This window comes from Ambystoma mexicanum, chromosome 9, assembly GCF_040938575.1.
Source record: "Ambystoma mexicanum isolate Mex_15411 chromosome 9, UKY_AmexF1_1, whole genome shotgun sequence".
NCBI lineage: Eukaryota > Metazoa > Chordata > Amphibia > Caudata > Ambystomatidae > Ambystoma > Ambystoma mexicanum.
This window is the reverse complement of record NC_090931.1, coordinates 28,891,669-28,958,485: the sequence shown is the minus strand read 5'-3', so window position 1 is coordinate 28,958,485 and position 66,817 is coordinate 28,891,669. Positions and strand designations below refer to the sequence as shown.

Sequence of the window (66,817 nt, the reverse complement as noted above, 5' to 3'; positions counted from 1 at the left end):
GTATTGGAGGGCGGTCCTCGTTCTGATACTGCTGATGCAGCCGGGGGTGGCTTGGTGAGGATGGAGGCGGTGGGATGATTTTCACCTCTGTCACTGTGCTGAATTCCTATGCTCCAGGAACACACCTGGCTGTGAGCTGCAGGTGAGCTGTAGATTGCAGGTTCGAATCCAGGGCTAGGCTAGGCCCGCTTTCCTAGATGGCTAATGAATACCAATTGCAGTGGAGTAAAACAAGTCTATCTAAATATTTCTACGACTAAGAGATTCGTGTTAATAATATATCACACGTGTGTCGCACTTACTGTGCGTGACTCGCTTCCCATGGTGCTACGCTCTTCCACTCTCTCCCTTGTGTAATTGCAAATGCCCCTGTTCATGGTGATCAACCTTTCAGCTCTGTCTCTGTGCTGTGCTATCTGCCCCTGTCCATGGCACTAGTCTATCCTTCTCTCTCCTTCCTGGTTGACTCTGTCTCTGTGCTGTTATATCTGCCTCTGTCCATGGTGCTAGTCTATTCTTCTCTCTCCTTTATGGTCTTTCATTGAACTCTGTCTCTGTGCTGTGATATCTGCCTCTGTCAGTTCAGCTCTGTATCTGTGCTATCTGCCTCTGTCCATGGCAGTAGTCTATCCTTCTCTCTCCTTCCTGGTTGACTCTGTCTCTGTGCTGTTATATCTGCCTCTGTCCATGGTGCTAGTCTATTCTTCTCTCTCCTTTATGGTCTTTCATTGAACTCTGTCTCTGTGCTGTGATATCTGCCTCTGTCAGTTCAGCTCTGTATCTGTGCTATCTGCCTCTGTCCATGGCACTAGTCTATCCTTCTCTCTCCTTCCTGGTTGACTCTGTCTCTGTGCTGTTATATCTGCCTCTGTCCATGGTGCTAGTCTATTCTTCTCTCTCCTTTATGGTCTTTCATTGAACTCTGTCTCTGTGCTGTGATATCTGCCTCTGTCAGTTCAGCTCTGTATCTGTGCTATCTGCCTCTGTACATGGCACTAGTCTATCCTTCGCTCTCCTTCCTGGTTGACTCTGTCTCTGTGCTGTTATATCTGCCTCTGTCCATGGTGCTAGTCTATTCTTCTCTCTCCTTTATGGTCTTTCATTGAACTCTGTCTCTGTGCTGTGCTATCTTCCTCTGTCTGTTCAGCTCTATATCTATGTTTTCTGCCTCTGTCCATGGTGCTAGTATATTCGTGTCTCTCCTTCGTGGTCTTTAATTGAACTCTGTCTCTGTGGTCTGATATCTGCCTCTTTCCATGCTGCTAGTCTATTGTCTCTGTGCTCTGATATTTGACTATGCCCACTGTGCTTCCATTGTTTTAGATCTGTTTCTGGCACTGTCCTGTTTACTTCTGTCTCTGGTGCCATTATTTGCTGCTCTTGGCATTTGTGTGCGTATCAGATATACAAAGCCCAAATCTTTGGGAATGAACAGAGCACTGAACATAGGAGACAAGTAAGGTGAAGGGGTAGTGAAGGAGCTGTGATGGACAGAGAGAGCAGGGTACAGGGCCACAGCAAAGTGGCAGACGTAGCACTGAGTGGAGGGAACAGTGATTGATGAGAGGCTCGTTATGCCCTTCCTGAGGTTTAGGATGGGGGCCTTGTAGTTCTTGGTTTCCAGCCTGGTGTTGTAGCTTCTGGTATTGTGCTGACCTCAGCACATGTTGGTTTCTTGGCCAGAGGAAGACGGTGCTTTGGTTGCGGCTAATTTGTAGATCCGCTTGAACTCTCCTGCGATGAGGTGTGCTCCAGCATGCTGAACGGCTTTCAGGGGGGCTCGGGTGGCATCTGGGGCTCCTGTGAGTAGGGTGTTGAGTAGGGTGTTGTCATCGACCTTGCAAGAGCTGACCATGACTTGGACAACTCTTCTGAACCGTGGGGCTGGCATGAAAAGCTTGACTTTGGGGGAGAAGGGCACGATGGAGCCATTCAGCTGGGACTTCTTGGAGGTGTGTGCTCTGTATGAAGTGTGACAAAAGTCGGTAACTCTGGGTGATGTGGCACTTTGCAGGAGTTGAGGCAGTAATGCATGGAACATCATGCCATTCAGCCAATGCGTGAGTTGGGCATGCTTGACGGGTTTCGGGGAATGATTATGTGGTTTTCGTTTGGCTGAGCTTCGGGTCTGCAGTTGGCATCCATGCTTGTATGAGGCACATGCAGTGCTTGGGTCAGTGGGTGTCATTGAGGGTGCTGGTCTGGCATTTCCAGCTGGGGCTGCTGAAGTTATCTCAAGCACTCTCCTTGGCGCTGTATATTCACTTTGGCCCTTGATGCTGTCTCATCAAGCTCGGTATAGAGTACTGCCCTTTACGGTGTTAGTGTAGCGGCATTTTAAGGTGAGTCCTTTATGTTGCATACCCAACTCTGTCTCAGCTTTACTATATATTTCTGTGACCCTGGTGCTGTACATTCAGCATTGCACATTGGCGCTGTGATATGTCCCTTCTGTCAATGGTGCCGTACAGTCAACTCTCTCTGGGCTGTAATGTTCTGCTCTAACAATGGTCAAGTTATATCCTGCACCGTCCAGGGTGCTTTAATGTGTGCCTCTGTCCATGGTGCTGTTAGATTCAGGTCTGTCCAGTGTGTTCTGTCAAGCTCTGTCCAGGGTGCTGTAATAATTGCCTCTGGCCATGGCGCTGTTATATTCAGGTCTGTCCAGTGTGCTCTGTCAAGCTCTGTCCAGGGTGCTGTAATAATTGCCTCTGGCCATGTTGCTGTTAGATTCAGGTCTGTCCAGTGTGCTCTGTCAAGCTCTGTCCAGGGTGCTGTAATAATTGCCTCTGACCATGGTGCTGTTAGATTCAGGGTTGTGCGCTGTGCTATGTCCAGCTCTGTCCAGGGTGCTGTAATAATTGCCTCTGGCCATGGTGCTGTTAGATTCAGGGTTGTGCGCTGTGCTATGTCCAGCTCTGTCCAGGGTGCTGTGATATTTCCTTCTGGCAATGGTGATGTTAGATTCAAGTCTGTCCAGTGTGCTCTGTCAAGCTCTGTCCAGAGTGCAGTAATATTTGTCTCCCATTGGTGCTCGTATGTTCAGCTCTGTCCATGGTGCCGTAATAATTTCCTCCGGTCATGGTGCTGTTAGATTCTGGTCTGTCCACGGGGCTGTTATGTCTAGCTCCGTCCACGGGGACTGTCATGTCTAACTCTGTCCATTGTGCGGTAATACTCCCCTCTGTCCACGGTGCTGTATATTCAGCTCTCTTTCTATCTGAGGCACTTATTCACAGCTCCGCAGACGGTACTAGAACATTTGTCTCTGTCCAGGGTGCTGTAATAATTGCCTCGGGCCATGGTGCTGTTAGATTCAGGTCTGTCCACTGTGCCCTGTCAAGCTCTATCCAGGGTGTTGTAATAATTGCCTCTGGCCGTGGTGCAGTTAGATTCGGGTCTGTCCACTGTGCCCTGTCATGCTCTGTCCAGGGTGCTGTAATAATTGCTTGTGGCCATGGTGCTGTTAGATTCAGGTCTGTCCAGTGTGCCCTGTCAAGCTCTGTCGAGGGTGCTGTAATAATTGCCTCTGGCCATGGTGCTGTTAGATTCAGGTTTGTCCGCTGTGCTGTGTCCAGCTCTGTCCAGGGTGCTGTGATATGTGCTTCTTGCAATGGTGATGTTATATTCCGGTCTGTCCAGTGTGCTCTGTCAAACTCTGTCCAGGGTGCTGTAATATGTGTCTCTGTCATTGGTGCTCGTATGTTCAGCTCTGCTCTGACCATGGTGCTGTAATAATTGCCTGCGGCCATAGTGCTGTTAGATTCTGGTCTGTCCACGGGGCTGTTATGTCTAGCTCTGTCTACGGTGCGAGAATATTTGCCGTTGTCCATGGAGCTGTATCTTCAGCTCTCTTTCCCTATGTGTCTCTTCGAGCGAGCTCTGTCCACAGTGCTGTGACTGTTAGTTACAACTCTGTCCACAGTGGTGCTGTATTTGACTCTGTCCTCTTTGTTGATGCATATTTCACTTTCTCTGTATTTACATCCCACGCGGGCAATGGTTTAGTGATATTTGCCCGAGTCTGTGGTGCTGCACTTCCAACTCTCTATGGGGAGCTGATATTTAACACCGTCCACACTGCTCGCCGTGGTGCTGTTTATTCAGCAATTTGTCTGTATGGGGTTATTAGAGTTGTAATATTTGTGTCTGTCTGTGGTGCTGTATGTCCAACTGCCCTTGAAGAGCTTATATTTAGCTCTGGCCAGTGTGCTGTTATAGAGGTCTCTGTCAATCATGCTGTATATACAGTACTTGATGGGGCGCATACGTTCCGGTCAGCTCGGTCTCTGGTGCTGTGATGTTCAGCTCAGTGTCTAATGCTATGGTGCTATGGTGTTCAGCTGGGTCTCTGGTGCTATGAGGTGCAGCTCAACCTTTGGTGCTGTAATCCTCAGCTCCGCCTCTGGTGCTGTGACGTTGAGCTCGGTCTCTGGTGCTGTGATGTTGAGCTCGGTCTCTGGTGCTGTGATGTTGAGCTCGGTCTTTGGTGCTGTGATGTTGAGCTTGGTCTTTGGTGCTGATTTGTTGAGCTCGGTGTCTAGTGATATGAGGTGCAGCTCAAGTTTTGGTGCTTTGTCGTTGAGCTCGGTTTCTGGTGCTGTGATGTTCAGCTCGGTCTCTGGTGTTGTGATGTTGAGCTCGGTCTCTGGTGCTGTGATGTTGAGCTCGGTCTTTGGTGCTGTGATGTTGAGCTCGGTCTTTGGTGCTGTTCTGTTCAGCTCAGTCTCTGGTGCTGTGATGTTCAGCTTGGTCTCTGGTGCTGTGATGTTGAGCTCAGTCTCTGGTGCTGTGATGTTCAGCTCGGTCTCTAGTGCTGTGATGTTCAGCTCGGTGTCTAATGCTATGAGGTGCAGCTCAACCTTTGGTGCTGTAATCTTCAGCTTCATCTTTGGTGCTGTTATGCTCAGTTCTGTCTCTGGTGGTGTGACGTTGAGCTTGGTATTTGGTGCTGTGACACTGAGCTCGGTATTTGCTGCTGTGACATTGAGCTCTGTCTCTGGTGTTGTGATGTTGAGCTCGGTCTTTGGTGCTGTTCTGGTCAGATCTGTCTCTGGTGCTGTGATGTTGAGCTCGGTCTTTGGTGCTGTTCTGTTCAGCTCTGTCTCTGGTGCTGTGATGTTGTGCTCGGTCTTTGGTGCTGTTCTGGTCAGCTCCGTCTCTGGTGCTGTGATGTTGAGCTCGGTCTCTGGTGCTGTGATGTTCACCTTGGTCTTTGGTGCTGCGATGTTCAGCTCGGTCTCTGGTGCTGTGATGTTGAGCTTGATCTCTGGTGCTGTGATGTTCAGCTCGGTCTCTGGTGCTGTTATGTTCAGTTCTGTCTCTGGTGGTGTGACGTTGAGCTCGGTATTTGGTGCTCTGACGTTGAGCTCGGTCTCTGGTGCTGTGATGTTCAGTTTGGTCTCTGGTGCTGTGATGTTGAGCTCAGTCTTTGGTGCTGTTCTGTTCAACTCGGTCTCTGGTTCTGTGATGTTGAGCTCAGTCTCTGGTGCTGTGATGTTTACCTCAGTCTCTGGTGCTGTGATGTTGAGCTCAGTCTCTAGTGCTGTGATGTTGAGCTCAGTCTTTGGTGCTGTGATGTTCAGCTCGGTCTCTGGTGCTGTGATGTTGAGCTCAGTCTCTGATGCTGTGATGTTCAGCTCGGTGTCTAGTGCTATGAGGTGCAGCTCAACCTTTGGTGCTGTAATCTTCAGCTCCATCTCTGGTGCTGTTATGTTCAGTTCTGTCTCTGGTGGTGTGACGTTGAGCTCGGTATTTGGTAATGTGACGTTGAGCTCAGTATTTGATACTGTGATGTTCAGCTCTGTCTCTTGTGCTGTGATATTGAGCTCGGTCTCTGGTGCTGTGATGTGAGCTCAGTCTTTGGTGCTGTTCTGCTCAGCTCTGTCTCTTGTGCTTTGATGTTGAGCTTGGCTTTAGTGCTGTGATGTTCAGCTCTGTCTCTGGTGCTGTGATGTTGAGCTCAGTCTCTGATGCTGTGATGTTCAGCTCGGTGTCTAGTGCTATGAGGTGCAGCTCAACCTTTGGTGCTGTAATCTTCAGCTCCATCTCTGGTGCTGTTATGTTCAGTTCTGTCTCTGGTGGTGTGACGTTGAGCTCGGTATTTGGTAATGTGACGTTGAGCTCTGTCTTTGGTGCTGTGATGTTCAGCTCTGTCTCTGGTGCTGTGATGTTGAGCTCGGTCTGTGATGTTGTCCACGGTGGTGCTGTATTTGACTCTGTCCTCTGTGTTGATGCATATTTCACTTTCTCTGGATTTACATCCCACGCAGGCCATGGTTTAGTGATATTTGCCCGAGTCTGTGCTGCTGCACTTCCAACTCTCTATGGAGAGATGATATCTAACACCGTCCACACTGCTCGCCGTGGTCCTGTTTATTCAGCAATCTGTCTGTACGGGGTTATTAGAGTTTTAATATTTGTATCTGTCTGTGGTGCTGTATGTCCAACTGCCCTTGAAGAGTTTATATTTAGCTCTGGCCAGTGTGCTGTCATAGAGGTCTCTGTCCATCGTGCTGTGTATTCAGTACTTGCTGGGGCACATACGTTCAGGTCAGCTCGGTCTCTGGTGCTGTGATGTTCAGCTCAGTGTCTAGTGCTATGGTGCTATGGTGTTCAGCTGGGTCTCCGGTGCTATGAGGTGCAGCTCAACCTTTGGTGCTGTAATCCTCAGCTCCTCCTCTGGTGCTGTGACGTTGAGCTCGGTCTCTGGTGCTGTGATGTTGAGCTCGGTCTCTGGTGCTATGATGTTGAGCTCAGTCTCTGGTGCTGTGATGTTCAGCTCGGTCGCTGGTGCTGTGATGTTGAGCTCGGTCTTTGGTATTGTTCTATTCAGCTCAGTGTCTAGTGATATGAGGTGCAGCTCAACCTTTGGTGCTTTGTCTTTGAGCTCGGTCTCTGGTGTTGTGATGTTGAGCTCAGTTTCTGGTGCTCTGATGTTCAGCTTGGTCTCTGGTGCTGTGATGTTGAGCTCAGATTCTGGTGCTCTGATGTTCAGCTTGGTCTCTGGTGCTATGATGTTCAGCTCTGTCTCTGGTGCTGTGATGTTCAGCTCGGTCTTTGGTGCTGTTATGTTCAGCTCGGTCTTTGGAGCTGTGATGTTGAGCTCTGTCTCTGGTGCTGTGATGTTCAGCTCTGTCTCTGGTGCTCTGACATTGAACTCGGTATTTGGTGCTGTTACCTTAAGCTCGGTCTCTGGTGCTGTGATGTCCAGCTTGGTCGCTGGTGCTGTGATGTACAGCCTGGTCTCTAGGGCTGTCATGATGAGCTTGATCTTTGGTGCTGTCCTGTTCAGCTCTGTCTCTGGTGCTGTGATGTTGAGCTCGGTCTTTGGTGCTGTTCTGGGCAGCTCTGTCTCTGGTGCTCTGATGTTGAGCTCGGTCTCTGGTGCTCTGATGTTCACCTTGGTCTTTGGTGTTGCGATGTTCAGCTCGGTCTCTGGTGCTGTGATGTTGAGCTTGGTCTCTTGTGCTGTGATGTTCAGCTCGGTCTCGGGTGCTGTGACGTTGAGCTCGGTCTCTGGTGCTGTGATGTTCGGCTCAGTCTCCGGTGCTGTGATGTTCATCTCGGTCTCTGGTGCTGTGATGTTCAGCTCGGTCTCTGGTGCTGTGACGTTGAGCTCGGTCTCTGGTGCTGTGACGTTCAACTCGGTCTCCGGTGCTATGATGTTCAGCTTGATCTCTGGTGCTGTGACGTTGAGCTCAGTCTCTGGTGCTGTGACGTTGAGCTCGGTCTTTGGTGCTGTTCTATTCAGCTGGGTCTCTGATGCTGTGATGTTGAGCTCAGTCTCTGGTGCTGTGATGTTCAGCTCGGTCTCTGGTGCTGTGATGTTGAGCTCAGTCTCTGGTGCTGTGATGTTGAGCTCAGTCTCTGATGCTGTGATGTTCAGCTCGGTGTCTAGTGCTATGAGGTGCAGCTCATCCAGATCCATCTCTGGTGCTGTTATGTTCAGTTCTGTCTCTGGTGGTGTGACGTTGAGCTCGGTGTTTGGTGCTGTAACGTTGAGCTCGATCTCTGGTGCTGTGTTGTTCAGCTCGGTCTCTTGTTCTGTGTTGTTCAGCTCGGTCTCTTGTGCTGTGACGTTGAGTTAGGTCTCTGGTGCTGTGATGTTCAAATCGGTCTCTGGTGCTGAGATGTTCAGCTCGGTCACTGGTTTTGTGATGTCCAGCTCAGTCTCTGGTGCTGTGATGTTCAGCTCGGTCTCTGGTGCTGTGATGTTCAGCTCGGTCGCTGGTGCTGTGATGTTCAGCTCGGTCTCGGGTGCTTTGATGTTCAGCTCGATCTCTGGTGCTGTGATGTTGAGCTCAGTCTCTGGTGCTGTGATGTTCAGCTCGGTCTCTGGTGCTGTGAAGCCCAGCCTGTTTTCTAGGGCTGTCATGATGAGCTTGATCTTTGGTGCTGTTCTGTTCAGCTCTTTCTCTGGTGTTGTGATGTTGAGCTCGGTCTCTGGTGCTGTGATGTTGAGCTCTGTCTCTGGTGCTGTGATGTTGAGCTCGGTCTTTGGTGCTGTGATGTTCAGCTCGGTCTCTGGTACTGTGATGTTGAGCTCGGTCTTTGGTGCTGTTCTGCTTAGCACTGTCTATGGTGCTTTATGTTGAGCTCGGCTTTGGTGCTGTGATGTTCAGCTCGGTCTTTGGTGTTATGATGTTGAGCTCTGTCTCTGGTGCTGTGATGTTGAGCTCAGTCTCTGGTGCTGTGATGTTCAGCTCTGTCTCTGGTGCTGTGACGTTGAGCTTGTTATTTGGTGCTGTTACCTTGAGCTCAGTCTCTGGTGCTGTGACGTCCAGCTCGGTCGCTAGTGCTGTGATGTACAGCCTGGTCTCTAGGGCTGTCATGATGAGCTTGATCTTTGGTGCTGTCCTGTTCAGCTCTGTCTCTGGTGCTGTGATGTTGAGCTCGGTCTTTGGTGCTTTTCTGGTCAGCTCGGTCTCTGGTGCTGTGATGTTCACCTTGGTCTTTGGTGCTGCGATGTTCAGCTCGGTCTCTGGTGCTGTTATGTTGAGCTTGGTCTCTGGTGCTGTGATGTTCAGCTTGGTCTCTGGTGCTGTGATGTTGAGCTCAGTCTCTGGTGCTGTGATGTTCAGCTCGGTCTCTGGTGCTGTGATGTTGAGCTTGGTCTCTGGTGCTGTGATGTTCAGCTCGGTCTCTGGTGCTGTGACGTTGAGCTCGGTCTCTGGTGCTGTGACATTCTACTCGGTCTCCGGTGCTGCGATGTTCACCTTGGTCTCCGATGCTGTGATGTTTAGCTCGGTCTCTGGTGCTGTGTTGTTCAGCTTGGCCTCTGGTGCTGTGACGTTGAGCTGGTCTCTGGTGCTGGGATGTTCAACTCGGTCTCCGGTGCTATGATGTTCAGCTCGATCTCTGGTGCTGTGATGTTGAGCTCGGTCTCTGGTATTCTGACGTTCAGCTCGGTCTCCGGTGCTGTGATGTTCAGCTTGGTCTCTGGTGCTGTGATGTTCAGCTCGGTCTTTGGTGCTGTGATGTTCAGCTCGGTCTCTGGTACTGTGATGTTGACCTCGGTCTTTGGTGCTCTTCTGCTCAGCTCTGTCTCTGGTGCTTTGATGTTCAGCTCGGCTTTGATGCTGTGATGTTCAGCTCTGTCTCTGGTGCTGTGATGTTCAGCTCGGTCTTTGGTGCTGTTATGTTCAGCTCGGTCTTTGGAGCTGTGATGTTGAGCTCTGTCTCTGGTGCTGTGATGTTCAGCTCTGTCTCTGGTGCTGTGACATTGAACTCGGTATTTGGTGCTGTTACCTTAAGCTCGGTCTCTGGTGCTGTGATGTCCAGCTCGGTCGCTGGTGCTGTGATGTACAGCCTGGTCTCTAGGGCTGTCATGATGAGCTTGATCTTTGGTGCTGTCCTGTTCAGCTCTGTCTCTGGTGCTGTGATGTTGAGCTCGGTCTTTGGTGCTGTCCTGGGCAGCTCTGTCTCTGGTGCTCTGATGTTGAGCTCGGTCTCTGGTGCTGTGATGTTCACCTTGGTCTTTGGTGTTGCGATGTTGAGCTTGGTCTCTTGTGCTGTGATGTTCAGCTCGGTCTCGGGTGCTTTGACGTTGAGCTCGATCTCTGGTGCTGTGATGTTCGGCTCAGTCTACGGTGCTGTGATGTTCATCTTGGTCTCTGGTGCTGTGATGTTCAGCTCGGTCTCTGGTGCTGTGACGTTGAGCTCGGTCTCTGGTGCTGTGACGTTCAACTCGGTCTCCGGTGCTATGATGTTCAGCTTGATCTCTGGTGCTGTGACGTTGAGCTCAGTCTCTGGTGCTGTAACGTTGAGCTCGGTCTTTGGTGCTGTTCTGTTCAGCTGGGTCTCTGATGCTGTGATGTTGAGCTCTGTCTCTGGTGCTGTGATGTTGAGCTCGGTCTCTGGTGCTGTGATGTTCACCTTGGTCTTTGGTGCTGCGATGTTCAGCTCGGTCTCTGGTGCTGTGATGTTGAGCTTGGTCTCTGGTGCTGTGATGTTCAGCTCGGTCTCTGGTGCTGTTATGTTCAGTTCTGTATCTGGTGGTGTGATGTTGAGCTCGGTATTTGGTGCTCTGACGTTGAGCTCGGTCTCTGGTGCTGTGACGTTCAACTCGGTCTCCGGTGCTATGATGTTCAGCTCGATCTCTGGTGCTGTGACGTTGAGCTCAGTCTCTGGTGCTGTGACGTTGAGCTCGGTCTTTGGTGCTGTTCTGTTCAGCTGGGTCTCTGATGCTGTGATGTTGAGCTCTGTCTCTGGTGCTGTGATGTTGAGCTCGGTCTCTGGTGCTGTGATGTTCACCTTGGTCTTTGGTGCTGCGATGTTCAGCTCGGTCTCTGGTGCTGTGATGTTGAGCTTGATCTCTGGTGCTGTGATGTTCAGCTCGGTCTCTGGTGCTGTTATGTTCAGTTCTGTCTCTGGTGGTGTGACGTTGAGCACGGTATTTGGTGCTCTGACGTTGAGCTCGGTCTCTGGTGCTGTGATGTTCAGTTTGGTCTCTGGTGCTGTGATGTTGAGCTCAGTCTTTGGTGCTGTTCTGTTCAACTCGGTCTCTGGTGCTGTGATGTTGAGCTCAGTCTCTGGTGCTGTGATGTTTAGCTCAGTCTCTGGTGCTGTGATGTTTAGCTCAGTCTCTGGTGCTGTGATGTTGAGCTCAGTCTCTGGTGCTGTGATGTTGAGCTCAGTCTTTGGTGCTGTGATGTTCAGCTCGGTCTCTGGTGCTGTGATGTTGAGCTCAGTCTCTGATGCTGTTCTGTTCAACTCGGTCTCTGGTTCTGTGATGTTGAGCTCAGTCTCTGGTGCTGTGATGTTTACCTCAGTCTCTGGTGCTGTGATGTTGAGCTCAGTCTCTAGTGCTGTGATGTTGAGCTCAGTCTTTGGTGCTGTGATGTTCAGCTCGGTCTCTGGTGCTGTGATGTTGAGCTCAGTCTCTGATGCTGTGATGTTCAGCTCGGTGTCTAGTGCTATGAGGTGCAGCTCAACCTTTGGTGCTGTAATCTTCAGCTCCATCTCTGGTGCTGTTATGTTCAGTTCTGTCTCTGGTGGTGTGACGTTGAGCTCGGTATTTGGTAATGTGACGTTGAGCTCAGTATTTGATACTGTGATGTTCAGCTCTGTCTCTTGTGCTGTGATATTGAGCTCGGTCTCTGGTGCTGTGATGTGAGCTCAGTCTTTGGTGCTGTTCTGCTCAGCTCTGTCTCTTGTGCTTTGATGTTGAGCTCTGTCTCTGGTGCTGTGATGTTTATCTCGGTCTGTGATGTTGTCCACGGTGGTGCTGTATTTGACTCTGTCCTCTGTGTTGATGCATATTTCACTTTCTCTGGATTTACATCCCACGCAGGCCATGGTTTAGTGATATTTGCCCGAGTCTGTGCTGCTGCACTTCCAACTCTCTATGGAGAGATGATATCTAACACCGTCCACACTGCTCGCCGTGGTGCTGTTTATTCAGCAATCTGTCTGTACGGGGTTATTAGAGTTTTAATATTTGTATCTGTCTGTGGTGCTGTATGTCCAACTGCCCTTGAAGAGTTTATATTTAGCTCTGGCCAGTGTGCTGTCATAGAGGTCTCTGTCCATCGTGCTGTGTATTCAGTACTTGCTGGGGCACATACGTTCAGGTCAGCTCGGTCTCTGGTGCTGTGATGTTCAGCTCAGTGTCTAGTGCTATGGTGCTATGGTGTTCAGCTGGGTCTCCGGTGCTATGAGGTGCAGCTCAACCTTTGGTGCTGTAATCCTCAGCTCCTCCTCTGGTGCTGTGACGTTGAGCTCGGTCTTTGGTATTGTTCTATTCAGCTCAGTGTCTAATGATATGAGGTGCAGCTCAACCTTTGGTGCTTTGTCATTGAGCTCGGTCTCTGGTGTTGTGATGTTTAGCTCAGTTTCTGGTGCTCTGATGTTCAGCTTGGTCTCTGGTGCTGTGATGTTGAGCTCAGATTCTGGTGCTCTGATGTTCAGCTTGGTCTCTGGTGCTGTGATGTTCAGCTCAGTCTCTGGTGCTGTGATGTTGAGCTCAATCTCTGGTGCTGTGATGTTCAGCTCAGTCTCTGGTGCTGAGATGTTCAGCTCGGTGTGTAGTGCTATGAGGTGCAGCTCAACCTTTGGTGCTGTAATCTTCAGCTTAATCTCTGGTGCTGTTATGTTCAGTTCTGTCTCTGGTGGTGTGACGTTGAGCTTGGTATTTGGTGCTGTGACGTTGAGCTCAGTATTTGGTGCTGTGACATTGAGCTCTGTCTCTGGTGCTGTAATGTTGAGCTCGATCTTTGGTGCTGTTCTGGACAGATCTGTCTCTGGTGCTATGATGTTGAGCTCGGTCTTTGGTGCTGTTCTGTTCAGCTCTGTCTCTGGTGCTGTGATGTTGAGCTCGGTCTTTGGTGCTGTTCTGGTGAGCTCCGATTCTGGTGCTGTGATGTTGAGCTCGGTCTTTGATGCTGTTCTGTTCAGCTCTGTCTCTGGTGCTGTGATTTTGAGCTCGGTCTCTGGTGCTGTGATGTTCACCTTGGTCTTTGGTGCTGCGATGTTCAGCTCGGTCTCTGGTGCTGTGATGTTGAGCTCAGTTTCTGGTGCTGTGATGTTCAGCTTGTTCTCTGGTGCTGTGATGTTCAGTTCAGTCTCTGGTGCTGTGATGTTGAGCTCAATCTCTGGTGCTGTGATGTTCAGCTCAGTCTCTGGTGCTGAGATGTTCAGCTCGGTGTGTAGTGCTATGAGGTGCAGCTCAACCTTTGGTGCTGTAATCTTCAGCTTAATCTCTGGTGCTGTTATGTTCAGTTCTGTCTCTGGTGGTGTGACGTTGAGCTTGGTATTTGGTGCTGTGACGTTGAGCTCAGTATTTGGTGCTGTGACATTGAGCTCTGTCTCTGGTGCTGTAATGTTGAGCTCGATCTTTGGTGCTGTTCTGGACAGATCTGTCTCTGGTGCTATGATGTTGAGCTCGGTCTTTGGTGCTGTTCTGTTCAGCTCTGTCTCTGGTGCTGTGATGTTGAGCTCGGTCTTTGGTGCTGTTCTGGTGAGCTCCGATTCTGGTGCTGTGATGTTGAGCTCGGTCTTTGATGCTGTTCTGTTCAGCTCTGTCTCTGGTGCTGTGATTTTGAGCTCGGTCTCTGGTGCTGTGATGTTCACCTTGGTCTTTGGTGCTGCGATGTTCAGCTTGGTCTCTGGTGCTGTGATGTTGAGCTTGGTCTCTGGTGCTGTGATGTTCAGCTCGGTCTCTGGTGCTGTTATGTTCAGTTCTGTCTCTGGTGGTGTGACGTTGAGCTCGGTATTTGGTGCTCTGACGTTGAGCTCGGTCTCTGGTGCTGTGATGTTCAGTTCGGTCTCTCGTGCTGTGATGTTGAGCTCAGTCTTTGGTGCTGTTCTGTTCAGCTCGGTCTCTGGTGCTGTGATGTTGAGCTCTGTCTCTGGTGCTGTGATTTTCAGCTCGGTCTCTGGTGCTGTGATGTTGAGCTCAGTCTTTGGTGCTGTGATGTTGAGCTCAGTCTCTGGTGCTGTGATGTTCAGCTCGGTCTCTGGTGCTGTGATGTTGAGCTCAGTCTCTGATGCTGTGATGTTCAGCTCGGTGTCTAGTGCTATGAGGTGCAGCTCAACCCTTGGCGCTGTAATCTTCAGCTCCATCTCTGGTGCTGTTATGTTCAGATCTGTCTCTGGTGGTGTGACGTTGAGCTCGGTATTTGGTGCTGTGACGTTGAGCTCAGTATTTGGTGCTATGATGTTCAGCTCTGTCTCTTGTGCTGTGATGTTGAGCTCGGTCTCTGGTGCTGTGATGTTGAGCCAGGTCTTTGGTGCTGTGATGTTCAGCTCTGTCTCTGGTGCTGTGATGTTGAGCTCGGTCTTTGGTGCTGTGATGTTCAGCTTGGTCTCTGGTACTGTAGTGTTGAGTACGGTCTCTGGTGCTGTGATGTTCAGCTCGGTCTTTGGTGCTGTGATGTTGAGCTCTGTCTCTGGTGCTGTGATGTTGAGCTCGGTATTTGGTGTTGTGACCTTGAGCTCGGTCTCTGGTGCTGTGATGTCCAGCTCGGTCGCTGGTGCTGTGATGTACAGCCTGGTCTCTAGGGCTGTCATGATGAGCTTGATCTTTGGTGCTGTTCTGTTCAGCTCTGTCTCTGTTGCTGTGATGTTGAGGTCGGTATTTAGTGCTGTTCTGGTCAGCTCTGTCTCTGGTGCTGTGATGTTGAGCTTGGTATTTGGTGCAGTGACCTTGAGCTCGGTCTCTGGTGCTGTGATGTCCAGCTTGGTCACTGGTGCTGTGATGTACAGCCTGGTCTCTAGGGCTGTCATGATGAGCTTGATCTTACATGCTGTTCTGTTCCTCTCTGTCTCTGGTGCTGTGATGTTGAGCTCGGTCTTTGGTGCTGTTCTGATCAGCTCTGTCTCTGGTGCTGTGATGTTGAGCTCGGTCTTGGTGCTGTTCTGTTCAGCTCTGTCTCTGGTCCTGTGATGCTGAGCTCGGTCTCTGGTGCTGTGAAGTTCATCTTGGTCTTTGGTGCTGCGATGTTCAGCTCGGTCTCTGGTGCTGTGATGTTGAGCTTGGTCTCTGGTGCTGTGATGTTCAGCTCGGTCTCTGGTGCTGTGACGATGAGTTCAGTCTTTGGTGCTGTTATGTTCACCTCGGTCTCTGGTACTGTGACGTTCAGCTCAGTCTCTGGTGCTGTGATGTTCAACTCGGTCTCCGGTGCTGCGATGTTCAGCTAGATCTCAGGTGCTGTGATGTTCAGCTCAGTCTCTGGTGCTGTGATGTTCAGTTTGGTCTCTGGTGCTGTGATGTTCAACTCGGTCTCCGGTGCTGTGATGTTCAGCTAGATCTCTGGTGCCGTGACGTTGAGCTCGGTCTCTGGTGCTGTGACGTTGAGCTCGGTCTCTGGTGCTGTGATGTTCAACTCGTTCTCCGGTGCTGTGACTTTGAGCTAGGTCTCCGGTGCTGTGATGATCAGCTCTGTCTCTGATGCTGTGATGTTCAGTTCGGTCTCTCGTGCTGTGATGTTCAGCTCGGTCTCTGGTGCTGTGATGTCCAGCTCGGTCTCTGGTGCTGTATTGTTCAGCTCGGTCTCTGCTGTTGTGATGTTCAACTCGGTCTCCGGTGCTGTGATGTTCAGCTCGGTCTCTGGTTCTGTGTTGTTCAGCTCAGTCTCTGGTGCTGTGACGTTGAGTTAGGTCTCTGATGCTGTGATGTTCAAATCGGTCTCTGGTGCTGAGATGTTCAGCTCGGTCTCTGGTTCTGTGATGTTCAGCTCGGTCTCTGGTGCTTTGATGTTCAGCTCGGTCTCTGGTGCTGTGATGTTCAGCTCGGTCGCTGGTACTGTGATGTTCAGCTCGGTCTCGGGTGCTTTGATGTTCAGCTCGATCTCTGGTGCTGTGATGTTCAGCTCGGTCTCTGGTGCTGTGATGTTCAGCTCGGTCTCTGGTGCTGTGAAGCCCAGCCTGGTCTCTAGGGCTGTCATGATGAGCTTGATCTTTGGTGCTGTTCTATTCAGCTCTTTCTCTGGTGCTGTGATGTTGAGCTCGGCCTCTGGTGCTGTGATGTTCAGCTCTGTCTCTGGTGCTGTGATGTTGAGCTCGGTCTTTGGTGTTGTGATGTTGAGCTCTGTCTCTGGTGCTGTGATGTTGAGCTTGGTCTCTGGTGCTGTGATGTTCAGCTCTGTCTCTGGTGCTGTGACGTTGAGCTTGGTATTTGGTGCTGTTACCTTGAGCTCGGTCTCTGGTGCTGTGATGTCCAGCTCGGTCGCTAGTGCTGTGATGTACAGCCTGGTCTCTAGGGCTGTCATGATGAGCTTGATCTTTGGTGCTGTCCTATTCAGCTCTGTCTCTGGTGCTGTGATGTTGAGCTCAGTCTTTGGTGGTGTTCTGGTCAGCTCTGTTTCTGGTGCTGTGATGTTGAGCTTGGTCTCTGGTGCTGTGATGTTCACCTCGGTCTTTGGCGCTGCGATGTTCAGCTCGGTCTCTGGTGCTGTGATGTTGAGCTTGGTCTTTGGTGCTGTGATGTTCAGCACGGTCTCTGGTGCTGTGACGTTGAGCTCGGTCTCTGGTGCTGTGATGTTCAGCTCGGTCTCTGGTGCTGTGATGTTGAGCTCGGTCTTTGGTGCTGTTATGTTCACCTCGGTCTCTGGTACTGTGACGTTCAGCTCAGTCTCTGGTGCTGTGATGTTCAACTCGGTCTCCGGTGCTGTGATGTTCAGCTAGATCTCAGGTGCTGTGATGTTCAGCTCAGTCTCTGGTGCTGTGATGTTCAGTTTGGTCTCTGGTGCTGTGATGTTCAACTCGGTCTCCGGTGCTGTGATGTTCAGCTAGATCTCTGGTGCCGTGACGTTGAGCTCGGTCTCTGGTGCTGTGACGTTGAGCTCGGTCTCTGGTGCTGTGAAGCCCAGCCTGGTCTCTAGGGCTGTCATGATGAGCTTGATCTTTGGTGCTATTCTGTTCAGCTCTTTCTCTGGTGCTGTGATGTTGAGCTCGGTCTCTGGTGCTGTGATGTTCAGCTCTGTCTCTGGTGCTGTGATGTTGAGCTCGGTCTTTGGAGCTGTGATGTTGAGCTCTGTCTCTGGTGCTGTGATGTTCAGCTCTGTCTCTGGTGCTGTGACATTGAACTCGGTATTTGGTGCTGTTACCTTAAGCTCGGTCTCTGGTGCTGTGATGTCCAGCTCGGTCGCTGGTGCTGTGATGTACAGCTCGGTCTCCGGTGCTGTGATGTTCAGCTAGATCTCAGGTGCTGTGATGTTCAGCTCAGTCTCTGGTGCTGTGATGTTCAGTTTGGTCTCTGGTGCTGTGATGTTCAGCTCGGTCTCGGGTGCTTTGATGTTCAGCTCGATCTCTGGTGCTGTGATGTTCAGCTCGGTCTCTGGTGCTGTGATGTTCAGCTCGGTCTCTGGTGCTGTGAAGCCCAGCCTGGTCTCTAGGGCTGTCATGATGAGCTTGATCTTTGGTGCTGTTCTATTCAGCTCTTTCTCTGGTGCTGTGATGTTGAGCTCGGCCTCTGGTGCTGTGATGTTCAGCTCTGTCTCTGGTGCTGTGATGTTGAGCTCGGTCTTTGGTGTTGTGATGTTGAGCTCTGTCTCTGGTGCTGTGATGTTGAGCTTGGTCTCTGGTGCTGTGATGTTCAGCTCTGTCTCTGGTGCTGTGACGTTGAGCTTGGTATTTGGTGCTGTTACCTTGAGCTCGGTCTCTGGTGCTGTGATGTCCAGCTCGGTCGCTAGTGCTGTGATGTACAGCCTGGTCTCTAGGGCTGTCATGATGAGCTTGATCTTTGGTGCTGTCCTATTCAGCTCTGTCTCTGGTGCTGTGATGTTGAGCTCAGTCTTTGGTGGTGTTCTGGTCAGCTCTGTTTCTGGTGCTGTGATGTTGAGCTTGGTCTCTGGTGCTGTGATGTTCACCTCGGTCTTTGGCGCTGCGATGTTCAGCTCGGTCTCTGGTGCTGTGATGTTGAGCTTGGTCTTTGGTGCTGTGATGTTCAGCACGGTCTCTGGTGCTGTGACGTTGAGCTCGGTCTCTGGTGCTGTGATGTTCAGCTCGGTCTCTGGTGCTGTGATGTTGAGCTCGGTCTTTGGTGCTGTTATGTTCACCTCGGTCTCTGGTACTGTGACGTTCAGCTCAGTCTCTGGTGCTGTGATGTTCAACTCGGTCTCCGGTGCTGTGATGTTCAGCTAGATCTCAGGTGCTGTGATGTTCAGCTCAGTCTCTGGTGCTGTGATGTTCAGTTTGGTCTCTGGTGCTGTGATGTTCAACTCGGTCTCCGGTGCTGTGATGTTCAGCTAGATCTCTGGTGCCGTGACGTTGAGCTCGGTCTCTGGTGCTGTGACGTTGAGCTCGGTCTCTGGTGCTGTGATGTTCAACTCGTTCTCCGGTGCTATGACTTTGAGCTAGGTCTCCGGTGCTGTGATGATCAGCTCGGTCTCTGATGCTGTGATGTTCAGTTCGGTCTCTCGTGCTGTGATGTTCAGCTCGGTCTCTGGTGCTGTGATGTCCAGCTCGGTCTCTGGTGCTGTGTTGTTCAGCTCGGTCTCTGCTGTTGTGATGTTCAACTCGGTCTCCGGTGCTGTGATGTTCAGCTCGGTCTCTGGTTCTGTGTTGTTCAGCTCGGTCTCTGGTGCTGTGATGTTGAGTTAGGTCTCTGATGCTGTGATGTTCAAATCGGTCTCTGGTGCTGAGATGTTCAGCTCGGTCTCTGGTTCTGTGATGTTCAGCTCGGTCTCTGGTGCTTTGATGTTCAGCTCGGTCTCTGGTGCTGTGATGTTCAGCTCGGTCGCTGGTACTGTGATGTTCAGCTCGGTCTCGGGTGCTTTGATGTTCAGCTCGATCTCTGGTGCTGTGATGTTCAGCTCGGTCTCTGGTGCTGTGATGTTCAGCTCGGTCTCTGGTGCTGTGAAGCCCAGCCTGGTCTCTAGGGCTGTCATGATGAGCTTGATCTTTGGTGCTGTTCTGTTCAGCTCTTTCTCTGGTGCTGTGATGTTGAGCTCGGTCTCTGGTGCTGTGATGTTCAGCTCTGTCTCTGGTGCTGTGATGTTGAGCTCGGTCTTTGGTGTTGTGATGTTGAGCTCTGTCTCTGGTGCTGTGATGTTGAGCTTGGTCTCTGGTGCTGTGATGTTCAGCTCTGTCTCTGGTGCTGTGACGTTGAGCTTGGTATTTGGTGCTGTTACCTTGAGCTCGGTCTCTGGTGCTGTGATGTCCAGCTCGGTCGCTAGTGCTGTGATGTACAGCCTGGTCTCTAGGGCTGTCATGATGAGCTTGATCTTTGGTGCTGTCCTATTCAGCTCTGTCTCTGGTGCTGTGATGTTGAGCTCAGTCTTTGGTGCTGTTCTGGTCAGCTCTGTTTCTGGTGCTGTGATGTTGAGCTCGGTCTCTGGTGCTGTGATGTTCACCTCGGTCTTTGGCGCTGCGATGTTCAGCTCGGTCTCTGGTGCTGTGATGTTGAGCTTGGTCTTTGGTGCTGTGATGTTCAGCACGGTCTCTGGTGCTGTGACGTTGAGCTCGGTCTCTGGTGCTGTGATGTTCAGCTCGGTCTCTGGTGCTGTGATGTTGAGCTCGGTCTCTGGTGCTGTGATGTTCAGCTCGGTCTCTGGTGCTGTGATGTTGAGCTCGGTCCCTGGTGCTGTGATGTTGAGCTCAGTCTCTGGTGCTGTGATGTTTAGCTCAGTCTCTGGTGCTGTGATGTTTAGCTCAGTCTCTGGTGCTGTGATGTTGAGCTCAGTCTCTGGTGCTGTGATGTTGAGCTCAGTCTTTGGTGCTGTGATGTTCAGCTCGGTCTCTGGTGCTGTGATGTTGAGCTCAGTCTCTGATGCTGTTCTGTTCAACTTGGTCTCTGGTTCTGTGATGTTGAGCTCAGTCTCTGGTGCTGTGATGTTTACCTCAGTCTCTGGTGCTGTGATGTTGAGCTCAGTCTCTAGTGCTGTGATGTTGAGCTCAGTCTTTGGTGCTGTGATGTTCAGCTCGGTCTCTGGTGCTGTGATGTTGAGCTCAGTCTCTGATGCTGTGATGTTCAGCTCGGTGTCTAGTGCTATGAGGTGCAGCTCAACCTTTGGTGCTGTAATCTTCAGCTCCATCTCTGGTGCTGTTATGTTCAGTTCTGTCTCTGGTGGTGTGACGTTGAGCTCGGTATTTGGTAATGTGACGTTGAGCTCAGTATTTGATACTGTGATGTTCAGCTCTGTCTCTTGTGCTGTGATATTGAGCTCGGTCTCTGGTGCTGTGATGTGAGCTCAGTCTTTGGTGCTGTTCTGCTCAGCTCTGTCTCTTGTGCTTTGATGTTGAGCTCTGTCTCTGGTGCTGTGATGTTTATCTCGGTCTGTGATGTTGTCCACGGTGGTGCTGTATTTGACTCTGTCCTCTGTGTTGATGCATATTTCACTTTCTCTGGATTTACATCCCACGCAGGCCATGGTTTAGTGATATTTGCCCGAGTCTGTGCTGCTGCACTTCCAACTCTCTATGGAGAGATGATATCTAACACCGTCCACACTGCTCGCCGTGGTGCTGTTTATTCAGCAATCTGTCTGTACGGGGTTATTAGAGTTTTAATATTTGTATCTGTCTGTGGTGCTGTATGTCCAACTGCCCTTGAAGAGTTTATATTTAGCTCTGGCCAGTGTGCTGTCATAGAGGTCTCTGTCCATCGTGCTGTGTATTCAGTACTTGCTGGGGCACATACGTTCAGGTCAGCTCGGTCTCTGGTGCTGTGATGTTCAGCTCAGTGTCTAGTGCTATGGTGCTATGGTGTTCAGCTGGGTCTCCGGTGCTATGAGGTGCAGCTCAACCTTTGGTGCTGTAATCCTCAGCTCCTCCTCTGGTGCTGTGACGTTGAGCTCGGTCTTTGGTATTGTTCTATTCAGCTCAGTGTCTAGTGATATGAGGTGCAGCTCAACCTTTGGTGCTTTGTCATTGAGCTCGGTCTCTGGTGTTGTGATGTTTAGCTCAGTTTCTGGTGCTCTGATGTTCAGCTTGGTCTCTGGTGCTGTGATGTTGAGCTCAGATTCTGGTGCTCTGATGTTCAGCTTGGTCTCTGGTGCTGTGATGTTCAGCTCAGTCTCTGGTGCTGTGATGTTGAGCTCAATCTCTGGTGCTGTGATGTTCAGCTCAGTCTCTGGTGCTGAGATGTTCAGCTCGGTGTGTAGTGCTATGAGGTGCAGCTCAACCTTTGGTGCTGTAATCTTCAGCTTAATCTCTGGTGCTGTTATGTTCAGTTCTGTCTCTGGTGGTGTGACGTTGAGCTTGGTATTTGGTGCTGTGACGTTGAGCTCAGTATTTGGTGCTGTGACATTGAGCTCTGTCTCTGGTGCTGTAATGTTGAGCTCGATCTTTGGTGCTGTTCTGGACAGATCTGTCTCTGGTGCTATGATGTTGAGCTCGGTCTTTGGTGCTGTTCTGTTCAGCTCTGTCTCTGGTGCTGTGATGTTGAGCTCGGTCTTTGGTGCTGTTCTGGTGAGCTCCGATTCTGGTGCTGTGATGTTGAGCTCGGTCTTTGATGCTGTTCTGTTCAGCTCTGTCTCTGGTGCTGTGATTTTGAGCTCGGTCTCTGGTGCTGTGATGTTCACCTTGGTCTTTGGTGCTGCGATGTTCAGCTCGGTCTCTGGTGCTGTGATGTTGAGCTCAGTTTCTGGTGCTGTGATGTTCAGCTTGGTCTCTGGTGCTGTGATGTTCAGTTCAGTCTCTGGTGCTGTGATGTTGAGCTCAATCTCTGGTGCTGTGATGTTCAGCTCAGTCTCTGGTGCTGAGATGTTCAGCTCGGTGTGTAGTGCTATGAGGTGCAGCTCAACCTTTGGTGCTGTAATCTTCAGCTTAATCTCTGGTGCTGTTATGTTCAGTTCTGTCTCTGGTGGTGTGACGTTGAGCTTGGTATTTGGTGCTGTGACGTTGAGCTCAGTATTTGGTGCTGTGACATTGAGCTCTGTCTCTGGTGCTGTAATGTTGAGCTCGATCTTTGGTGCTGTTCTGGACAGATCTGTCTCTGGTGCTATGATGTTGAGCTCGGTCTTTGGTGCTGTTCTGTTCAGCTCTGTCTCTGGTGCTGTGATGTTGAGCTCGGTCTTTGGTGCTGTTCTGGTGAGCTCCGATTCTGGTGCTGTGATGTTGAGCTCGGTCTTTGATGCTGTTCTGTTCAGCTCTGTCTCTGGTGCTGTGATTTTGAGCTCGGTCTCTGGTGCTGTGATGTTCACCTTGGTCTTTGGTGCTGCGATGTTCAGCTTGGTCTCTGGTGCTGTGATGTTGAGCTTGGTCTCTGGTGCTGTGATGTTCAGCTCGGTCTCTGGTGCTGTTATGTTCAGTTCTGTCTCTGGTGGTGTGACGTTGAGCTCGGTATTTGGTGCTCTGACGTTGAGCTCGGTCTCTGGTGCTGTGATGTTCAGTTCGGTCTCTCGTGCTGTGATGTTGAGCTCAGTCTTTGGTGCTGTTCTGTTCAGCTCGGTCTCTGGTGCTGTGATGTTGAGCTCTGTCTCTGGTGCTGTGATTTTCAGCTCGGTCTCTGGTGCTGTGATGTTGAGCTCAGTCTTTGGTGCTGTGATGTTGAGCTCAGTCTCTGGTGCTGTGATGTTCAGCTCGGTCTCTGGTGCTGTGATGTTGAGCTCAGTCTCTGATGCTGTGATGTTCAGCTCGGTGTCTAGTGCTATGAGGTGCAGCTCAACCCTTGGCGCTGTAATCTTCAGCTCCATCTCTGGTGCTGTTATGTTCAGATCTGTCTCTGGTGGTGTGACGTTGAGCTCGGTATTTGGTGCTGTGACGTTGAGCTCAGTATTTGGTGCTATGATGTTCAGCTCTGTCTCTTGTGCTGTGATGTTGAGCTCGGTCTCTGGTGCTGTGATGTTGAGCCAGGTCTTTGGTGCTGTGATGTTCAGCTCTGTCTCTGGTGCTGTGATGTTGAGCTCGGTCTTTGGTGCTGTGATGTTCAGCTTGGTCTCTGGTACTGTAGTGTTGAGTACGGTCTCTGGTGCTGTGATGTTCAGCTCGGTCTTTGGTGCTGTGATGTTGAGCTCTGTCTCTGGTGCTGTGATGTTGAGCTCGGTATTTGGTGTTGTGACCTTGAGCTCGGTCTCTGGTGCTGTGATGTCCAGCTCGGTCGCTGGTGCTGTGATGTACAGCCTGGTCTCTAGGGCTGTCATGATGAGCTTGATCTTTGGTGCTGTTCTGTTCAGCTCTGTCTCTGTTGCTGTGATGTTGAGGTCGGTATTTAGTGCTGTTCTGGTCAGCTCTGTCTCTGGTGCTGTGATGTTGAGCTTGGTATTTGGTGCAGTGACCTTGAGCTCGGTCTCTGGTGCTGTGATGTCCAGCTTGGTCACTGGTGCTGTGATGTACAGCCTGGTCTCTAGGGCTGTCATGATGAGCTTGATCTTACATGCTGTTCTGTTCCTCTCTGTCTCTGGTGCTGTGATGTTGAGCTCGGTCTTTGGTGCTGTTCTGATCAGCTCTGTCTCTGGTGCTGTGATGTTGAGCTCGGTCTTGGTGCTGTTCTGTTCAGCTCTGTCTCTGGTCCTGTGATGCTGAGCTCGGTCTCTGGTGCTGTGAAGTTCATCTTGGTCTTTGGTGCTGCGATGTTCAGCTCGGTCTCTGGTGCTGTGATGTTGAGCTTGGTCTCTGGTGCTGTGATGTTCAGCTCGGTCTCTGGTGCTGTGACGATGAGTTCAGTCTTTGGTGCTGTTATGTTCACCTCGGTCTCTGGTACTGTGACGTTCAGCTCAGTCTCTGGTGCTGTGATGTTCAACTCGGTCTCCGGTGCTGCGATGTTCAGCTAGATCTCAGGTGCTGTGATGTTCAGCTCAGTCTCTGGTGCTGTGATGTTCAGTTTGGTCTCTGGTGCTGTGATGTTCAACTCGGTCTCCGGTGCTGTGATGTTCAGCTAGATCTCTGGTGCCGTGACGTTGAGCTCGGTCTCTGGTGCTGTGACGTTGAGCTCGGTCTCTGGTGCTGTGATGTTCAACTCGTTCTCCGGTGCTGTGACTTTGAGCTAGGTCTCCGGTGCTGTGATGATCAGCTCTGTCTCTGATGCTGTGATGTTCAGTTCGGTCTCTCGTGCTGTGATGTTCAGCTCGGTCTCTGGTGCTGTGATGTCCAGCTCGGTCTCTGGTGCTGTATTGTTCAGCTCGGTCTCTGCTGTTGTGATGTTCAACTCGGTCTCCGGTGCTGTGATGTTCAGCTCGGTCTCTGGTTCTGTGTTGTTCAGCTCAGTCTCTGGTGCTGTGACGTTGAGTTAGGTCTCTGATGCTGTGATGTTCAAATCGGTCTCTGGTGCTGAGATGTTCAGCTCGGTCTCTGGTTCTGTGATGTTCAGCTCGGTCTCTGGTGCTTTGATGTTCAGCTCGGTCTCTGGTGCTGTGATGTTCAGCTCGGTCGCTGGTACTGTGATGTTCAGCTCGGTCTCGGGTGCTTTGATGTTCAGCTCGATCTCTGGTGCTGTGATGTTCAGCTCGGTCTCTGGTGCTGTGATGTTCAGCTCGGTCTCTGGTGCTGTGAAGCCCAGCCTGGTCTCTAGGGCTGTCATGATGAGCTTGATCTTTGGTGCTGTTCTATTCAGCTCTTTCTCTGGTGCTGTGATGTTGAGCTCGGCCTCTGGTGCTGTGATGTTCAGCTCTGTCTCTGGTGCTGTGATGTTGAGCTCGGTCTTTGGTGTTGTGATGTTGAGCTCTGTCTCTGGTGCTGTGATGTTGAGCTTGGTCTCTGGTGCTGTGATGTTCAGCTCTGTCTCTGGTGCTGTGACGTTGAGCTTGGTATTTGGTGCTGTTACCTTGAGCTCGGTCTCTGGTGCTGTGATGTCCAGCTCGGTCGCTAGTGCTGTGATGTACAGCCTGGTCTCTAGGGCTGTCATGATGAGCTTGATCTTTGGTGCTGTCCTATTCAGCTCTGTCTCTGGTGCTGTGATGTTGAGCTCAGTCTTTGGTGGTGTTCTGGTCAGCTCTGTTTCTGGTGCTGTGATGTTGAGCTTGGTCTCTGGTGCTGTGATGTTCACCTCGGTCTTTGGCGCTGCGATGTTCAGCTCGGTCTCTGGTGCTGTGATGTTGAGCTTGGTCTTTGGTGCTGTGATGTTCAGCACGGTCTCTGGTGCTGTGACGTTGAGCTCGGTCTCTGGTGCTGTGATGTTGAGCTCGGTCTCTGGTGCTGTGATGTTGAGCTCGGTCTTTGGTGCTGTTATGTTCACCTCGGTCTCTGGTACTGTGACGTTCAGCTCAGTCTCTGGTGCTGTGATGTTCAACTCGGTCTCCGGTGCTGTGATGTTCAGCTAGATCTCAGGTGCTGTGATGTTCAGCTCAGTCTCTGGTGCTGTGATGTTCAGTTTGGTCTCTGGTGCTGTGATGTTCAACTCGGTCTCCGGTGCTGTGATGTTCAGCTAGATCTCTGGTGCCGTGACGTTGAGCTCGGTCTCTGGTGCTGTGACGTTGAGCTCGGTCTCTGGTGCTGTGATGTTCAACTCGTTCTCCGGTGCTGTGACTTTGAGCTAGGTCTCCGGTGCTGTGATGATCAGCTCGGTCTCTGATGCTGTGATGTTCAGTTCGGTCTCTGGTGCTGTGATGTCCAGCTCGGTCTCTGGTGCTGTGTTGTTCAGCTCGGTCTCTGCTGTTGTGATGTTCAACTCGGTCTCCGGTGCTGTGATGTTCAGCTCGGTCTCTGGTTCTGTGTTGTTCAGCTCGGTCTCTGGTGCTGTGATGTTGAGTTAGGTCTCTGATGCTGTGATGTTCAAATCGGTCTCTGGTGCTGAGATGTTCAGCTCGGTCTCTGGTTCTGTGATGTTCAGCTCGGTCTCTGGTGCTTTGATGTTCAGCTCGGTCTCTGGTGCTGTGATGTTCAGCTCGGTCGCTGGTACTGTGATGTTCAGCTCGGTCTCGGGTGCTTTGATGTTCAGCTCGATCTCTGGTGCTGTGATGTTCAGCTCGGTCTCTGGTGCTGTGATGTTCAGCTCGGTCTCTGGTGCTGTGAAGCCCAGCCTGGTCTCTAGGGCTGTCATGATGAGCTTGATCTTTGGTGCTGTTCTGTTCAGCTCTTTCTCTGGTGCTGTGATGTTGAGCTCGGTCTCTGGTGCTGTGATGTTCAGCTCTGTCTCTGGTGCTGTGATGTTGAGCTCGGTCTTTGGTGTTGTGATGTTGAGCTCTGTCTCTGGTGCTGTGATGTTGAGCTTGGTCTCTGGTGCTGTGATGTTCAGCTCTGTCTCTGGTGCTGTGACGTTGAGCTTGGTATTTGGTGCTGTTACCTTGAGCTCGGTCTCTGGTGCTGTGATGTCCAGCTCGGTCGCTAGTGCTGTGATGTACAGCCTGGTCTCTAGGGCTGTCATGATGAGCTTGATCTTTGGTGCTGTCCTATTCAGCTCTGTCTCTGGTGCTGTGATGTTGAGCTCAGTCTTTGGTGCTGTTCTGGTCAGCTCTGTTTCTGGTGCTGTGATGTTGAGCTCGGTCTCTGGTGCTGTGATGTTCACCTCGGTCTTTGGCGCTGCGATGTTCAGCTCGGTCTCTGGTGCTGTGATGTTGAGCTTGGTCTTTGGTGCTGTGATGTTCAGCACGGTCTCTGGTGCTGTGACGTTGAGCTCGGTCTCTGGTGCTGTGATGTTCAGCTCGGTCTCTGGTGCTGTGATGTTGAGCTCGGTCTCTGGTGCTGTGATGTTCAGCTCGGTCTCTGGTGCTGTGATGTTGAGCTCGGTCCCTGGTGCTGTGATGTTCAGCTCGGTCTCTGGTGCTGTGACGTTGAGCTCGGTCTCTGGTGCTGTGACGTTCAACTCGGTCTCCGGTGCTATGATGTTCAGCTCGAGTTCTGGGGCTGTGACGTTGAGCTCGGTCTCTGGTGCTGTGACGTTGAGCTGGTCTCTGGTGCTGCAATGTTCAACTCGGTCTCCGGTGCTGTGATGTTTAGCTCGGTCTCTGGTGCTGTGTTGTTCAGCTCGGCCTCTGGTGCTGTGACGTTGAGCTGGTCTCTGGTGCTGCGATGTTCATCTCGGTTTCCGGTGCTATGATGTTCAGCTCAATCTCTGGTGCTGTGATGTTGAGCTCGGTCTCTGGTGCTCTGACGTTGAGCTCGGTCTCCGGTGCTGTGATGTTCAGCTTGGTCTCTGGTGCTGTGATGTTCAGCTCGGTCTTTGGTGCTGTGATGTTCAGCTCGGTCTCTGGTACTGTGATGTTGACCTCGGTCTTTGGTGCTCTTCTGCTCTGCTCTGTCTCTGGTGCTTTGATGTTCAGCTCGGCTTTGATGCTGTGATGTTCAGCTCTGTCTCTGGTGCTGTGATGTTCAGCTCGGTCTTTGGTGCTGTTATGTTCAGCTCGGTCTTTGGAGCTGTGATGTTGAGCTCTTTCTCTGGTGCTGTGATGTTCAGCTCTGTCTCTAGTGCTGTGACATTGAATTCGGTATTTGGTGCTGTTACCTAAAGCTCGGTCTCTGGTGCTGTGATGTCCAGCCTGGTCTCTAGGGCTGTCATGATGAGCTTGATCTTTGGTGCTGTCCTGTTCAGCTCTGTCTCTGGTGCTGAGATTTTGAGCTCGATCTTTGGTGCTGTTCTGGGCAGCTCTGTCTCTCGTGCTCTGATTTTGAGCTCGGTCTCTGGTGCTGTGATGTTCACCTTGGTCTTTGGTGTTGCGATGTTCAGCTCGGTCTTTGGAGCTGTGATGTTGAGCTCTGTCTCTGGTGCTGTGATGTTGAGCTCTTTCTCTGGTGCTGTGATGTTCATCTCTGTCTCTGGTGCTGTGACATTGAATTCGGTATTTGGTGCTGTTACCTTAAGCTCGGTCTCTGGTGCTGTGATGTCCAGCTCGGTCCCTGGTGCTGTGATGTACAGCCTGGTCTCTAGGGCTGTCATGATGAGCTTGATCTTTGGTGCTGTCCTGTTCAGCTCTGTCTCTGGTGCTGAGATGTTGAGCTCGATCTTTGGTGCTGTTCTGGGCAGCTCTGTCTCTGGTGCTCTGATGTTGAGCTCGGTCTCTGGTGCTGTGATGTTCACCTTGGTCTTTGGTGTTGCGATGTTCAGCTCGGTCTCTGGTGCTGTGATGTTGAGCTTGGTCTCTTGTGCTGTGATGTTCAGCTCGGTCTCGGGTGCTGTGACATTGAGCTCGGTCTCTGGTGCTGTGATGTTCGGCTCAGTCTCCAGTGCTGTGATGTTCATCTCGGTCTCTGGTGCTGTGATGTTCTGCTCGGTCTATGGTGCTGTGACTTTGAGCTCGGTCTCTGGTGCTGTGACGTTCAACTCGGTCTCCGGTGCTATGATGTTCAGCTCGATCTCTGGTGCTGTGATGTTGAGCTCAGTCTCTGGTGCTGTGACTTTGAGCTCGGTCTTTGGTGCTGTTGTGTTCAGCTGGGACTCTGATGCTGTGATGTTGAGCTCAGTCTCTGGTGCTGTGATGTTCAGGTCGGTCTCTGGTGCTGTGATGTTGAGCTCAGTCTCTGGTGCTGTGATGTTGAGCTCAGTCTCTGATGCTGTGATGTTCAGCTCGGTGTCTAGTGCTATGAGGTGCAGCTCAGCCAGATCCATCTCTTGGACTGTTATGTTAAGTTCTGTCTCTGGTGGTGTGACGTTGAGCTCGGTATTTGGTGCTGTAACGTTGAGCTCAATCTCTGGTGCTGTGTTGTTCAGCTCGGTCTCTGGTGCTGTGATGTTGAGCTCGGTCTCCGGTGCTGTGATGTTCAGCTCGGTCTCTTGTTCTGTGTTGTTCAGCTCGGTCTCTGGTGCTGTGACGTTGAGTTAGGTCTCTGGTGCTGTGATGTTCAAATCGGTCTCTGGTGCTGAGATGTTCAGCTCGGTCTCTGGTTTTGTGATGTTCAGCTCAGTCTCTGGTGCTGTGATGTTCAGCTCGGTCTCTGGTGCTGTGATGTTCAGCTCGGTCGCTGGTGCTGTGATGTTCAGCTCGGTCTCGGGTGCTTTGATGTTCAGCTCGATCTCTGGTGCTGTGATGTTGAGCTCAGTCTCTGGTGCTGTGATGTTCAGCTCGGTCTCTGGTGCTGTGAAGCCCAGCCTGGTCTCTAGGGCTGTCATGATGAGCTTGATCTTTGGTGCTGTTCTGTTCAGCTCTTTCTCTGGTGCTGTGATGTTCAGCTCGGTCTCTGGTGCTGTGATGTTCAGCTCTGTCTCTGGTGCTGTGATGTTGATCTCGGTCTTTGGTGCTGTGATGTTCAGCTCGGTCGCTGGTGCTGTGATGTACAGCCTGGTCTCTAGGGCTGTCATGATGAGCTTGATCTTTGGTGCTGTCCTGTTCAGATCTGTCTCTGGTGCTCTGATGTTGAGCTCGGTCTCTGGTGCTGTGATGTTCACCTTGGTCTTTGGTGTTGCGATGTTCAGCTCGGTCTCTGGTGCTGTGATGTTGAGCTTGGTCTCTTGTGCTGTGATGTTCAGCTCGGTCTCGGGTGCTGTGACATTGAGCTCGGTCTCTGGTGCTGTGATGTTCGGCTCAGTCTCCAGTGCTGTGATGTTCATCTCGGTCTTTGGTGCTGTGATGTTCAGATCGGTCTCTGGTGCTGTGACGTTGAGCTCGGTCTCTGGTGCTGTGACGTTCAACTCGGTCTCCGGTGCTATGATGTTCAGCTCGATCTCTGGTGCTGTGATGTTGAGCTCAGTCTCTGGTGCTGTGACGTTGAGCTCGGTCTTTGGTGCTGTTCTGTTCAGCTGGGTCTCTGATGCTGTGATGTTGAGCTCAGTCTCTGGTGCTGTGATGTTCAGCTCGGTCTCTGGTGCTGTGATGTTGAGCTCAGTCTCTGGTGCTGTGATGTTGAGCTCAGTCTCTGATGCTGTGATGTTCAGCTCGGTGTCTAGTGCTATGAGGTGCAGCTCAGCCAGATCCATCTCTGGTGCTGTTATGTTCAGTTCTGTCTCTGGTGGTGTGACGTTGAGCTCGGTATTTGGTGCTGTGTTGTTCAGCTCGGTCTCTTGTTCTGTGTTGTTCAGCTCGGTCTCTGGTGCTGTGACGTTGAGTTAGGTCTCTGGTGCTGTGATGTTCAAATCGGTCTCTGGTGCTGAGATGTTCAGCTCGGTCTCTGGTTTTGTGATGTTCAGCTCAGTCTCTGGTGCTGTGATGTTCAGCTCGGTCTCTGGTGCTGTGATGTTCAGCTCGGTCGCTGGTGCTGTGATGTTCAGCTCGGTCTCGGGTGCTTTGATGTTCAGCTCGTTCTCTGGTGCTGTGATGTTCAGCTCGGTCTCTGGTGCTGTGTCGTTGAGCTCGGTCTCTGGTGCTGTGACGTTGAGCTCAGTCTCTGATGCTGTGTTGTTCAGCTCGGTGTCTAGTGCTATGAGGTGCAGCTCAACCTTTGGTGCTGTAGTCTTCAGCTCCATCTCTGGTGCTGTTATGTTCAGTTCTGTCTCTGGTGGTGTGACGTTGAGCTCGGTATTTGGTGCTGTGACGTTGAGCTCAGTATTTGATACTGTGATGTTCAGCTCTGTCTCTTGTGCTGTGATATTGAGCTCGGTCTCTGGTGCTGTGATGTGAGCTCAGTCTTTGGTGCTGTTCTGCTCAGCTCTGTCTCTTGTGCTTTGATGTTGAGCTTGGCTTTAGTGCTGTGATGTTCAGCTCTGTCTCTGGTGCTGTGATGTTTATCTCGGTCTGTGATGTTGTACACGGTGGTGCTGTATTTGACTCTGTCCTCTGTGTTGATGCATATTTCACTTTCTCTGGATTTACATCCCACGCAGGCCATGGTTTAGTGATATTTGCCCGAGTCTGTGCTGCTGCACTTCCAACTCTCTATGGAGAGATGATATCTAACACCGTCCACACTGCTCGCCGTGGTCCTGTTTATTCAGCAATCTGTCTGTACGGGATTATTAGAGTTTTAATATTTGTATCTGTCTGTGGTGCTGTATGTCCAACTGCCCTTGAAGAGCTTATATTTAGCTCTGGCCAGTGTGCTGTCATAGAGGTCTCTGTCCATCGTGCTGTGTATTCAGTACTTGCTGGGGCGCATACGTTCAGGTCAGCTCGGTCTCTGGTGCTGTGATGTTCAGCTCAGTGTCTAGTGCTATGGTGCTATGGTGTTCAGCTGGGTCTCCGGTGCTATGAGGTGCAGCTCAACCTTTGGTGCTGTAATCCTCAGCTCCTCCTCTGGTGCTGTGACGTTGAGCTCGGTCTCTGGTGCTGTGATGTTGAGCTCGGTCTCTGGTGCTATGATGTTGAGCTCAGTCTCTGGTGCTGTGATGTTCAGCTCGGTCGCTGGTGCTGTGATGTTGAGCTCGGTCTTTGGTGCTGTTCTGTTCAGCTCAGTGTCTAGTGATATGAGGTGCAGCTCAACCTTTGGTGCTTTGTCATTGAGCTCGGTCTCTGGTGTTGTGATGTTTAGCTCAGTTTCTGGTGCTCTGATGTTCAGCTTGGTCTCTGGTGCTGTGATGTTGAGCTCAGATTCTGGTGCTCTGATGTTCAGCTTGGTCTCTGGTGCTGTGATGTTCAGCTCAGTCTCTGGTGCTGTGATGTTGAGCTCAATCTCTGGTGCTGTGATGTTCAGCTCAGTCTCTGGTGCTGAGATGTTCAGCTCGGTGTGTAGTGCTATGAGGTGCAGCTCAACCTTTGGTGCTGTAATCTTCAGCTTAGTCTCTGGTGCTGTTATGTTCAGTTCTGTCTCTGGTGGTGTGACGATGAGCTTGGTATTTGGTGCTGTGACGTTGAGCTCAGTATTTGGTGCTGTGACATTGAGCTCTGTCTCTGGTGCTGTAATGTTGAGCTCGATCTTTGGTGCTGTTCTGGACAGATCTGTCTCTGGTGCTATGATGTTGAGCTCGGTCTTTGGTGCTGTTCTGTTCAGCTCTGTCTCTGGTGCTGTGATGTTGAGCTCGGTCTTTGGTGCTGTTCTGGTGAGCTCCGATTCTGGTGCTGTGATGTTGAGCTCGGTCTTTGATGCTGTTCTGTTCAGCTCTGTCTCTGGTGCTGTGATTTTGAGCTCGGTCTCTGGTGCTGTGATGTTCACCTTGGTCTTTGGTGCTGCGATGTTCAGCTCGGTCTCTGGTGCTGTGATGTTGAGCTCAGTTTCTGGTGCTCTGATGTTCAGCTTGGTCTCCGGTGCTGTGATGTTCAGTTCAGTCTCTGGTGCTGTGATGTTGAGCTCAATCTCTGGTGCTGTGATGTTCAGCTCAGTCTCTGGTGCTGAGATGTTCAGCTCGGTGTGTAGTGCTATGAGGTGCAGCTCAACCTTTGGTGCTGTAATCTTCAGCTTAATCTCTGGTGCTGTTATGTTCAGTTCTGTCTCTGGTGGTGTGACGTTGAGCTTGGTATTTGGTGCTGTGACGTTGAGCTCAGTATTTGGTGCTGTGACATTGAGCTCTGTCTCTGGTGCTGTAATGTTGAGCTCGATCTTTGGTGCTGTTCTGGACAGATCTGTCTCTGGTGCTATGATGTTGAGCTCGGTCTTTGGTGCTGTTCTGTTCAGCTCTGTCTCTGGTGCTGTGATGTTGAGCTCGGTCTTTGGTGCTGTTCTGGTGAGCTCCGATTCTGGTGCTGTGATGTTGAGCTCAGTCTTTGATGCTGTTCTGTTCAGCTCTGTCTCTGGTGCTGTGATTTTGAGCTCGGTCTCTGGTGCTGTGATGTTCATCTTGGTCTTTGGTGCTGCGATGTTCAGCTTGGTCTCTGGTGCTGTGATGTTGAGCTTGGTCTCTGGTGCTGTGATGTTCAGCTCGGTCTCTGGTGCTGTTATGTTCAGTTCTGTCTCTGGTGGTGTGACGTTGAGCTCGGTATTTGGTGCTCTGACGTTGAGCTCGGTCTCTGGTGCTGTGATGTTCAGTTCGGTCTCTCGTGCTGTGATGTTGAGCTCAGTCTTTGGTGCTGTTCTGTTCAGCTCGGTCTCTGGTGCTGTGATGTTGAGCTCTGTCTCTGGTGCTGTGATTTTCAGCTCGGTCTCTGGTGCTGTGATGTTGAGCTCAGTCTTTGGTGCTGTGATGTTGAGCTCAGTCTCTGGTGCTGTGATGTTCAGCTCGGTCTCTGGTGCTGTGATGTTGAGCTCAGTCTCTGATGCTGTGATGTTCAGCTCAGTGTCTAGTGCTATGAGGTGCAGCTCAACCCTTGGCGCTGTAATCTTCAGCTCCATCTCTGGTGCTGTTATGTTCAGATCTGTCTCTGGTGGTGTGACGTTGAGCTCGGTATTTGGTGCTGTGACGTTGAGCTCAGTATTTGGTGCTATGATGTTCAGCTCTGTCTCTTGTGCTGTGATGTTGAGCTCGGTCTCTGGTGCTGTGATGTTGAGCCAGGTCTTTGGTGCTGTGATGTTCAGCTCTGTCTCTGGTGCTGTGATGTTGAGCTCGGTCTTTGGTGCTGTGATGTTCAGCTTGGTCTCTGGTACTGTAGTGTTGAGTATGGTCTCTGGTGCTGTGATGTTCAGCTCGGTCTTTGGTGCTGTGATGTTGAGCTCTGTCTCTGGTGCTGTGATGTTGAGCTCGGTATTTAGTGCTGTTCTGGTCAGCTCTGTCTCTGGTGCTGTGATGTTGAGGTCGGTATTTAGTGCTGTTCTGGTCAGCTCTGTCTCTGGTGCTGTGATGTTGAGCTTGGTATTTGGTGCAGTGACCTTGAGCTCGGTCTCTGGTGCTGTGATGTCCAGCTTGGTCACTGGTGCTGTGATGTACAGCCTGGTCTCTAGGGCTGTCATGATGAGCTTGATCTTACATGCTGTTCTGTTCCTCTCTGTCTCTGGTGCTGTGATGTTGAGCTCGGTCTTTGGTGCTGTTCTGATCAGCTCTGTCTCTGGTGCTGTGATGTTGAGCTCGGTCTTGGTGCTGTTCTGTTCAGCTCTGTCTCTGGTCCTGTGATGCTGAGCTCGGTCTCTGGTGCTGTGAAGTTCATCTTGGTCTTTGGTGCTGCGATGTTCAGCTCGGTCTCTGGTGCTGTGATGTTGAGCTTGGTCTCTGGTGCTGTGATGTTCAGCTCGGTCTCTGGTGCTGTGACGATGAGTTCAGTCTTTGGTGCTGTTATGTTCACCTCGGTCTCTGGTACTGTGACGTTCAGCTCAGTCTCTGGTGCTGTGATGTTCAACTCGGTCTCCGGTGCTGCGATGTTCAGCTAGATCTCAGGTGCTGTGATGTTCAGCTCAGTCTCTGGTGCTGTGATGTTCAGTTTGGTCTCTGGTGCTGTGATGTTCAACTCGGTCTCCGGTGCTGTGATGTTCAGCTAGATCTCTGGTGCCGTGACGTTGAGCTCGGTCTCTGGTGCTGTGACGTTGAGCTCGGTCTCTGGTGCTGTGATGTTCAACTCGTTCTCCGGTGCTGTGACTTTGAGCTAGGTCTCCGGTGCTGTGATGATCAGCTCTGTCTCTGATGCTGTGATGTTCAGTTCGGTCTCTCGTGCTGTGATGTTCAGCTCGGTCTCTGGTGCTGTGATGTCCAGCTCGGTCTCTGGTGCTGTGTTGTTCAGCTCGGTCTCTGCTGTTGTGATGTTCAACTCGGTCTCCGGTGCTGTGATGTTCAGCTCGGTCTCTGGTTCTGTGTTGTTCAGCTCAGTCTCTGGTGCTGTGACGTTGAGTTAGGTCTCTGATGCTGTGATGTTCAAATCGGTCTCTGGTGCTGAGATGTTCAGCTCGGTCTCTGGTTCTGTGATGTTCAGCTCGGTCTCTGGTGCTTTGATGTTCAGCTCGGTCTCTGGTGCTGTGATGTTCAGCTCGGTCGCTGGTACTGTGATGTTCAGCTCGGTCTCGGGTGCTTTGATGTTCAGCTCGATCTCTGGTGCTGTGATGTTCAGCTCGGTCTCTGGTGCTGTGATGTTCAGCTCGGTCTTTGGTGCTGTGAAGCCCAGCCTGGTCTCTAGGGCTGTCATGATGAGCTTGATCTTTGGTGCTGTTCTGATCAGCTCTTTCTCTGGTGCTGTGATGTTGAGCTCGGCCTCTGGTGCTGTGATGTTCAGCTCTGTCTCTGGTGCTGTGATGTTGAGCTCGGTCTTTGGTGTTGTGATGTTGAGCTCTGTCTCTGGTGCTGTGATGTTGAGCTTGGTCTCTGGTGCTGTGATGTTCAGCTCTGTCTCTGGTGCTGTGACGTTGAGCTTGGTATTTGGTGCTGTTACCTTGAGCTCGGTCTCTGGTGCTGTGATGTCCAGCTCGGTCGCTAGTGCTGTGATGTACAGCCTGGTCTCTAGGGCTGTCATGATGAGCTTGATCTTTGGTGCTGTCCTATTCAGCTCTGTCTCTGGTGCTGTGATGTTGAGCTCAGTCTTTGGTGCTGTTCTGGTCAGCTCTGTTTCTGGTGCTGTGATGTTGAGCTTGGTCTCTGGTGCTGTGATGTTCACCTCGGTCTTTGGCGCTGCGATGTTCAGCTCGGTCTCTGGTGCTGTGATGTTGAGCTTGGTCTTTGGTGCTGTGATGTTCAGCACGGTCTCTGGTGCTGTGACGTTGAGCTCGGTCTCTGGTGCTGTGATGTTCAGCTCGGTCTCTGGTGCTGTGATGTTGAGCTCGGTCTTTGGTGCTGTTATGTTCACCTCGGTCTCTGGTACTGTGACGTTCAGCTCAGTCTCTGGTGCTGTGATGTTCAACTCGGTCTCCGGTGCTGTGATGTTCAGCTAGATCTCAGGTGCTGTGATGTTCAGCTCAGTCTCTGGTGCTGTAATGTTCAGTTTGGTCTCTGGTGCTGTGATGTTCAACTCGGTCTCCGGTGCTGTGATGTTCAGCTAGATCTCTGGTGCCGTGACGTTGAGCTCGGTCTCTGGTGCTGTGACGTTGAGCTCGGTCTCTGGTGCTGTGATGTTCAACTCGTTCTCCGGTGCTGTGACTTTGAGCTAGGTCTCCGGTGCTGTGATGATCAGCTCGGTCTCTGATGCTGTGATGTTCAGTTCGGTCTCTCGTGCTGTGATGTTCAGCTCGGTCTCTGGTGCTGTGATGTCCAGCTCGGTCTCTGGTGCTGTGTTGTTCAGCTCGGTCTCTGCTGTTGTGATGTTCAACTCGGTCTCCGGTGCTGTGATGTTCAGCTCGGTCTCTGGTTCTGTGTTGTTCAGCTCGGTCTCTGGTGCTGTGATGTTGAGTTAGGTCTCTGATGCTGTGATGTTCAAATCGGTCTCTGGTGCTGAGATGTTCAGCTCGGTCTCTGGTTCTGTGATGTTCAGCTCGGTCTCTGGTGCTTTGATGTTCAGCTCGGTCTCTGGTGCTGTGATGTTCAGCTCGGTCGCTGGTACTGTGATGTTCAGCTCGGTCTCGGGTGCTTTGATGTTCAGCTCGATCTCTGGTGCTGTGATGTTCAGCTCGGTCTCTGGTGCTGTGAAGCCCAGCCTGGTCTCTAGGGCTGTCATGATGAGCTTGATCTTTGGTGCTGTTCTGTTCAGCTCTTTCTCTGGTGCTGTGATGTTGAGCTCGGTCTCTGGTGCTGTGATGTTCAGCTCTGTCTCTGGTGCTGTGATGTTGAGCTCGGTCTTTGGTGTTGTGATGTTGAGCTCTGTCTCTGGTGCTGTGATGTTGAGCTTGGTCTCTGGTGCTGTGATGTTCAGCTCTGTCTCTGGTGCTGTGACGTTGAGCTTGGTATTTGGTGCTGTTACCTTGAGCTCGGTCTCTGGTGCTGTGATGTCCAGCTCGGTCGCTAGTGCTGTGATGTACAGCCTGGTCTCTAGGGCTGTCATGATGAGCTTGATCTTTGGTGCTGTCCTATTCAGCTCTGTCTCTGGTGCTGTGATGTTGAGCTCAGTCTTTGGTGCTGTTCTGGTCAGCTCTGTTTCTGGTGCTGTGATGTTGAGCTCGGTCTCTGGTGCTGTGATGTTCACCTCGGTCTTTGGCGCTGCGATGTTCAGCTCGGTCTCTGGTGCTGTGATGTTGAGCTTGGTCTTTGGTGCTGTGATGTTCAGCACGGTCTCTGGTGCTGTGACGTTGAGCTCGGTCTCTGGTGCTGTGATGTTCAGCTCGGTCTCTAGTGCTGTGATGTTGAGCTCGGTCTCTGGTGCTGTGATGTTCAGCTCGGTCTCTGGTGCTGTGATTTTGAGCTCGGTCCCTGGTGCTGTGATGTTCAGCTCGGTCTCTGGTGCTGTGACGTTGAGCTCGGTCTCTGGTGCTGTGACGTTCAACTCGGTCTCCGGTGCTATGATGTTCAGCTCGAGTTCTGGGGCTGTGACGTTGAGCTCGGTCTCTGGTGCTGTGACGTTGAGCTGGTCTCTGGTGCTGCAATGTTCAACTCGGTCTCCGGTGCTGTGATGTTTAGCTCGGCCTCTGGTGCTGTGTTGTTCAGCTCGGCCTCTGGTGCTGTGACGTTGAGCTGGTCTCTGGTGCTGCGATGTTCATCTCGGTTTCCGGTGCTATGATGTTCAGCTCAATCTCTGGTGCTGTGATGTTGAGCTCGGTCTCTGGTGCTCTGACGTTGAGCTCGGTCTCCGGTGCTGTGATGTTCAGCTTGGTCTCTGGTGCTGTGATGTTCAGCTCGGTCTTTGGTGCTGTGATGTTCAGCTCGGTCTCTGGTACTGTGATGTTGACCTCGGTCTTTGGTGCTCTTCTGCTCAGCTCTGTCTCTGGTGCTTTGATGTTCAGCTCGGCTTTGATGCTGTGATGTTCAGCTCTGTCTCTGGTGCTGTGATGTTCAGCTCGGTCTTTGGTGCTGTTATGTTCAGCTCGGTCTTTGGAGCTGTGATGTTGAGCTCTTTCTCTGGTGCTGTGATGTTCAGCTCTGTCTCTAGTGCTGTGACATTGAATTCGGTATTTGGTGCTGTTACCTAAAGCTCGGTCTCTGGTGCTGTGATGTCCAGCCTGGTCTCTAGGGCTGTCATGATGAGCTTGATCTTTGGTGCTGTCCTGTTCAGCTCTGTCTCTGGTGCTGAGATTTTGAGCTCGATCTTTGGTGCTGTTCTGGGCAGCTCTGTCTCTCGTGCTCTGATGTTGAGCTCGGTCTCTGGTCCTGTGATGTTCACCTTGGTCTTTGGTGTTGCGATGTTCAGCTCGGTCTTTGGAGCTGTGATGTTGAGCTCTGTCTCTGGTGCTGTGATGTTGAGCTCTTTCTCTGGTGCTGTGATGTTCATCTCTGTCTCTTGTGCTGTGACATTGAATTCGGTATTTGGTGCTGTTACCTTAAGCTCCGTCTCTGGTGCTGTGATGTCCAGCTCGGTCCCTGGTGCTGTGATGTACAGCCTGGTCTCTAGGGCTGTCATGATGAGCTTTATCTTTGGTGCTGTCCTGTTCAGCTCTGTCTCTGGTGCTGAGATGTTGAGCTCGATCTTTGGTGCTGTTCTGGGCAGCTCTGTCTCTGGTGCTCTGATGTTGAGCTCGGTCTCTGGTGCTGTGATGTTCACCTTGGTCTTTGGTGTTGCGATGTTCAGCTCGGTCTCTGGTGCTGTGATGTTGAGCTTGGTCTCTTGTGCTGTGATGTTCAGCTCGGTCTCGGGTGCTGTGACATTGAGCTCGGTCTCTGGTGCTGTGATGTTCGGCTCAGTCTCCAGTGCTGTGATGTTCATCTCGGTCTCTGGTGCTGTGATGTTCAGCTCGGTCTCTGGTGCTGTGACTTTGAGCTCGGTCTCTGGTGCTGTGACGTTCAACTCGGTCTCCGGTGCTATGATGTTCAGCTCGATCTCTGGTGCTGTGATGTTGAGCTCAGTCTCTGGTGCTGTGACGTTGAGCTCGGTCTTTGGTGCTGTTGTGTTCAGCTGGGACGCTGATGCTGTGATGTTCAGCTCAGTCTCTGGTGCTGTGATGTTCAGCTCGGTCTCTGGTGCTGTGATGTTGAGCTCAGTCTCTGGTGCTGTGATGTTGAGCTCAGTCTGTGATGCTGTGATGTTCAGCTCGGTGTCTAGTGCTATGAGGTGCAGCTCAGCCAGATCCATCTCTGGTGCTGTTATGTTAAGTTCTGTCTCTGGTGGTGTGATGTTGAGCTCGGTATTTGGTGCTGTAACGTTGAGCTCAATCTCTGGTGCTGTGTTGTGCAGCTCGGTCTCTGGTGCTGTGATGTTGAGCTCGGTCTCCGGTGCTGTGATGTTCAGCTCGGTCTCTTGTTCTGTGTTGTTCAGCTCGGTCTCTGGTGCTGTGATGTTGAGTTAGGTCTCTGGTGCTGTGATGTTCAAATCGGTCTCTGGTGCTGAGATGTTCAGCTCGGTCTCTGGTTTTGTGATGTTCAGCTCAGTCTCTGGTGCTGTGATGTTCAGCTCGGTCTCTGGTGCTGTGATGTTCAGCTCGGTCGCTGGTGCTGTGATGTTCAGCTCGGTCTCGGGTGCTTTGATGTTCAGCTCGATCTCTGGTGCTGTGATGTTGAGCTCAGTCTCTGGTGCTGTGATGTTCAGCTCGGTCTCTGGTGCTGTGAAGCCCAGCCTGGTCTCTAGGGCTGTCATGATGAGCTTGATCTTTGGTGCTGTTCTGTTCAGCTCTTTCTCTGGTGCTGTGATGTTCAGCTCGGTCTCTGGTGCTGTGATGTTCAGCTCTGTCTCTGGTGCTGTGATGTTGATCTCGGTCTTTGGTGCTGTGATGTTCAGCTCGGTCGCTGGTGCTGTGATGTACAGCCTGGTCTCTAGGGCTGTCATGATGAGCTTGATCTTTGGTGCTGTCCTGTTCAGATCTGTCTCTGGTGCTCCGATGTTGAGCTCGGTCTCTGGTGCTGTGATGTTCACCTTGGTCTTTGGTGTTGCGATGTTCAGCTCGGTCTCTGGTGCTGTGATGTTGAGCTTGGTCTCTTGTGCTGTGATGTTCAGCTCGGTCTCGGGTGCTGTGACATTGAGCTCGGTCTCTGGTGCTGTGATGTTCGGCTCAGTCTCCAGTGCTGTGATGTTCATCTCGGTCTCTGGTGCTGTGATGTTCAGATCGGTCTCTGGTGCTGTGACGTTGAGCTCGGTCTCTGGTGCTGTGACGTTCAACTCGGTCTCCGGTGCTATGATGTTCAGCTCGATCTCTGGTGCTGTGATGTTGAGCTCAGTCTCTGGTGCTGTGACGTTGAGCTCGGTCTTTGGTGCTGTTCTTTTCAGCTGGGTCTCTGATGCTGTGATGTTGAGCTCAGTCTCTGGTGCTGTGATGTTCAGCTCGGTCTCTGGTGCTGTGATGTTGAGCTCAGTCTCTGGTGCTGTGATGTTGAGCTCAGTCTCTGATGCTGTGATGTTCAGCTCGGTGTCTAGTGCTATGAGGTGCAGCTCAGCCAGATCCATCTCTGGTGCTGTTATGTTCAGTTCTGTCTCTGGTGGTGTGACGTTGAGCTCGGTATTTGGTGCTGTGTTGTTCAGCTCGGTCTCTTGTTCTGTGTTGTTCAGCTCGGTCTCTGGTGCTGTGACGTTGAGTTAGGTCTCTGGTGCTGTGATGTTCAAATCGGTCTCTGGTGCTGAGATGTTCAGCTCGGTCTCTGGTTTTGTGATGTTCAGCTCAGTCTCTGGTGCTGTGATGTTCAGCTCGGTCTCTGGTGCTGTGATGTTCAGCTCGGTCGCTGGTGCTGTGATGTTCAGCTCGGTCTCGGGTGCTTTGATGTTCAGCTCGTTCTCTGGTGCTGTGATGTTCAGCTCGGTCTCTGGTGCTGTGTCGTTGAGCTCGGTCTCGGGTGCTGTGACGTTCAACTCTGTCTCCGGTGCTATGATGTTCAGCTCGATCTCTGGTGCTGTGATGTTGAGCTCAGTCTCTGGTGCTGTGACGTTGAGCTCGGTCTTTGGTGCTGTTCTGTTCAGCTGGGTCTCTGATGCTGTGATGTTGAGCTCAGTCTCTGGTGCTGTGATATTCAGCTCGGTCTCTGGTGCTGTGATGTTGAGCTCAGTCTCTGTTGCTGTGATGTTCAGCTCGCTGTCTAGTGCTATGAGGTGCAGCTCAGCCAGATCCATCTCTGCTGATGTTATGTTCAGTTCTGTCTCTGGTGGTGTGACGTTGAGCTCGGCATTTGGTGCTGTAACGTTGAGCTCGATCTCTGGTGCTGTGTTGTTCAGCTCGGTCTCTTGTTCTGTGTTGTTCAGCTCGGTCTCTGGAGCTGTGACGTTGAGTTAGGTCTCTGGTGCTGTGATGTTCAAATCGGTCTCTGGTGCTGAGATGTTCAGCTCGGTCTCTGGTTTTGTGATGTTCAGCTCAGTCTCTGGTGCTGTGATGTTCAGCTCGGTCTCTGGTGCTGTGATGTTCATCTCGGTCTCTGGTGCTGTGATGTTCAGCTCGGTCTCGGGTGCTTTGATGTTCAGCTCGATCTCTGGTGCTGTGATGTTGAGCTCGGTCTCTGGTGCTGTGATGTTCAGCTCGGTCTCTGGTGCTGTGAAGCCCAGCCTGGTCTCTAGGGTTGTCATAATGAGCTTGATCTTTGGTGCCGTTCTGCTTAGCTCTGTCTATGGTGCTTTGATGTTGAGCTCGGCTTTGGTTCTGTGATGTTCAGCTCGGTCTTTGGTGTTATGATGTTGAGCTCTGTCTCTGGTGCTGTGATGTTGAGCTCGGTCTCTGGTGCTGTGATGTTCAGCTCTGTCTCTGGTGCTGTGACGTTGAGCTTGGTATTTGGTGCTGTTACCTTGAGCTCAGTCTCTGGTGCTGTGATGTCCAGCTCGGTCGCTAGTGCTGTGATGTACAGCCTGGTCTCTAGGGCTGTCATGATGAGCTTGATTTTTGGTGCTGTCCTGTTCAGCACTGTCTCTGGTGCTGGGATGTTGAGCACGGTCTTGGGTGCTGTTCTGGACAGCTCTGATTCTGGGGCTGTGATGTTGAGCTCGGTCTCTGGTGCTGTGATGTTCACCTTGGTCTTTGGTGCTGCGATGTTCTGCTCGGTCTCTGGTGCTGTGATGTTGAGCTTGGTCTCTGGTGCTGTGATGTTCAGCTTGGTCTCTGGTGCTGTGACGTTGAGCTCGGTCTCTGGTGCTGTGATGTTCAGCTCGGTCTCTGGTGCTGTGATGTTCAGCTCAGTCTCTGGTGCTGTGATGTTCAGCTCGGTCTCTGGTGCTGTGATGTTGAGCTTGGTCTCTGGTGCTGTGATGTTCAGCTCGGTCTCTGGTGCTGTGACGTTGAGCTCGGTCTCTGGTGCTGTGACATTCAACTCGGTCTCCGGTGCTATGATGTTCAGCTCGAGCTCTGGGGCTGTGACATTGAGCTCGGTCTCTGGTGCTGTGACGTTGAGCTGGTCTCTGGTGCTGCGATGTTCAACTCGGTCTCCGGTGCTGTGATGTTTAGCTCTGTCTCTGGTGCTGTGTTGTTCAGCTTGGCCTCTGGTGCTGTGACGTTGAGCTGGTCTCTGGTGCTGCGATGTTCAACTCGGTCTCCGGTGCTATGATGTTCAGCTCGATCTCTGGTGCTGTGATGTTGAGCTCGGTCTCTGGTGCTCTGACATTCACCTCGGTCTCCGGTGCTGTGATGTTCAGCTTGGTCTCTGGTGCTGTGATGTTCAGCTCGGTCTTTGGTGCTGTGATGTTCAGCTCAGTCTCTGGTACTGTGATGTTGACCTCGGTCTTTGGTGCTCTTCTGCTCAGCTCTGTCTCTGGTGCTTTGATGTTCAGCTCGGCTTTGATGCTGTGATGTTCAGCTCTGTCTCTGGTGCTGTGTTGTTCAGCTCGGTCTTTGGTGCTGTTATGTTCAGCTCGGTCTTTGGAGCTGTGATGTTGAGCTCTGTCTCTGGTGCTGTGATGTTCAGCTCTGTCTCTGGTGCTGTGACATTGAACTCGGTATTTGGTGCTGTTACCTTAAGCTCGGTCTCTGGTGCTGTGATGTCCAGCTTGGTCGCTGGTGCTGTGATGTACAGCCTGGTCTCTAGGGCTGTCATGATGAGCTTGATCTTTGGTGCTGTCCTGTTCAGCTCTGTCTCTGGTGCTGTGATGTTGAGCTCGGTCTTTGGTGCTGTTCTGGGCAGCTCTGTCTCTGGTGCTCTGATGTTGAGCTCGGTCTCTGGTGCTGTGATGTTCACCTTGGTCTTTGGTGTTGCGATGTTCAGCTCGGTCTCTGGTGCTGTGATGTTGAGCTTGGTCTCTTGTGCTGTGATGTTCAGCTCGGTCTCGGGTGCTGTGACGTTGAGCTCGGTCTCTGGTGCTGTGATGTTCGGCTCAGTCTCCGGTGCTGTGATGTTCATCTCGGTCTCTGGTGCTGTGATGTTCAGCTCGGTCTCTGGTGCTGTGACGTTGAGCTCGGTCTCTGGTGCTGTGACGTTCAACTCGGTCTCCGGTGCTATGATGTTCAGCTTGATCTCTGGTGCTGTGACGTTGAGCTCAGTCTCTGGTGCTGCGACGTTGAGCTCGGTCTTTGGTGCTGTTCTATTCAGCTGGGTCTCTGATGCTGTGATGTTGAGCTCAGTCTCTGGTGCTGTGATGTTCAGCTCGGACTCTGGTGCTGTGATGTTGAGCTCAGTCTCTGGTGCTGTGATGTTGAGCTCAGTCTCTGATGCTGTGATGTTCAGCTCGGTGTCTAGTGCTATGAGGTGCAGCTCAGCCAGATCCATCTCTGGTGCTGTTATGTTCAGTTCTGTCTCTGGTGGTGTGACGTTGAGCTCGGTGTTTGGTGCTGTAACGTTGAGCTCGATCTCTGGTGCTGTGTTGTTCAGCTCGGTCTCTTGTTCTGTGTTGTTCAGCTCGGTCTCTTGTGCTGTGACGTTGAGTTAGGTCTCTGGTGCTGTGATATTCAAATCGGTCTCTGGTGCTGAGATGTTCAGCTCGGTCACTGGTTTTGTGATGTCCAGCTCAGTCTCTGGTGCTGTGATGTTCAGCTCGGTCGCTGGTGCTGTGATGTTCAGCTCGGTCTCGGGTGCTTTGATGTTCAGCTCTGTCTCTGGTGCTGTGATGTTGAGCTCGGTCTTTGGTGCTGTTCGATGTTCAGATCGGTCTCTGGTACTGTGATGTTGAGCTCGGTCTTTGGTGCTGTTCTGCTTAGCTCTGTCTATGGTGCTTTGATGTTGAGCTCGGCTTTGGTGCTGTGATGTTCAGCTCGGTCTTTGGTGTTATGATGTTGAGCTCTGTCTCTGGTGCTGTGATGTTGAGCTCAGTCTCTGGTGCTGTGATGTTCAGCTCTGTCTCTGGTGCTGTGACGTTGAGCTTGTTATTTGGTGCTGTTACCTTGAGCTCAGTCTCTGGTGCTGTGACGTCCAGCTCGGTCGCTAGTGCTGTGATGTACAGCCTGGTCTCTAGGGCTGTCATGATGAGCTTGATCTTTGGTGCTGTCCTGTTCAGCTCTGTCTCTGGTGCTGTGATGTTGAGCTCGGTCTTTGGTGCTTTTCTGGTCAGCTCTGTTTCTGGTGCTGTGATGTTGAGCTCGGTCTCTGGTGCTGTGATGTTCACCTTGGTCTTTGGTGCTGCGATGTTCAGCTCAGTCTCTGGTGCTGTGATGTTGAGCTTGGTCTCTGGTGCTGTGATGTTCAGCTTGGTCTCTGGTGCTGTGATGTTGAGCTCAGTCTCTGGTGCTGTGATGTTCAGCTCGGTCTCTGGTGCTGTGATGTTGAGCTTGGTCTCTGGTGCTGTGATGTTGAGCTTGGTCTCTGGTGCTGTGATGTTCAGCTCGGTCTCTGGTGCTGTGACGTTGAGCTCGGTCTCTGGTGCTGTGACATTCAACTCGGTCTCCGGTGCTGCGATGTTCACCTTGGTCTCCGGTGCTGTGATGTTTAGCTCGGTCTCTGGTGCTGTGTTGTTCAGCTTGGCCTCTGGTGCTGTGACGTTGAGCTGGTCTCTGGTGCTGGGATGTTCAACTCGGTCTCCGGTGCTATGATGTTCAGCTCGATCTCTGGTGCTGTGATGTTGAGCTCGGTCTCTGGTGCTCTGACGTTCAGCTCGGTCTCCGGTGCTGTGATGTTCAGCTTGGTCTCTGGTGCTGTGATGTTCAGCTCGGTCTTTGGTGCTGTGATGTTCAGCTCGGTCTCTGGTACTGTGATGTTGACCTCGGTCTTTGGTGCTCTTCTGCTCAGCTCTGTCTCTGGTGCTTTGATGTTCAGCTCGGCTATGATGCTGTGATGTTCAGCTCTGTCTCTGGTGCTGTGATGTTCAGCTCGGTCTTTGGTGCTGTTATGTTCAGCTCGGTCTTTGGAGCTGTGATGTTGAGCTCTGTCTCTGGTGCTGTGATGTTCAGCTCTGTCTCTGGTGCTGTGACATTGAACTCGGTATTTGGTGCTGTTACCTTAAGCTCGGTCTCTGGTGCTGTGATGTCCAGCTCGGTCGCTGGTGCTGTGATGTACAGACTGGTCTCTAGGGCTGTCATGATGAGCTTGATCTTTGGTGCTGTCCTGTTCAGCTCTGTCTCTGGTGCTGTGATGTTGAGCTCGGTCTTTGGTGCTGTCCTGGGAAGCTCTGTCTCTGGTGCTCTGATGTTGAGCTCGGTCTCTGGTGCTGTGATGTTCACCTTGGTCTTTGGTGTTGCGATGTTGAGCTTGGTCTCTTGTGCTGTGATGTTCAGCTCGGTCTCGGGTGCTGTGACGTTGAGCTCGATCTCTGGTGCTGTGATGTTCGGCTCAGTCTACGGTGCTGTGATGTTCATCTTGGTCTCTGGTGCTGTGATGTTCAGCTCGGTCTCTGGTGCTGTGACGTTGAGCTCGGTCTCTGGTGCTGTGACGTTCAACTCGGTCTCCGGTGCTATGATGTTCAGCTTGATCTCTGGTGCTGTGACGTTGAGCTCAGTCTCTGGTGCTGTGACGTTGAGCTCGGTCTTTGGTGCTGTTCTGTTCAGCTGGGTCTCTGATGCTGTGATGTTGAGCTCTGTCTCTGGTGCTGTGATGTTGAGCTCGGTCTCTGGTGCTGTGATGTTCACCTTGGTCTTTGGTGCTGCGATGTTCAGCTCGGTCTCTGGTGCTGTGATGTTGAGCTTGGTCTCTGGTGCTGTGATGTTCAGCTCGGTCTCTGGTGCTGTTATGTTCAGTTCTGTATCTGGTGGTGTGATGTTGAGCTCGGTATTTGGTGCTCTGACGTTGAGCTCGGTCTCTGGTGCTGTGACGTTCAACTCGGTCTCCGGTGCTATGATGTTCAGCTCGATCTCTGGTGCTGTGACGTTGAGCTCAGTCTCTGGTGCTGTGACGTTGAGCTCGGTCTTTGGTGCTGTTCTGTTCAGCTGGGTCTCTGATGCTGTGATGTTGAGCTCTGTCTCTGGTGCTGTGATGTTGAGCTCGGTCTCTGGTGCTGTGATGTTCACCTTGGTCTTTGGTGCTGCGATGTTCAGCTCGGTCTCTGGTGCTGTGATGTTGAGCTTGGTCTCTGGTGCTGTGATGTTCAGCTCGGTCTCTGGTGCTGTTATGTTCAGTTCTGTATCTGGTGGTGTGACGTTGAGCTCGGTATTTGGTGCTCTGACGTTGAGCTCGGTCTCTGGTGCTGTGATGTTCAGTTCGGTCTCTGGTGCTGTGATGTTGAGCTCAGTCTTTGGTGCTGTTCTGTTCAGCTCGGTCTCTGGTGCTGTGATGTTGAGCTCAGTCTCTGGTGCTGTGATGTTCAGCTCGGTCTCTGGTGCTCTGATGTTGAGCTCGGTCTCTGGTGCTGTGATGTTCACCTTGGTCTTTGGTGTTGCGATGTTCAGCTCGGTCTCTGGTGCTGTGATGTTGAGCTTGGTCTCTTGTGCTGTGATGTTCAGCTCGGTCTCGGGTGCTGTGACGTTGAGCTCGGTCTCTGGTGCTGTGATGTTCGGCTCAGTCTCCGGTGCTGTGATGTTCATCTCGGTCTCTGGTGCTGTGATGTTCAGCTCGGTCTCTGGTGCTGTGACGTTGAGCTCGGTCTCTGGTGCTGTGACGTTCAACTCGGTCTCCGGTGCTATGATGTTCAGCTTGATCTCTGGTGCTGTGACGTTGAGCTCAGTCTCTGGTGCTGTGACGTTGAGCTCGGTCTTTGGTGCTGTTCTATTCGGCTGGGTCTCTGATGCTGTGATGTTGAGCTCAGTCTCTGGTGATGTGATGTTCAGCTCGGTCTCTGGTGCTGTGATGTTGAGCTCAGTCTCTGGTGCTGTGATGTTGAGCTCAGTCTCTGATGCTGTGATGTTCAGCTCGGTGTCTAGTGCTATGAGGTGCAGCTCAGCCAGATCCATCTCTGGTGCTGTTATGTTCAGTTCTGTCTCTGGTGGTGTGACGTTGAGCTCGGTGTTTGGTGCTGTAACGTTGAGCTCGATCTCTGGTGCTGTGTTGTTCAGCTCGGTCTCTTGTTCTGTGTTGTTCAGCTCGGTCTCTTGTGCTGTGACGTTGAGTTAGGTCTCTGGTGCTGTGATATTCAAATCGGTCTCTGGTGGTGAGATGTTCAGTTCGGTCACTGGTTTTGTGATGTCCAGCTCAGTCTCTGGTGCTGTGATGTTCAGCTCGGTCGCTGGTGCTGTGATGTTCAGCTCGGTCTCGGGTGCTTTGATGTTCAGCTCGATCTCTGGTGCTGTGATGTTGAGCTCAGTCTCTGGTGCTGTGATGTTCAGCTCGGTCTCTGGTGCTGTGAAGCCCAGCCTGTTCTCTAGGGCTGTCATGATGAGCTTGATCTTTGGTGCTGTTCTGTTCAGCTCTTTCTCTGGTGCTATGATGTTGAGCTCGGTCTCTGGTGCTGTGATGTTGAGCTCTGTCTCTGGTGCTGTGATGTTGAGCTCGGTCTTTGGTGCTGTTCGATGTTCAGATCGGTCTCTGGTACTGTGATGTTGAGCTCGGTCTTTGGTGCTGTTCTGCTTAGCTCTGTCTATGGTGCTTTGATGTTGAGCTCGGCTTTGGTGCTGTGATGTTCAGCTCGGTCTTTGGTGTTATGATGTTGAGATCTGTCTCTGGTGCTGTGATGTTGAGCTCAGTCTCTGGTGCTGTGACGTCCAGCTCGGTCGCTAGTGCTGTGATGTACAGCCTGGTCTCTAGGGCTGTCATGATGAGCTTGATCTTTGGTGCTGTCCTGTTCAGCTCTGTCTCTGGTGCTGTGATGTTGAGCTCGGTCTTTGGTGCTTTTCTGGTCAGCTCTGTTTCTGGTGCTGTGATGTTGAGCTCGGTCTCTGAGGCTGTGATGTTCACCTTGGTCTTTGGTGCTGCGATGTTCAGCTCAGTCTCTGGTGCTGTGATGTTGAGCTTGGTCTCTGGTGCTGTGATGTTCAGCTTGGTCTCTGGTGCTGTGATGTTGAGCTCAGTCTCTGGTGCTGTGATGTTCAGCTCGGTCTCTGGTGCTGTGATGTTGAGCTTGGTCTCTGGTGCTGTGATGTTCAGCTCGGTCTCTGGTGCTGTGACGTTGAGCTCGGTCTCTGGTGCTGTGACATTCAACTCGGTCTCCGGTGCTGCGATGTTCACCTTGGTCTCCGGTGCTGTGATGTTTAGCTCGGTCTCTGGTGCTGTGTTGTTCAGCTTGGCCTCTGGTGCTGTGACGTTGAGCTGGTGTCTGGTGCTGGGATGTTCAACTCGGTCTCCGGTGCTATGATGTTCAGCTCGATCTCTGGTGCTGTGATGTTGAGCTCGGTCTCTGGTGCTCTGACGTTCAGCTCGGTCTCCGGTGCTGTGATGTTCAGCTTGGTCTCTGGTGCTGTGATGTTCAGCTCGGTCTTTGGTGCTGTGATGTTCAGCTCGGTCTCTGGTACTGTGATGTTGACCTCGGTCTTTGGTGCTCTTCTGCTCAGCTCTGTCTCTGGTGCTTTGATGTTCAGCTCGGCTATGATGCTGTGATGTTCAGCTCTGTCTCTGGTGCTGTGATGTTCAGCTCGGTCTTTGGTGCTGTTATGTTGAGCTCGGTCTTTGGAGCTGTGATGTTGAGCTCTGTCTCTGGTGCTGTGATGTTCAGCTCTGTCTCTGGTGCTGTGACATTGAACTCGGTATTTGGTGCTGTTACCTTAAGCTCGGTCTCTGGTGCTGTGATGTCCAGCTCGGTCGCTGGTGCTGTGATGTACAGCCTGGTCTCTAGGGCTGTCATGATGAGCTTGATCTTTGGTGCTGTCCTGTTCAGCTCTGTCTCTGGTGCTGTGATGTTGAGCTCGGTCTTTGGTGCTGTCCTGGGCAGCTCTGTCTCTGGTGCTCTGATGTTGAGCTCGGTCTCTGGTGCTGTGATGTTCACCTTGGTCTTTGGTGTTGCGATGTTGAGCTTGGTCTCTTGTGCTGTGATGTTCAGCTCGGTCTCGGGTGCTGTGACGTTGAGCTCGATCTCTGGTGCTGTGATGTTCGGCTCAGTCTACGGTGCTGTGATGTTCATCTTGGTCTCTGGTGCTGTGATGTTCAGCTCGGTCTCTGGTGCTGTGACGTTGAGCTCGGTCTCTGGTGCTGTGACGTTCAACTCGGTCTCCGGTGCTATGATGTTCAGCTTGATCTCTGGCGCTGTGACGTTGAGCTCAGTCTCTGGTGCTGTGACGTTGAGCTCGGTCTTTGGTGCTGTTCTGTTCAGCTGGGTCTCTGATGCTGTGATGTTGAGCTCTGTCTCTGGTGCTGTGATGTTGAGCTCGGTCTCTGGTGCTGTGATGTTCACCTTGGTCTTTGGTGCTGCGATGTTCAGCTCGGTCTCTGGTGCTGTGATGTTGAGCTTGGTCTCTTGTGCTGTGATGTTCAGCTCGGTCTCTGGTGCTGTTATGTTCAGTTCTGTATCTGGTGGTGTGATGTTGAGCTCGGTATTTGGTGCTCTGACGTTGAGCTCGGTCTCTGGTGCTGTGACGTTCAACTCGGTCTCCGGTGCTATGATGTTCAGCTCGATCTCTGGTGCTGTGACGTTGAGCTCAGTCTCTGGTGCTGTGACGTTGAGCTCGGTCTTTGGTGCTGTTCTGTTCAGCTGGGTCTCTGATGCTGTGATGTTGAGCTCTGTCTCTGGTGCTGTGATGTTGAGCTCGGTCTCTGGTGCTGTGATGTTCACCTTGGTCTTTGGTGCTGCGATGTTCAGCTCGGTCTCTGGTGCTGTGATGTTGAGCTTGGTCTCTGGTGCTGTGATGTTCAGCTCGGTCTCTGGTGCTGTTATGTTCAGTTCTGTATCTGGTGGTGTGACGTTGAGCTCGGTATTTGGTGCTCTGACGTTGAGCTCGGTCTCTGGTGCTGTGATGTTCAGTTCGGTCTCTGGTGCTGTGATGTTGAGCTCAGTCTTTGGTGCTGTTCTGTTCAGTTCGGTCTCTGGTGCTGTGATGTTGAGCTCAGTCTCTGGTGCTGTGATGTTCAGCTCGGTCTCTGGTGCTGTGATATTGAGCTCAGTCTCTGGTGCTGTGATGTTGAGCTCAGTCTCTGGTGCTGTGATGTTCAGCTCGGTCTCTGGTGCTGTGATGTTGAGCTCAGTCTCTGATGCTGTGATGTTCAGCTCGGTGTCTAGTGCTATGAGGTGCAGCTCAACCTTTGGTGCTGTAATCTTCAGCTCCATCTCTGGTGTTGTTATGTTCAGTTCTGTCTCTGGTGGTGTGACGTTGAGCTCGGTATTTGGTGCTGTGACGTTGAGCTTAGTATTTGGTGCTGTGATGTTCAGCTCTGTCTCTTGTGCTCAGTCTCTGGTGCTGTGATGTTGAGCTAGGTCTTTGGTGCTGTTCTGTTCAGCTCTGTCTCTGGTGCTGTGATGTTGAGCTCGGCTTTGGTGCTGTGATGTTCAGCTCTGTCTCTGGTGCTGTGATGTTGATGCTCGGTCTTTGGTGCTGTGATGTTGAACTCTGTCTCTGGTGCTGTGATGTTGAGCTCGGTATTTGGTGCTGTGAGGTGCAGCTCAGCCAGATCCATCTCTGCTGCTGTTATGTTCAGTTCTGTCTCTGGTGGTGTGACGTTGAGCTTGGTATTTGGTGCTGTAACGTTGAGCTCGATCTCTGGTGCTGTTCTGTTCAGCTGGGTCTCTGTTGCTGTGATGTTGAGCTTGGTCTTTTGTGCTGTTCTGCTCGTTCTCTGGTGCTGTGATGTTGAGCTCAGTCTCTGGTGCTGTGATGTTGAGCTCAGTCTCTGGTGCTGTGATGTTGAGCTCAGTCTCTGGTGCTGTGATGTTGAGCTCAGTCTCTGATGCTGTGATGTTCAGCTCGGTGTCTAGTGCTATGAGGTGCAGCTCAACCTTTGGTGCTGTAATCTTCAGCTCCATCTCTGGTGCTGTTATGTTCAGTTCTGTCTCTGGTGGTGTGACGTTGAGCTCGGTATTTGGTGCTGTGACGTTGAGCTCAGTATTTGGTGCTGTGATGTTCAGCTTTGTCTCTTGTGCTCGGTCTCTGGTGCTGTGATGTTGAGCTAGGTCTTTGGTGTTGTTCTGTTCAGCTCTGTCTCTGGTGCTGTGATGTTGAGCTCGGCTTTGGTGCTGTGATGTTCAGCTCTTTCTCTGGTGCTGTGATGTTGAGCTCGGTCTTTGGTGCTGTGATGTTGAGCTCTGTCTCTGGTGCTGTGATGTTGAGCTCGGTATTTGGTGCTGTGACCTTGAGCTCGGTTTCTGGTGCTGTGATGTCCAGCTCGGTCTCTGGTGCTGTGATGTACAGCCTGGTCTCTAGGGCTGTCATGATTAGCTTGATCTTTGGTGCTGTTCTGTTCAGCTCTGTCTCTGGTGCTGTGATGTTGAGCTTGGTATTTGGTGCAGTGACCTTGAGCTCGGTCTCTGGTGCTGTGATGTCCAGCTCGGTCGCTGGTGCTGTGATGTACAGCCTGGTCTCTAGGGCTGTCACAATGAGCTTGATCTTACATGCTGTTCTGTTCCTCTCTGTCTCTAGTGCTGTGATGTTGAGCACGGTCTTTGTTGCTGTTCTGATCAGCTCTGTCTCTGCTGCTGTGATGTTGAGCTCGGTCTTTGGTGCTGTTCTGTTCAGCTCTGTCTCTGGTCCTGTGATGTTGAGCTCGGTCTCTGGTGCTGTGACGTTTAGTTCGGTCTTTGGTGCTGTGATGTTCTCCTTGGTCTCTGGTGCTGTGACGTTCAGCTCAGTTTCTGGTGCTGTGATGTTCAACTCGGTCTCTGGTGCTGTGATGTTCAGCTCGATCTCTGGTGCTGTGACGTTGAGCTCGGTCTCTGGTGCTGTGACGTTGAGCTCGGTCTCTGGTGCTGTGATGTTCCACTCGTTCTCCGGTGCTGTGATGTTCAGCTCAGTCTCTGGTGCTGTGACGTTCAGCTCAGTCTCTGGTGCTGTGATGTTCAACTCGGTCTCCGGTGCTGTGATGTTCAGCTAGATCTCTGGTGCTGTGACGTTGAGCTCGGTCTCTGGTGCTGTGACGTTGAGCTCGGTCTCTGGTGCTGTGATGTTCAACTTATTCTCTGGTTCTGTGACGTTGAGGTAGGTCTCCGGTGCTGTGATGTTCAGCTCGGTCTCTGGTGCTGTGATGTTCAGTTCGGTCTCTGGTGCTGTGATGTTCAGCTCGGTCTCTGGTGCTGTGATGTTCAGCTCGGTCTCTGCTGCTGTGTTGTTCAGCTCGGTCTCTGCTGCTGTGATGTTCATCTCAGTCTCCGGTGCTGTGATGTTCAGCTCGGTCTCTGGTGCTGTGTTGTTCAGCTCGGTCTCTGGTGCTGTGTTGTTCAGCTCGGTCTCTGGTGCTGTGACGTTGAGTTAGGTCTCTGGTGCTGTGATGTTCAAATCGGTATCTGGTTCTGTGATGTTCTGCTCGGTCTCTGGTGCTGTGATGTTAAGCTCGGTCTCTGGTGCTGTGTTGGTCAGCTCGGTCTCTGGTGCTGCGATGTTCAGCTCGGTCTCGGGTGCTTTGATGTTCAGCTCGATCTCTGGTGCTTTGATGTTAAGCTCGGTCTCTGGTGCTGTGATGTTGAGCTCGGTCTCTGGTGCTGTGAAGCCCAGCCTGGTCTCTAGGGCTGTCATGATGAGCTTGATCTTTGGTGCTATTCTGTTCAGCTCTTTCTCTGGTGCTGTGATGTTGAGCTCGGTCTCTGGTGCTGTGATGTTCAGCTCTGTCTCTGGTGCTGTGATGTTGAGCTCGGTCTTTGGTGCTGTGATGTTCAGCTCAGTCTCTGGTACTGTGATGTTGAGCTCGGTCTTTGGTGCTGTTCTGCTTAGCTCTGTCTCTGGTGCTTTCATGTTGAGCTCGGCTTTGGTGCTGTGATGTTCAGCTCTGTCTCTGGTGCTGTGATGTTGAGCTCGGTCTTTGGTGCTGTGATGTTCAGCTCGGTCTTTGGTGCTATGATGTTGAGCTCTGTCTCTTATGCTGTGATGTTGAGCTCAGTCTCTGGTGCTGTGATGTTCTGCTCTGTCTCTGGTGCTGTGACGTTGAGCTTGGTATTTGGTGCTGTTACCTTGAGCTCGGTCTCTGGTGCTGTGATGTACAGCCTGGTCTCTAGGGCTGTCATGATGAGCTTGATCTTTGGTGCTGTCTTGTTCAGCTCTGTCTCTGGTGCTGTGATGTTGAGCTTGGTCTTTGGTGCTGTTCTGGTCAGTTCTGTTTCGGGTACTGTGATGTTGAGCTCGGTCTCTGGTGCTGTGATGTTCACCTTGGTCTTTGGTGCTGCGATGTTTAGCTCGGTCTCTGGTGCTGTGATGTTGAGCTTGGTCTCTGGTGCTGTGATGTTCAGCTTGGTCTCTGGTGTTGTGACGTTGAGCTCGGTCTCTGGTGATGTGATGTTCGTCTCAGTCTCCGGTGCTGTGATGTTCAGCTCGGTCTCTGGTGCTGTGATGTTGAGCTCGGTCTCTGGTGCTGTGACGTTGAGCTCGGTCTCAGGTGCTGTGATGTTCAACTCAGTCTCCGGTGCTATGATGTTCAGCTCGATCTCTTGTGCTGTGATGTTGAGCTCGGTCTCTGATGCTGTGACGTTGAGCTCGGTCTTTGGTGCTGTTCTGCTCAGCTCTGTCTCTGGTGCTTTGATGTTGAGCTCGGCTTTGGTGCTGTGATGTTCAGCTCTGTCTCTGGTGCTGTGATGTTGAGCTCGGTCTCTGGTGCTTTGATGTTCAGCTCTGTCTCTGGTGCTGTGATGTTGAGCTCGGTCTTTGGTGCTGTGATGTTCAGCTCAGTCTCTGGTACTGTGATGTTGAGCTCGGTCTTTGGTGCTGTTCTGCTTAGCTCTGTCTCTGGTGCTTTCATGTTGAGCTCGGCTTTGGTGCTGTGATGTTCAGCTCTGTCTCTGGTGCTGTGATGTTGAGCTCGGTCTTTGGTGCTGTGATGTTCAGCTCGGTCTTTGGTGCTATGATGTTGAGCTCTGTCTCTGGTGCTGTGATGTTGAGCTCGGTCTCTGGTGCTGTGATGTTCCGCTCTGTCTCTGGTGCTGTGACGTTGAGCTTGGTATTTGGTGCTGTTACCTTGAGCTCGGTCTCTGGTGCTGTGATGTACAACCTGGTCTCTAGGGCTGTCATGATGAGCTTGATCTTTGGTGCTGTCTTGTTCAGCTCTGTCTCTGGTGCTGTGATGTTGAGCTCGGTCTTTGGTGCTGTTCTGGTCAGTTCTGTTTCGGGTACTGTGATGTTCAGCTCGGTCTCTGGTGCTGTGTTGTTCAGCTCGGTCTCTGGTGCTGTGACGTTGAGTTAGGTCTCTGGTGCTGTGATGTTCAAATCGGTCTCTGGTTCTGTGATGTTCTGCTCGGTCTCTGGTGCTGTGTTGTTCAGCTCAGTCTCTGGTGCTGTGTTGTTCAGCTCGGTCTCTGGTGCTGTGATGTTCAGCTCGGTCTCGGGTGCTTTGATGTTCAGCTCGATCTCTGGTGCTTTGATGTTGAGCTCGGTCTCTGGTGCTGTGATGTTGAGCTCGGTCTCTGGTGCTGTGAAGCCCAGCCTGGTCTCTAGGGCTGTCATGATGAGCTTGATCTTTGGTGCTATTCTGTTCAGCTCTTTCTCTGGTGCTGTGATGTTGAGCTCGGTCTCTGGTGCTGTGATGTTCAGCTCTGTCTCTGGTGCTGTGATGTTGAGCTCGGTCTTTGGTGCTGTGATGTTCAGCTCAGTCTCTGGTACTGTGATGTTGAGCTCGGTCTTTGGTGCTGTTCTGCTTAGCTCTGTCTCTGGTGCTTTCATGTTGAGCTCGGCTTTGGTGCTGTGATGTTCAGCTCTGTCTCTGGTGCTGTGATGTTGAGCTCGGTCTTTGGTGCTGTGATGTTCAGCTCGGTCTTTGGTGCTATGATGTTGAGCTCTGTCTCTGGTGCTGTGATGTTGAGCTCAGTCTCTGGTGCTGTGATGTTCTGCTCTGTCTCTGGTGCTGTGACGTTGAGCTTGGTATTTGGTGCTGTTACCTTGAGCTCGGTCTCTGGTGCTGTGATGTACAGCCTGGTCTCTAGGGCTGTCATGATGAGCTTGATCTTTGGTGCTGTCTTGTTCAGCTCTGTCTCTGGTGCTGTGATGTTGAGCTCGGTCTTTGGTGCTGTTCTGGTCAGTTCTGTTTCGGGTACTGTGATGTTGAGCTTGGTCTCTGGTGCTGTGATGTTCACCTTGGTCTTTGGTGCTGCGATGTTCAGCTCGGTCTCTGGTGCTGTGATGTTGAGCTTGGTCTCTGGTGCTGTGATGTTCAGCTTGGTCTCTGGTGCTGTGACGTTGAGCTCGGTCTCTGGGGATGTGATGTTCGTCTCAGTCTCCGGTGCTGTGATGTTCAGCTCGGTCTCCGGTGCTATGATGTTCAGCTCGATCTCTGGTGCTTTGATGTTGAGCTCGGTCTCTGGTGCTGTGACGTTGAGCTCGGTCTCAGGTGCTGTGATGTTCAACTCAGTCTCCGGTGCTGTGATGTTTAGCTCCGTCTCTGGTGCTGTGTTGTTCAGCTCGGCCTCTGGTGCTGTAACGTTGAGCTCGGTCTCTGGTGCTGTGACGTTCAACTCAGTCTCCGGTGCTATGATGTTCAGCTCGATCTCTTGTGCTGTGATGTTGAGCTCGGTCTCTGATGCTGTGATGTTGAGCTCGGTCTTTGTTGCTGTTCTGCTCAGCTCTGTCTCTGGTGCTTTGATGTTGAGCTCGGCTTTGGTGCTGTGATGTTCAGCTCTGTCTCTGGTGCTGTGATGTTGAGCTCGGTCTCTGGTGCTGTGATGTTCAGCTCTGTCTCTGGTGCTGTGATGTTGAGCTTGGTCTTTGGTGCTGTGATGTTCAGCTCAGTCTCTGGTACTGTGATGTTGAGCTCGGTCTTTGGTGCTGTTCTGCTTAGCTCTGTCTCTGGTGCTTTCATGTTGAGCTCGGCTTTGGTGCTGTGATGTTCAGCTCTGTCTCTGGTGCTGTGATGTTGAGCTCGGTCTTTGGTGCTGTGATGTTCAGCTCGGTCTTTGGTGCTATGATGTTGAGCTCTGTCTCTGGTGCTGTGATGTTGAGCTCGGTCTCTGGTGCTGTGATGTTCCGCTCTGTCTCTGGTGCTGTGACGTTGAGCTTGGTATTTGGTGCTGTTACCTTGAGCTCGGTCTCTGGTGCTGTGATGTACAGCCTGGTCTCTAGGGCTGTCATGATGAGCTTGATCTTTGGTGCTGTCTTGTTCAGCTCTGTCTCTGGTGCTGTGATGTTGAGCTCGGTCTTTGGTGCTGTTCTGGTCAGTTCTGTTTCGGGTACTGTGATGTTGAGCTCGGTCTCTGGTGCTGTGATGTTCACCTTGGTCTCTGGTGCTGCGATGTTCAGCTCGGTCTCTGGTGCTGTGATGTTGAGCTTGGTCTCTGGTGCTGTGATGTTCAGCTTGGTCTCTGGTGCTGTGACGTTGAGCTCGGTCTCTGGTGATGTGATGTTCGTCTCAGTCTCCGGTGCTGTGATGTTCAGCTCGGTCTCTGGTGCTGTGATGTTCAGCTCGGTCTCTGGTGCTGTGACGTTGAGCTCGGTCTCTCGTGCTGTGACGTTCAACTCAGTCTCCGGTGCTATGATGTTCAGCTCGATCTCTGGTGCTTTGATGTTGAGCTCGGTCTCTGGTGCTGTGACGTTGAGCTCGGTCTCAGGTGCTGTGATGTTCAACTCAGTCTCTGGTGCTGTGATGTTTAGCTCCGTCTCTGGTACTGTGTTGTTCAGCTCAGCCTCTGGTGCTGTAACGTTGAGCTCGGTCTCTGGTGCTGTGACGTTCAACTCAGTCTCCGGTGCTATGATGTTCAGCTCGATCTCTTGTGCTGTGATGTTGAGTTCGGTCTCTGATGCTGTGACGTTGAGCTCGGTCTTTGGTGCTGTTCTGCTCAGCTCTGTCTCTGGTGCTTTGATGTTGAGCGCGGCTTTGGTGCTGTGATGTTCAGCTCTGTCTCTGGTGCTGTGATGTTGAGCTCGGTCTTTGGTGCTGTGATGTTCAGCTCGGTCTTTGGAGCTGTGATGTTGAGCTCGGTCTTTGGTGCTGTGATGTTCAGCCCGGTCTCTGGTACTGTGATGTTGAGCTCGGTCTTTGGTGCTGTTCTGCTCAGCTCTGTCTCTGGTGCTTTGATGTTGAGCTCGGCTTTGGTGCTGTGATGTTCAGCTCTGTCTCTGGTGCTGTGATGTTGAGCTCGGTCTTTGGTGCTGTGATGTTCAGCTCAGTCTTTGGAGCTGTGATGTTGAGCTCTGTCTCTGGTGCTGTGATGTTGAGCTCTTTCTCTGGTGCTGTGATTTTCAGCTCTGTCTCTGGTGCTGTGATGTTGAGCTCAGTATTTGGTGTTGTGACCTTGAGCTCGGTCTCTGGTGCTGTGATGTCCAGCTCAGTCGCTGGTGCTGTGATGTACAGCCTGGTCTCTAGGGCTGTCATGATGAGCTTGAACTTTGTTGCTGTCCTGTTCAGATCTGTCTCTGGTGCTGTGATGTTGAGCTCGGTCTTTGGTGCTGTTCTGGTCAGCTCTGTCTCTGGTGCTGTGATGTTGAGCTCGGTCTCTGGTGCTGTGATGTTCACCTTGGTCTTTGGTGTTGCGATGTTCAGCTCGGTCTCTGGTGCTGTGATGTTCAGCTCGGTCTCTGGTGCTGTGACGTTGAGCTCGGTCTCTGGTGCTGTGATGTTCGGCTCGGTCTCCGGTGCTGTGATGTTCAGCTCGGTCTCTGGTGCTGTGATGTTCAGCTCGGTCTCTGGTGCTGTGACGTTGAGCTCGGTCTCTGGTGCTGTGACGTTCAACTCGGTCTCCGGTGCTATGATGTTCAGCTCGATCTCTGGTGCTGTGATGTTCAGCTCGGTCTCTGGTGCTGTGTTGTCCAGCTTGGTACCGGTGCTGTAATGTTGAGCTCGGAGTAAGGAAGGAAGGAAGGAGATGGAAGGAAGGAAGGAAGGAAGGAAGGGAGGAAGGCAGGGAGGGAGGGAGGGAGGAAGGAAGGAAGGAAGGAAGGAAGGAAGGAAGGAAGGAAGGAAGGAAGGAAGGAAGGAAGGAAGGAAGGAAGGAAGGAAGGAAGGAAGGAAGGAAGGAAGGGAGGGAGGGAGGGAGGGAGGGAGGGAGGGAGGGAGGGAGGGAAAGGAGGGCAGGAAAGAGGGAGAGGGAGGGATTGAGGGAGAGTGAGAGGATGCGGGAGGGAGAGAGAGTGGGAGCGTCAGGAAGGAAGGAAGGAAGGAAGGAGGGAAGGAGGGAAGGAAGGAGGGAGGGAGGGAGGGAAGGAAGGAAGGAAGGAAGGAAGGAAGGAAGGAAGGAAGGAAGGAAGGAAGGAAGGAAGGAAGGAAGGAAGGAAGGAAGGAAGGAAGGAAGGAAGGAAGGAAGGAAGGGAGGGAGGGAGGGAGGAGGGAGGGAGGGAGGGAGGGAGGGAGGGAGGGAGAGTGGGAGGATGCGGGAGGGAGGGAGGGAGAGAGAGTGGGGGCATCAGGGAGGGAGGGATTGGGATTGAGAGGGAGTGGTAGGGTGCGCGAGGATGGGAGAGTCGGAGGGTGAAGGAGCGAGGGAGAGTTAGAGGGTGGGAGGGAGGGAGGCAGAGAGGGTTAGTGGGAGGGTGAGGGATGGAGGGTGAGGGAGAGTGGGAGGGTGAGTGAGTGGGGATGTAGGGAATAAGGGTATATATGATGGAAGGATTAGTCTTTACGGTGGATTGATGTCATTGGATTTATTGTAATCTTATCATAAAGGGTAGGGACACCAGGGTATCTATTTGAGGTGCTACCCCTAGGAATCAATTTAGTCAATAACCAAAAAATTCCATTAAGAATATCTTCAACATTGCATATATTTTTGATAGGATAGATGTGTATATTTAGTAGAAAACCATACAACAATGCCTAAAAACTTCTTATTTCTCACGGTACATTATTGGAGCTTCAATTTTCATCGTGGATTCAGTTTTTATTCAAAAGCGATATCCTTCCAGAGGCGTTGCTAGCACTGTCTTTCAGTCTTGTCAATTTGTAATCTATCACAGTCTACTTTCTAACACATACTTACGGATCCCAATTAACATGTCATTCATTTCTCATTTACCCATTACATGCATCCTACTTCATTCCATTGGTGCGCACTCGCCCAACATGTGTCCTTCCTCCCATCAAACAATTCGCAGGAACTTCTTTGGGGGAAAGCTGACAGCTCATAGCTAATTTATTTACTCCTCAATCTTATGCTATTATACTTCATTCTCTGTACAAGTTCAGTGTTCTTTCTAAAAGGCTCCAATTCTCAATGCATTCACATTTCCATCAAATTAATGTTGTGTTCATATATTTTCCTCTTTCTGTCTGCGATGCAACTTTCAGGGGGAGGAATCTTAGTATTTCTGAATTTCTGGATTACTCAGCAATGGGTTTTAAGTACTCCATGATGCCTCTGCTCTCCCACTATCAATGTCCGCTCAATGCCGGTGTTCACCGGGTATCTCTGCGCTCTGGGGCCACATCTTTGAGGAGGGCAACGTTTTCCTGCATTCCCTTTTCGTGTCTGTAGTGATTCACTGTGATTCTGAATCCACTACACTCTTTTTGGGCTCAAAGGGTGCGATTCGTGGCATTTTTTGCACCGTTAAAAGTTACATTTCACTGCTAAAAAGTGACTTTGCACTTCTGACACAGACCCTGATTCATGGAACTGTGCAAAGTGTATTTTTACTGTGCAAAGGCAGTGCAGAGTTCATTTTGTACTGCTAAAATGACGTTGCACTTCAAAATACACTTTGCACAGTTCCATGAATCAGGGTTTGTGTTGGCAGTGCAAAGTCACTTTGAACCGTGCAAAACATTCCATGATTCGTGCCCTTTAATTGGAATGATGCAATAGACAGACAAAGGGAGCTGCTGACATTAGTATCACTAATTATTAAACTTCCACTTGTTCCATAAGGATTTCCTTGTGTTCCATATTCAGCACTTGCCATCTCGTCTGACCCTCGCTTCGGGCTACCGTGTGACATGCACTTGTCACGGCACGCCGTTTTTCTAAGACGAAAGTCTTGTTCTGTGGGGCCGTGAAAAAGTGACCTCTAGTTATTATGAAGTGTTTAGGGGAGACCCATAACCCTAGCTCTAATTGCTCGCCTCGCAGTACTTTGTTCGCCGCTTTTGGTCACCTCCACCTTGCACGGAGAAGCGCTACAACAAAGCAATGTTTTCTTTTAGCTCAGACTACATGCCGTTCTCTCACGTCCTCTGGTGCTTTCCTCTATACTTCATATAATGATCCGGCCTTCAGCTCGAGTGTGTGTAGTCTGCTTTGGTCTACTCGGCACATTTCTTTGGTTATAATCGTGCATAGCTTTAACCAATTGCAGCGACTCTAATGACTATACATCTCCACATCATCATTGTAATCTATGCCACTCTATTGATTCGTTTAGGCCTCTCTCCTCACTATGGGTCAAAGAAATCAGTTCCTCTTCTTCTTTCCTAAATGAACGTGTTTTTTCCATGGTGCTGTCTTTTCTGAAATGTTCTTGATATAAAATGGTCCATTGCAGATCTGCTGCTTAACGTATGTGTCACTAAGGGAGCTGTGAATTATTTGATATCTATGTCCCGTTATTCGTGTCCTCACCTTTCGCTCTGTCTTTCCAGTCTACATAGATTGCATAGATAACCATCCTGGGATTGCAATTCTTGAACTTAGTTTCTTACCAAGGTCTAGAGAGGCCCAAGTGGACTACTGTGCTTCCGTGCGTCTGTTCACAACATTCACATTTGCCACACAGGGCATCTCCCACTGGAGGTTACAAACCCCAAGTTTCAGTAGAGTTAGTGGCTTCTTTCCATTTAAGCTGAGGTCATTTCTCATAATGATATGATATGATATGGTCTTATGTGGTCTTCTACATTTTTGCTCCTCTTAAATGCAAAGGGGGGTTTGTCCAAAGGGTATTTGCCTCCTTCCAGTTTCCGCCAATTCTTTTTGATAGCTTTACTGATCTTATTGGACAGGTCTGTTTAGGTACTTAGGTAAACGAGAGTCACAGATGCTTGATTCTTCTGTGTTTGGTTACACTCTAACAGGGCTGCCCTATTGCTCCTGACTCTTCTCAATGGTCTTGGAGCTGTCTTATGCGGATACCCGCGTGTGTGTAACTTGTCCCTCAGCTTGTTGGCTTCCACGTAGAAATCTTGTTTGTTTTACTGTTTCTTGCTCACCTTAGGAACTGTTCCTAGGGAAGGTTGCCTCTTGCAGCTTTGGGATGAAAACTTTAATACTTTAATAATGAAGACGCAAATCCCTATCAATTGGTTTCTGTAACGGTTTAACTGATAAACATTTGTTCCTTTCCTCCAGACATTGTGATGTCCAGAAAATGAGTTTCCTTATTATCAAAACTCAATTTCAGAAATCCATCTTGGGCATTTAGCCAATCAACTAATGCTCTTGCTTCCTCCTCGTTGCCTGTCCAGATGATTAAAATATCGTCTATGTAACGAACCCACAAGGGGATATTGTGCTGCAGAAGTGTTTGGCGGTGTCAGAAGGAGGTTGTACCCAAAGCTTGGATCGTTTCTGGTGGTCAATTCAAGGAGCTTGATCCCTTTAAATTCTCAACATCATGCCCGTACAGATTGGTGAAAACCCTCGAAGCACAGCGAAGTGCTGCTAAAGTGCTTGGCGGGGTTTCCGGGTAAGCACTCAGAGTTTGCCTTGGAGAGCCTGTGTGCGACCTTTTGCCGCTCAGCCCCATGGCGTGTAATGAGAATCACCATGGGATTCCTTTCAGCTTCTGGACGCAATTGCAAGTTAGTGACAGAGAAAGTGCCTCCGTTTGGCATCACGTTTGGAACGCCGCCTTTCCTCCTGGTTGGGGGACCGGCCTCCCGTACAAGATACACATTCCTTGTTTACTTAAGGGAGCATACGTTTTATTGTATTTCTGTGTCGCGTCTGTAAGGAGCGACTTTTATCACCTTTTGCGTGACTGTTGGTCTGTGGGCAAGTGGCCCAGGCGTGCTGCATGTTGGGCAGAGTATCCACGCGGACCATTGCAGTTGTTGGAGTTTGAGGTCGTTGTGGCAGTCTCCTGCGCCCCGCTTTTGCTGCCTCCTCTATACTTGTCGCGTGCTACTTTCTGCCTGTCCAGGACCCGTGTACACACTCTGTTCTATGATGCCAAGTCGCAGACCCACTCTGAGGGAGAGTGCCTGTTTGTATTAACCTCTAGGACTGCGGTTCTCCAAGGGAACACTGCTCCTATGGAAACGATTAATCTGGATGAAACAGCGGTGACTATTCAAACATGCACCAAAGACTTTCCTCCAACCCCCTTTGCTCAAATTATTAGCAGGGGGGGGGGGAATTGTTTGAGGAGGTTCAGCATAAGGATCCCCGCCCGAGGTCGCGGTTTGCAGAGGATTTAGCCGAGCCTCCAGTGGATAGGTCCATGGGTCCACTGGGGGCCTCTTGCCTCCTGGAACATGTGAGTCTAAACGATCACGATAATTGTGAGTTCAGGGATTTAATCTCTGACGTATCTGTGTTAGACCCTCCCCCCACCCTGGCACTACTAGTGATATGGACACCCCAGCACTACTAGTCATATGGACACCCTGGCACTACTAGTGATATGGACACCCTGGCACTACTAGTGATATGGGCAACCTGGCACTACTAGTGACATGGACAACCTAGCACTACTAGTGAGATGGACAACCTAGCACTACTAGTGAGATGGACACCCTGGCACTACTAGTGATATGGGCAACCTGGCACTACTACTGACATGGACAACCTAGCACTACTACTGATATGCACAACCTAGCACTACTAGTGATATGGACAACCTAGCACTACTACTGATATGGACAACCTAGTGATATGGACACCCTAGCACTACTAGTGACATGGACACCCTGGCACTACTACTGATATGGACAACCTAGCACTACTACTGATATGGACAACCTAGCACTACTAGTGATATGGACACCCTGGCACTACTAGTGACATGGACACCCTGGCACTACTAGTGATATGGGCAACCTAGCACTACTAGTGAGATAGACACCCTGGAACTACTAGTGATATGGACAACCTAGCACTACTAGTGATATGGACACCCTAGCACTACTAGTGACATGGACACCCTTGCACTACTAGTGATATGGACACCCTGGCATTACTAGTGATATGGGCAACCTGGCACTACTAGTGATATGGACACCCTGGAACTACTAGTGATATGGACAACCTAGCACTACTAGTGATATTGACACCCTGGCACTACTAGTGATATGGGCAACCTGGCACTACTAGTGATATGGACACCCTGGAACTACTAGTGATATGGACAACCTAGCACTACTAGTGATATTGACACCCTGGCACTACTAGTGATATGGGCAACCTGGCACCACTAGTGATATGGACACCCTGGCAATACTAGTGAGATGGACAACCTAGCACTACTTGTGATATTGACACCCTGGCACTACTAGTGATATGGGCAACCTAGCACTAATAGTGATAAGGGCACCCTGGCACTACTAGTGATATGGACAACCTAGCACTGCTAGTGATATGGAACACCTAGCACTACTAGTGATATGGACACCCTAGCACTACTAGTGACATGGACACCCTGACACTACTAGTGATATGGACAACCTTGCACTACTAGTGATATGGAAACCCTGGCACTACTAGTGATATGGGCAACCTGGCACTACTACTGACATGGACAACCTAGCACTACTACTGATATGCACAACCTAGCACTACTAGTGATATGGACAACCTAGCACTACTACTGATATGGACAACCTAGCACTACTAGTGATATGGACACCCTAGCACTACTAGTGACATGGACACCCTGGCACTACTACTGATATGGACAACCTAGCACTACTAGTGATATGGACACCCTGGCACTACTAGTGACATGGACACCCTGGCACTACTAGTGATATGGGCAACCTAGCACTACTAGTGAGATAGACACCCTGGAACTACTAGTGATATGGACAACCTAGCACTACTAGTGATATGGACACCCTAGCACTACTAGTGACATGGACACCCTGGCACTACTAGTGATATGGACACCCTGGCATTACTAGTGATATGGGCAACCTGGCACTACTAGTGATATGGACACCCTGGAACTACTAGTGATATGGACAACCTAGCACTACTAGTGATATTGACACCCTGGCACTACTAGTGATATGGGCAACCTGGCACTACTAGTGATATGGACACCCTGGAACTACTAGTGATATGGACAACCTAGCACTACTAGTGATATTGACACCCTGGCACTACTAGTGATATGGGCAACCTGGCACTACTAGTGATATGGACACCCTGGAACTACTACTGATATGGACAACCTAGCACTACTAGTGATATTAACACCCTGGCACTACTAGTGATATGGGCAACCTGGCACTACTAGTGATATGGACACCCTGGCAATACTAGTGAGATGGACAACCTAGCACTACTAGTGATATTGACACCCTGGCACTACTAGTGATATGGGCAACCTATCACTAATAGTGATAAGGGCACCCTGGCACTACTAGTGATATGGACAACCTAGCACTGCTAGTGATATGGAACACCTAGCACTACTAGTAACATGGGCACCCTGGCACTACTAGTGATATGGACAACCTTGCACTACTAGTGATATGGACACCCTGGCACTACTAGTGATATGGGCAACCTGGCACTACTACTGACATGGACAACCTAGCACTACTACTGATATGCACAACCTAGCACTACTAGTGATATGGACAAAATAGCACTACTACTGATATGGACAACCTAGCACTACTAGTGATATGGACACCCTAGCACTACTAGTGACATGGACACCCTGGCACTACTACTGATATGGACAACCTAGCACTACTAGTGATATGGAAACCCTGGCACTACTAGTGACATGGACACCCTGGCACTACTAGTGATATGGGCAACCTAGCACTACTAGTGATATAGACACCCTGGAACTACTAGTGATATGGACAACCTAGCACTACTAGTGATATGGACACCCTAGCACTACTAGTGACATGGACACCCTGGCACTACTAGTGATATGGACACCCTAGCATTACTAGTGATATGGGCAACCTGGCACTACTAGTGATATGGACACCCTGGAACTACTAGTGATATGGACAACCTAGCACTACTAGTGATATTGACACCCCGGCACTACTAGTGATATGGGCAACCTGCCACTACTAGTGATATGGACACCCTGGCAATACTAGTGAGATGGACAACCTAGCACTACTAGTGATATTGACACCCTGGCACTACTAGTGATATGGGCAACCTAGCACTAATAGTGATAAGGGCACCCTGGCACTACTAGTGATATGGAAAACCTAGCACTACTAGTGATATGGAAAACCTAGCACTACTAGTAACATGGACACCCTGGCACTACTAGTGATATGGACAACCTAGCATTACTAGTGATATGGACACGCTAGCACTACTAGTGACATGGACACCCTGGCACTACTAGTGATATGGACACCCTGGCAATACTAGTGAAATGGACACCCTGGCACTACTAGTGATATGGACACCCTGTCACTACTAGTGATCTGGGCAACCTGGAACTACTAGTGATATGGACAACCTAGCACTACTAGTGATATGGACACCCTAGCACTACTAGTGTCATGGACACCCTGGCACAACTAGTGATATGGACACCCTAGCACTACTAGTGACATGGACACCCTGGCACTACTAGTGCCATGGACACCCTGGCACTACTAGTGATATGGACAACTTGGAACTACAAGTGATATGGACAACCTAGCACTACTAGTGATATTGACACCCTGGCACTGCTAGTGATATGGGCAACCTGGCACTACTAGTGATATGGACACCCTGGCAATACTAGTGAGATGGACAACCTAGCACTACTAGTGATATTGACACCCTGGCACTACTAGTGATATGACCAACCTAGCACTACTAGTGACATGGGCAACCTGGCACTACTAGTGAAATGGACACCCTGGCACTACTAGTGATATGGACACCCTGGAACTACTAGTGATATGGACAACCTAGCACTACTAGTGATATTGACACCCTGGCACTACTAGTGATATGGGCAACCTGGCACTACTAGTGATATGGACACCCTGGCAATACTAGTGAGATTGACAACCTAGCACTACTAGTGATATTGACACCCTGGCACTGCTAGTGATATGGGCATCATAGCACTACTAGTGATAAGGGCACCCTGGCACTACTAGTGATATGGACAACCTAGCACTGCTAGTGATATGGACAACCTAGCACTACTAGTGATATGGACACCCTGGCACTACTAGTGGTATGGAAATCCTGGCACTACTACTGATATGGACAAGGTAGCACTGCTAGTGATATGGACACCCTGGCACTACTAGTGATATGGACACCCTGGCACTACTACTGATATGAACAACCTAGCACTGCTAGTGATATGGACAACCTAGCACTACTAGTGATATGGACACCCTGGCACTACTAGTGATATGGACACCCTGGCACTACTAGTGATATGGACACCCTGGAAATACTTGTGATATGGACAACCTAGCACTACAAGTGATATGGACACCCTGGCACTACTACTGATATGAACAACCTAGCACTGCTAGTGATATGGACAACCTAGCAATACTAGTGAAATGGACAACCTAGCACAACTAGTGATATGGACACCCTGTCACTACTACTGATATGGACAACCTAGCACTACTAGTGATATGGACAATCTGGCACTACTAGTGATATGGAAACCCTAGCATACTAGTGATATGGACACCATGGCACTACTAGTGATATGGACAACCTAGCACTACTAGTGATATGGACAACCTGGCACTACTAGTGATGTGGACACCCTGGCAGTACTAGTGAGATGGACAACCTAGCACTACTAGTGATATGGACAACCTAGCACTACTAGTGATATTGACACCCTGGCACTACTAGTGATATGGGCAACCTAGCACTACTAGTGATATGGACAGCCTGGAACTACTAGTGATATGGACAACCTAGCACTACTAGTAATATGGACAACCTAGCACTACTAGTGATATGGACACCCTGGCACTATTACTGATATGGACACCCTGGCACTACTACTGATATGGACAACCTAGCACTACTAGTGATAC

At 51.1% G+C, this 66,817-nt stretch overlaps 6 protein-coding genes across 6 annotated transcripts; all 6 read right to left on the bottom strand.

Moving 5' to 3' along the window:
- Positions 1-4,322: 4,322 nt before the first annotated feature.
- On the bottom strand, positions 4,323-5,699 carry LOC138487239 (putative uncharacterized protein ENSP00000383309). The gene has a single exon (XM_069613874.1). The coding sequence runs from the start codon at positions 5,697-5,699 to the stop codon at positions 4,323-4,325; it is 1,377 nt and encodes a 458-aa protein (XP_069469975.1).
- A 31,279-nt stretch (positions 5,700-36,978) lies between these two features.
- Positions 36,979-38,561, bottom strand: LOC138487238 (putative uncharacterized protein ENSP00000383309). Its single transcript, XM_069613873.1, has 2 exons — positions 37,495-38,561; positions 36,979-37,426 (listed from the first exon to the last, which is right to left on the bottom strand). Exons 1-2 carry the CDS (start codon positions 38,559-38,561, stop codon positions 36,979-36,981), a joined length of 1,515 nt encoding a protein of 504 aa, XP_069469974.1.
- A 6,529-nt stretch (positions 38,562-45,090) lies between these two features.
- On the bottom strand, positions 45,091-46,638 carry LOC138487236 (uncharacterized). The gene has a single exon (XM_069613872.1). The coding sequence runs from the start codon at positions 46,636-46,638 to the stop codon at positions 45,091-45,093; it is 1,548 nt and encodes a 515-aa protein (XP_069469973.1).
- Positions 46,639-50,736: 4,098 nt separating this feature from the next.
- Positions 50,737-51,900, bottom strand: LOC138487235 (uncharacterized). The gene is made up of 2 exons (XM_069613871.1): positions 51,679-51,900; positions 50,737-51,630 (listed from the first exon to the last, which is right to left on the bottom strand). The coding sequence occupies exons 1-2, from the start codon at positions 51,898-51,900 to the stop codon at positions 50,737-50,739; spliced, it is 1,116 nt and encodes a 371-aa protein (XP_069469972.1).
- Positions 51,901-54,398: 2,498 nt separating this feature from the next.
- LOC138487234 (putative uncharacterized protein ENSP00000383309) lies at positions 54,399-55,534 on the bottom strand. The gene is made up of 2 exons (XM_069613870.1): positions 55,300-55,534; positions 54,399-55,258 (listed from the first exon to the last, which is right to left on the bottom strand). The coding sequence occupies exons 1-2, from the start codon at positions 55,532-55,534 to the stop codon at positions 54,399-54,401; spliced, it is 1,095 nt and encodes a 364-aa protein (XP_069469971.1).
- LOC138487233 (putative uncharacterized protein ENSP00000383309) lies at positions 55,531-60,267 on the bottom strand. The gene is made up of 3 exons (XM_069613869.1): positions 60,222-60,267; positions 56,742-57,507; positions 55,531-56,686 (listed from the first exon to the last, which is right to left on the bottom strand). Exons 1-3 carry the CDS (start codon positions 60,265-60,267, stop codon positions 55,531-55,533), a joined length of 1,968 nt encoding a protein of 655 aa, XP_069469970.1.
- Between the last annotated feature and the right edge of the window lie 6,550 nt (positions 60,268-66,817).

Bases quoted from the DNA above. Each gene is read 5' to 3' on its own strand.
- LOC138487235 (XM_069613871.1), bottom strand. From the start codon at position 51,900: ATGAACATCACAGCAGCAGAGACCGAGCTGAACAACACAGCAGCAGAG. The intron at 51,631-51,678 runs GTCACAGCACCA...CCAGAGATCTAG, and splicing joins CACCAGAGACCGAGCTCAAC to CTGAACATCACAGCACCGGA.
- LOC138487236 (XM_069613872.1), bottom strand. From the start codon at position 46,638: ATGGATCTGGCTGAGCTGCACCTCATAGCACTAGACACCGAGCTGAAC.
- LOC138487238 (XM_069613873.1), bottom strand. From the start codon at position 38,561: ATGGATCTGGCTGAGCTGCACCTCATAGCACTAGACACCGAGCTGAAC. The intron at 37,427-37,494 runs GCTGGACATCAC...TCAATGTCACAG, and splicing joins ATGACAGCCCTAGAGACCAG to CACTAGAGACAGAGCTGAAC.
- LOC138487239 (XM_069613874.1), bottom strand. From the start codon at position 5,699: ATGGAGCTGAAGATTACAGCACCAAAGGTTGAGCTGCACCTCATAGCA.
- LOC138487233 (XM_069613869.1), bottom strand. From the start codon at position 60,267: ATGGTTATCTATGCAATCTATGTAGACTGGAAAGACAGAGCGAAAG. The intron at 57,508-60,221 runs GTGAGGACACGA...CCTTACTCCGAG, and splicing joins CTGGAAAGACAGAGCGAAAG to CTCAACATTACAGCACCGGT. The intron at 56,687-56,741 runs GCACCAGAGACA...TCAACATCACAG, and splicing joins AAGCCGAGCTCAACATCAAA to TACCAGAGACCGGGCTGAAC.
- LOC138487234 (XM_069613870.1), bottom strand. From the start codon at position 55,534: ATGAAAGCACCAGAGACAGAGCTAAGCAGAACAGCACCAAAGACCGAG. The intron at 55,259-55,299 runs GCTGAGCAGAAC...TCAACATCACAG, and splicing joins ATCAAAGCACCAGAGACAGA to CATCAGAGACCGAGCTCAAC.